Raw genomic sequence first — 72,089 nt, 5'->3', positions numbered from 1 at the left:
CATGAAACACCACATATGCCACCCTTTTGCACAATAGAGTACAGGTATGGCATAGATGGAACACGGAGATAATTTAGAGCAACCAAGAGACGGATAAAGATGCTTGGTCGGTCCTACTCTTTCAAATTTGGGGCATTTTGCGTTCAATTTAATGGTCCACCGGATATGAGTGATGTGTTAAGTTGTACAATTCGTAACAGTTTAATCACTAGTGTTATGTGCCTTATTTTTTTTATTTGAGTTTTGTACCCACAGAGCTGCAGCAGAGGCCAGAAAAATTCGGAATGTACAAATGACTGAAAAATTGTGGTATTGTTGTAGCAACTGCTGTAGCAGCAGCCAGAAAAATCAATGTTTGTAAAACATTTATAAAGTGCCCTAAAAGCTTGTGGCTTGAACACTAGTTGTTGGCGGATAAGTCAAGCAAGTCCTCCGGCTTTATAACCAAAAAAAAAAGGCCAGCCTGTGTACCAGTTGTAGCCCAAGCCAGCTCATATCATCATCAGTAGTTTTTTATTCAAATGTATCGCCCAATGTCAGTCCCTTCGGGATCCAGCCCTCATTCATTTTTTTAAAAGTGAGATAGTCAAGGCTTTTTTGACCTAGGCGACTTCTCTTCTCAGTGACAAAACCTGCTGCTGCACTAAAAGTCCTTTCAGACAGGACACTTGAAGCGGGGCAGGCCAGAAGTTCCATTGCAAATTGGGATAGCTCAGGCCACAAGTCCAGCCTGCACACCCAGTAGTCAAGGGGTCCATCGCTCCTGAGAGTGTCGAGATCCGCAGTTAAAGCTAGGTAGTCTGCTACCTGTCGGTTGAGTCTTTCTCTAAGGCTGGATCCCGAAAGGCTCTGATGGTGCATGGGAGTTAAAAAGGTACGCATGTCCTCCATCAACAAGACGTCAGGAAAGCGCCCAGTCCTTGCCGCCGTGGTCGTGGGAGGAGGAGGATTAATTTCATCTCTTCCCCTGTTACAATCCCGTGGTGCTGGGACATCACCCTTATACGCTGTGTAAAGCATAGTTTTTAATTTATTCTTAAAATGCTCCATCCTTTCCGACTTGCGGGAATTTGGTAACATTTCAGGCACTTTATGCTTATACCGGGGGTCGAGGAGTGTGGACACCCAGTACAGGTCGTTCTCCTTCAGCTTTTTTATACGAGGGTCCCTAAACAGGCACGACAGCATGAAAGAACCCATTTGAACAAGGTTGGATGCTGAGCTAATCATGTCGCGTTCCTCCTCCTCACTGATCTCACTGATGGTATCTTCTTCCCCACAGCCACGTACAACACCACGGGTACCAGAGAGGTGACAACAACGAGCACCCTGGGATGACTGTTGTGCTCGGTCTTCCTCCTCCTCATCCTCCCCAAAGCCACATTCCTCCTCTGACTCCTCTTCCTCACAATCCTCTTCCTGCGTTGCCGCAGGTCCAGCAAGCAATGCTGATTCGGCTGTTTGCGGGGGTGATGGACACCACAACTCTCCCGCTTCCTCTTCACGCTCATCTACTGCCTGATCCAGCACTCTTCGCAGGGCATGCTCCAGGAAGAAAACAAATGGTATGATGTTGCTGATGGTGCCTTCCGTGCGACTGACAAGGTTTGTCACCTCCTCAAAAGGACGCATGAGCCTACAGGCATTGCGCATGAGCGTCCAGTAATTTGGCAAAAATATCCGCAGCTCCCCAGAGGCTGTCCTAGCACCCCGGTCATACAAATACTCATTAACAGCTTTTTCTTGTTGGAGCAGGCGGTCAAACATTAGGAGTGTTGAATTCCACCGTGTCGGGCTGTCGCAAATCAAGCGCCTCACTGGCAGGTTGTTTCGACGCTGGATATCGGACAAGTGCGCCATGGCCGTGTAGGAACGCCTGAAATGGCCACACAACTTCCTGGCCTGCTTCAGGACGTCTTGTAAGCCTGGGTACTTATGGACAAATCGTTGTACAATTAGATTACACACATGTGCCATGCACGGCACATGTGTCAACTTGCCCAATTTCAATGCCGCCACCAAATTACTTCCATTGTCAGAAACAACCTTGCCAATCTCCAGTTGGTGCGGAGTCAGCCACTGATCCACCTGTGCGTTCAGGGCGGTCAGGAGTGCTGGTGCGGTGTGACTCTCCGCTTTCAGGCAAGTCAACCACAAGACGGCGTGACACTGCCGTACCCGGGATGTAGCATAGTACCTGGGGAGCTGGGGGGGTGCCATAGATGTGGAGCAAGACACAGAATTTGAAGAGGACTCAGCCGAGGAAGAGGTTATGGAAGAGGATGGAGTAGGAGGAGTAGAGGAGGTAGCAGCAGGCCTGCCTGCAAGTCGTGGCGGTGTCACCAACTCTTCTGCAGAGCCACGCATTCCATGCTTGTCAGAAGTCAGCAGGTTTACCTAATGCGCAGTGTAGGTGATATACCTGCCCTGACCATGCTTTGCAGACCAGCTATCCGTGGTCATATGGACCCTTGCCCCAACGCTGTGTGCCAGACATGCCATAACTTCCTTTCGAACAACAGAGTACAGGTTTGGGATTGCCTTTTGTGAAAAGAAATTTCTGCCAGGTACCTTCCACTGCGGTGTCCCAATAGATACAAATTTTTTGAAAGCATCAGACTCCACCAGCTTGTATGGTAAAAGCTGGCGGGCTAAGAGTTCAGACAAGCCAGGTGTCAGACGCCGGGCAAGGGGGTGACTTTGAGAAATTGGCTTCTTACGCTCAAAGATGTCCTTGACAGACACCTGACTGTGGGCAGATGACCAGGAACTGCTACGTAAGAGAGACTGAGTGGAGGATGGTTGAGAGGGGGCAAGGAGGACAGCACTGGTTGACGTGGCTGAAGATGCTGGAGCAGGAGGAGGAGGGCGGCTTTCACTTTGTGTGCTGCTTCTACTCATGTGTTCTTCCCATCGGCCTTTGTGATGAGAGAACATGTGCCTTCGCAAAGCAGTTGTACCTAGGTGGCTGTTGGACTTCCCATGACTCAGTTTCTTTTGGCACAGGTTGCAAATGGCATCGCTGTTGTCAGAGGCAGACACACAAAAAAAATGCCACACTGCTGAGCTCTGCGATGACGGCATTCTGGTGGTGGCAACAGCATGCGTTGATGGGCGTCGGCGTGCTGTCTGGCTGACCCCTGGTGACGATGCATGCTGTCTGACTGTGCCACTAGCTCCTTGAGACGACCTCCCCGTGCTTCCAAATTGTCTCCTCCTCCTCCTCTCTGTCTCCCCATCTGAACTTTCCCCCTCTTCTTCTTCTCTTCTAGCAGGCACCCACGTGACATCCACCGACACATCATCATCAACCGCTTCACTTGTAACTGAAACATCAAGAAAGGAAGCAGCAGCGGGTACAACATCATCATCATCATCACACCGTACCTCCATGTCAGTAATGCTGCCTGACTGAGACTGATCACTATTATCTACATCCTCTGTCAATGATGGTTGCGCATCACTCATTTCTTCCAAATGATATGTCAATAACTCCTGTGACAGATCAAGTGAAGCGGCTGTGGTGCTAGTGTTGGTGGTGGCGACAAAGCACAGCTGGACTTAGATGGTGCATCAAGGTTAGGAGGACTAGCAGCGGAAGCTGAAGAAGATTGGGTGTCCTGTGTTAGCCATTCAACTAGGTCCTCCTCAGAAGTTTTTGCGTCCCCCCTGGCACCCGGCGTCTGAACAATGTGCATATTTGTAGGGTCTAAAGGAATCACAGCACCACGACCACAGAACCTGCGGGGTGGCCTGCCTCTGCCTGTCTTTTTTTTTTAAATGGACACTAACAATACTATTACACCAATTGAGTGGTGGCACTGTGAAAGTGGGCACAGTATACGCTGTGAGACTGACAACAACAAAAAAGACAGATGTTTTAAAAATCACAAATTGTTAATTTTTTAAAATATTACAACTTACAAGTACTGTGGCAACAAATATGATTGTTTGACACTATTTGGCAAATGGGCCTGTCTGGCACACACGCTGGGAGAAAGGAAACTGCAATTCAATGGCACTAGGAGACTGAAGAATCACAGTCAAAACAGTTATGATTAACAAAAATTCCAATCCTGTTACAATAAATATGAGTAGTGGCACTAATTGGCTAGTAGGGACTGGCACACAGGCAGGCAGGCAGGAGGAAAATGCAATTCAAGGGCACTAGTAGACTGCAGATTGACAGTAAAAACAGTAATGATTGACAAATTTTGCAATACTGTTAAAAGAAATATGATTGCTGGTACTAATTGGATAGTTGGACCTGGCACACAGGCTGGCAGGCAGTAGAAAAGTGCAATTCAATGGCACAAGCAAACTGAGGATTAAGATCAACAATCAAATTTTTTTTTAATTTTAATTAGTAACTATACTGTGACAACAATTATGATTGGTGTAAATAGTTGGCAATACGGCCTGGCACAAAAGGCTGGCAGGCAGGAGGTAGATGCAATTCAAGGACACTAGGAGACTGATTACTGACAGTCAAAACAGTGATGATTGACAATTTTTGCAATACTGTTAAAAGAAATATGATCGCTGGCAACAATTGGCTAGGTGGGCCTGGCTCACAACAGGCTGCAAGTCAGCAGGAAAGTGCTATTCAATGGCAACAGCAAACTGAGGATTCTCAACAACTATTACCAACAATTTTATTTTTTAATTATTAAGAATAATGTCACAACAACTATGATTGGTGTAAATATTTTTCAAGTAGGCCTGGCACACAGGCTTGGAAGGCAGTAGAAAAGTGCAATTCTAGGGCACGAGCAAACTGAGGATTAGGATCATCAACAATCAAGAATTTTTAAATTGAAATTAGTAACTATACTGTGACCAAAGATTAGGATTGTTGTAAATAGTTGGCAAGACGGCCTGGCACAAAAGGATGGCAGGCAGGAGGTAGATGCAATTCAAGGACACTAGGAGACTGATTACTGACAGTCTAAACAGTGATGACTGACAATTTTTGCAATACTGTTAAAAGAAATATGATTGCTGGCAACAAATGGCTAGGTGGGCCTGGCTCACAGCAGGCTGCAAGGCAGGAGGAAAGTGCTATTCAATGGCACCAGCAAACTGAGGATTCAAATCACAACAACTATTACCAAAAATTGTATTTTTTAATTATTAGAATACTGTCACAACAAATATGATTGGTGTAAATATTTTTGAAGTAGGCCTGGCACACAGGCTTGGAAGGCTGTAGAAAAGTGCAATTCTAGGGCATGAGCAAACTGAGGATTAAGATAATCAACAATCAAGATTTTTTTAATTTTAATTAGTAACTATACTGTGACAAAAAATTAGGATTGGTGTAAATAGTTGGCAAGACGGCCTGGCACAAAAGGATGGCAGGCAGGAGGTAGATGCAATTCAAGGACACTAGGAGACTGATTACTGACAGTCTAAACAGTGATGATTGACAATTTTTGCAATACTGTTAACAGAAATATGATTGCTGACAACAATTGGCTAGGTGGGCCTGGCTCACAGCAGGCTGCAAGGCAGGAGGAAAGTGCTATTCAATGGCACCAGCAAACTGAGGATTCAAATCACAACAACTATTACAAAAAATTAAAATTTTTAATTATTAGAATACTGTCACAACATATATGATTGGTGTAAATATTTTTCAAGTAGGCCTGGCACACAGGCTTGGAAGGCTGTAGAAAAGTGCAATTCTAGGGCACGAGCAAACTGAGGATTAAGATCATCAACAATCAAGATTTTTTTAATTTTAATTATTAACTATACTGTGACAAAAAATTAGGATTGGTGTAAATAGTTGGCAAGACGGCCTGGCACAAAAGGATGGCAGGCAGGAGGTAGATGCAATTCAAGGACACTAGGAGACTGATTACTGGCAGTCTAAACAGTGATGATTGACAATTTTTGCAATACTGTTAACAGAAATATGATTGCTGACAACAATTGGCTAGGTGGGCCTGGCTCACAGCAGGCTGCAAGGCAGGAGGAAAGTGCTATTCAATGGCACCAGCAAACTGAGGATTCAAATCACAGCAACTATTACCAAAAATTTTAATTTTTAATTATTAGAATACTGTCACAACAAATATGATTGGTGTAAATATTTTTGAAGTAGGCCTGGCACACAGGCTTGGAAGGCTGTAGAAAAGTGCAATTCTAGGGCACAAGCAAACTGAGGATTAAGATCATGAACAATCAAGATTTTCTGAATTTTAATTAGTAACTATACTGTGAAAAAAAATTAGGATTGGTGTAAATAGTTGGCAAGACGGCCTGGCACAAAAGGATGGCAGGCAGGAGGTAGATGCAATTCAAGGACACTAGGAGTCTGATTACTGACAGTCTAAACAGTGATGATTGACAATTTTTGCAATACTGTTAACAGAAATATGATTGCTGACAACAATTGGCTAGGTGGGCCTGGCTCACAGCAGGCTGCAAGGCATGAGGAAAGTGCTATTCAATGGCACCAGCAAACTGAGGATTCAAATCACAGCAACTATTACCAAAAAGTTTAATTTTTAATTATTAGAATACTGTCACAACAAATATGATTGGTGTAAATATTTTTTAAGTAGGCCTGGCACACAGGCTTGGAAGGCTGTAGAAAAGTGCAATTCTATGGCACAAGCAAACTGAGGATTAAGATCATCAACAATCAAGATTTTCTTAATTTTAATTAGTAACTATACTGTGACAAAAAATTAGGATTGGTGTAAATAGTTGGCAAGATGGCCTGGCACAAAAGGCTGGCAGGCAGGAGGTAGATGTAATTCAAGGACACTAGGAGACTGATTACTGACAGTCAAAACAGTGATGATTGACAATTTTTGCAATACTGTTAAAAGAAATATGATTGCTGGCAACAAATGGCTAGGTGGGCCTGGCTCACAGCAGGCTGCAAGGCAGGAGGAAAGTGCTATTCAATGGCACCAGCAAACTGAGGATTCAAATCACAGCAACTATTACCAAAAATTTTAATTTTTAATTATTAGAATACTGTCACAACAAATATGATTGGTGTAAATATTTTTCAAGTAGGCCTGGCACATAGGCTTGGAAGGCTGTAGAAAAGTGCAATTCTAGGGCACGAGCAAACTGAGGATTAAGATCATCAACAATCAAGATTTTTTTAATTTTAATTAGTAACTATACTGTGACAAAAAATTAGGATTGGTGTAAATAGTTGGCAAGACGGCCTGGCACAAAAGGATGGCAGGCAGGAGGTAGATGCAATTCAAGGACACTAGGAGACTGATTACTGAAAGTCTAAACAGTGATGATTGACAATTTTTGCAATACTGTTACCAGAAATATGATTGCTGACAACAATTGGCTAGGTGGGCCTGGCTCACAGAAGGCTGCAAGGCAGGAGGAAAGTGCTATTCAATGGCACGAGCAAACTGAGGATTAAGATCATCAACAATCAAGATTTTTTTAATTTTAATTAGTAACTATACTGTGACAAAAAATTAGGATTGGTATAAATAGTTGGCAAGACGGCCTGGCACAAAAGGCTGGCAGGCAGGAGGTAGATGCAATTCAAGGACACTAGGAGACTGATTACTGACAGTCTAAACAGTGATGATTGACAATTTTTGCAATACTGTTAAAAGAAATATGATTGCTGGCAACAATTGGCTAGGTGGGCCTGGCTCACAACAGGCTGCAAGGCAGCAGGAAAGTGCTATTCAATGGCACCAGCAAACTGAGGATTCTCAACAACTATTACCAACAATTTTATTTTTTAATTATTAAGAATAATGTCACAACAACTATGATTGGTGTAAATATTTTTCAAGTAGGCCTGGCAAACAGGCTTGGAAGGCAGTAGAAAAGTGCAATTCTAGGGCACGAGCAAACTGAGGATTAAGATCATCAACAATCAAGAATTTTTAAATTGAAATTAGTAACTATACTGTGACCAAAAATTAGGATTGTTGTAAATAGTTGGCAAGACGGCCTGGCACAAAAGGATAGCAGACAGGAGGTAGATGCAATTCAAGCACACTAGGAGACTGATTACTGACAGTCAAAACAGTGATGATTGACAATTTTTGCAATACTGTTAAAAGAAATATTATTGCTGGCAACAAATGGCTAGGTGGGCCTGGCTCACAGCAGGCTGCAAGGCAGGAGGAAAGTGCTATTCAATGGCACCAGCAAACTCAGGATTCAAATCACAACTATTACCAAAAATTTTATTTTTTAATTATTAGAATACTGTCACAACAAATATGATTGGTGTAAATATTTTTGAAGTAGGCCTGGCACACAGGCTTGGAAGGCTGTAGAAAAGTGCAATTCTAGGGCACGAGCAAACTGAGGATTAAGATCATCAACAATCAAGATTTTTTTAATTTTAATTAGTAACTATACTGTGACAAAAAATTAGGATTGGTGTAAATAGTTGGCAAGTCGGCCTGGCACAAAAGGATGGCAGGCAGGAGGTAGATGCAATTCAAGTTCACTAGGAGACTGATTACTGACAGTCTAAACAGTGATGATTGACAATTTTTGCAATACTGTTAACAGAAATATGATTGCTGACAACAATTGGCTAGGTGGGCCTGGCTCACAGCAGGCTGCAAGGCAGGAGGAAAGTGCTATTCAATGGCACCAGCAAACTGAGGATTCAAATCACAGCAACTATTACCAAAAATTTTAATTTTTAATTATTAGAATACTGTTACAACAAATATGATTGGTGTAAATATTTTTCAAGTAGGCCTGGCACACAGGCTTGGAAGGCTGTAGAAAAGTGCAATTCTAGGGCACTAGCAAACTGAGGATTAAGATCATCAACAATCAAGATTTTTTTAATTTTAATTAGTAACTATACTGTGACAAAAAATTAGGATTGGTGTAAATAGTTGGCAAGACGGCCTGGCACAAAAGGATGGCAGGCAGGAGGTAGATGCAATTCAAGGACACTAGGAGACTGATTACTGACAGTCTAAACAGTGATGATTGACAATTTTTGCAATACTGTTTACAGAAATATGATTGCTGACAACAATTGGCTAGGTGGGCCTGGCTCACAGCAGGCTGCAAGGCAGGAGGAAAGTGCTATTCAATGGCACCAGCAAACTGAGGATTCAAATCACAGCAACTATTACCAAAATTTTTAATTTTTAATTATTAGAATACTGTCACAACAAATATGATTGGTGTAAATATTTTTTAAGTAGGCCTGGCACACAGGCTTGGAAGGCTGTAGAAAAGTGCAATTCTAGGGCACGAGCAAACTGAGGATTAAGATCATCAACAATCAAGATTTTCTTAATTTTAATTAGTAACTATACTGTGACAAAAAATTAGGATTGGTGTAAATAGTTGGCAAGACGGCCTGGCACAAAAGGATGGCAGGCAGGAGGTAGATGCAATTCAAGGACACTAGGAGACTGATTACTGACAGTCTAAACAGTGATGATTGACAATTTTTGCAATACTGTTAACAGAAATATGATTGCTGACAACAATTGGCTAGGTGGGCCTGGCTCACAGCAGGCTGCAAGGCAGGAGGAAAGTGCTATTCAATGGCACCAGCAAACTGAGGATTCAAATCACAGCAACTATTACCAAAAATTTTAATTTTTAATTATTAGAATACTGTCACAACAAATATGATTGGTGTAAATATTTTTTAAGTAGGCCTGGCACACAGGCTTGGAAGGCTGTAGAAAAGTGCAATTCTAGGGCACGAGCAAACTGAGGATTAAGATCATCAACAATCAAGATTTTCTTAATTTTAATTAGTAACTATACTGTGACAAAAAATTAGGATTGGTGTAAATAGTTGGCAAGACGGCCTGGCACAAAAGGATGGCAGGCAGAAGGTAGATGCAATTCAAGGACACTAGGAGACTGATTACTGACAGTCTAAACAGTGATGATTGACAATTTTTGCAATACTGTTAACAGAAATATGATTGCTGACAACAATTGGCTAGGTGGGCCTGGCTCACAGCAGGCTGCAAGGCAGGAGGAAAGTGCTATTCAATGGCACCAGCAAACTGAGGATTCAAATCACAGCAACTATTACCAAAAATTTTAATTTTTAATTATTAGAATACTGTCACAACAAATATGATTGGTATAAATATTTTTTAAGTAGGCCTGGCACACAGGCTTGGAAGGCTGTAGAAAAGTGCAATTCTAGGGCACGAGCAAACTGAGGATTAAGATCATCAACAATCAATAATTTTTTAATTTTAATTAGTAACTATACTGTGACAAAAAATTAGGATTGGTGTAAATAGTTGGCAAGACGGCCTGGCACAAAAGGATGGCTGGCAGGAGGTAGATGTAATTCAAGGACACTAGGAGACTGATTACTGACAGTCTAAACAGTGATGATTGACAATTTTTGCAATACTGTTAACAGAAATATGATTGCTGACAACAATTGGCTAGGTGGGCCTGGCTCACAGCAGGCTGCAAGGCAGGAGGAAAGTGCTATTCAATGGCACCAGCAAACTGAGGATTCAAATCACAGCAACTATTACCAAAAATTTTAATTTTTAATTATTAGAATACTGTCACAACAAATATGATTGGTATAAATATTTTTTAAGTAGGCCTGGCACACAGGCTTGGAAGGCTGTAGAAAAGTGCAATTCTAGGGCACGAGCAAACTGAGGATTAAGATCATCAACAATCAAGAATTTTTTAATTTTAATTAGTAACTATACTGTGACAAAAAATTAGGATTGGTGTAAATAGTTGGCAAGACGGCCTGGCACAAAAGGATGGCAGGCAGGAGGTAGATGCAATTCAAGGACACTAGGAGACTGATTACTGACAGTCTAAACAGTGATGATTGACAATTTTTGCAATACTGTTAACAGAAATATGATTGCTGAAAACAATTGGCTAGGTGGGCCTGGCTCACAGCAGGCTGCAAGGCAGGAGGAAAGTGCTATTCAATGGCACCAGCAAACTGAGGATTCAAATTACAGCAACTATTACCAAAATTTTTAATTTTTAATTATTAGAATACTGTCACAACAAATATGATTGGTGTAAATATTTTTTAAGTAGGCCTGGCACACAGGCTTGGAAGGCTGTAGAAAAGTGCAATTCTAGGGCACGAGCAAACTGAGGATTAAGATCATCAACAATCAAGATTTTATTAATTTTAATTAGTAACTATACTGTGACAAAAAATTAGGATTGGTGTAAATAGTTGGCAAGACGGCCTGGCACAAAAGGATGGCAGGCAGGAGGTAGATGCAATTCAAGGACACTAGGAGACTGATTACTGACAGTCTAAACAGTGATGATTGACAATTTTTGCAATACTGTTAAAAGAAATATGATTGCTGGCAACAATTGGCTAGGTGGGCCTGGCTCACAACAGGCTGCAAGGCAGCAGGAAAGTGCTATTCAATGGCACCAGCAAACTGAGGATTCTCAACAACTATTACCAACAATTTTATTTTTTAATTATTAAGAATAATGTCACAACAACTATGATTGGTGTAAATATTTTTCAAGTAGGCCTGGCACACAGGCTTGGAAGGCAGTAGAAAAGTGCAATTCTAGGGCACGAGCAATCTGAGGATTAAGATCATCAACAATCAAGAATTTTTAAATTGAAATTAGTAACTATACTGTGACCAAAAATTAGGATTGTTGTAAATAGTTGGCAAGACGGCCTGGCACAAAAGGATGGCAGGCAGGAGGTAGATGCAATTCAAGGACACTAGGAGACTGATTACTGACAGTCAAAACAGTGATGATTGACAATTTTTGCAATACTGTTAAAAGAAATATGATTGCTGGCAACAAATGGCTAGGTGGGCCTGGCTCACAGCAGGCTGCAAGGCAGGAGGAAAGTGCTATTCAATGGCACCAGCAAACTGAGGATTCAAATCACAGCAACTATTACCAAAAATTTTAATTTTTAATTATTAGAATACTGTCACAACAAATATGATTGGTGTAAATATTTTTCAAGTAGGCCTGGCACATAGGCTTGGAAGGCTGTAGAAAAGTGCAATTCTAGGGCACGAGCAAACTGAGGATTAAGATCATCAACAATCAAGATTTTTTTAATTTTAATTAGTAACTATACTGTGACAAAAAATTAGGATTGGTGTAAATAGTTGGCAAGACGGCCTGGCACAAAAGGATGGCAGGCAGGAGGTAGATGCAATTCAAGGACACTAGGAGACTGATTACTGAAAGTCTAAACAGTGATGATTGACAATTTTTGCAATACTGTTAACAGAAATATGATTGCTGACAACAATTGGCTAGGTGGGCCTGGCTCACAGCAGGCTGCAAGGCAGGAGGAAAGTGCTATTCAATGGCACGAGCAAACTGAGGATTAAGATCATCAACAATCAAGATTTTTTTAATTTTAATTAGTAACTATACTGTGACAAAAAATTAGGATTGGTGTAAATAGTTGGCAAGACGGCCTGGCACAAAAGGCTGGCAGGCAGGAGGTAGATGTAATTCAAGGACACTAGGAGACTGATTACTGACAGTCTAAACAGTGATGATTGACAATTTTTGCAATACTGTTAAAAGAAATATGATTGCTGGCAACAATTGGCTAGGTGGGCCTGGCTCACAACAGGCTGCAAGGCAGCAGGAAAGTGCTATTCAATGGCACCAGCAAACTGAGGATTCTCAACAACTATTACCAACAATTTTATTTTTTAATTATTAAGAATAATGTCACAACAACTATGATTGGTGTAAATATTTTTCAAGTAGGCCTGGCAAACAGGCTTGGAAGGCAGTAGAAAAGTGCAATTCTAGGGCACGAGCAAACTGAGGATTAAGATCATCAACAATCAAGAATTTTTAAATTGAAATTAGTAACTATACTGTGACCAAAAATTAGGATTGTTGTAAATAGTTGGCAAGACGGCCTGGCACAAAAGGATAGCAGACAGGAGGTAGATGCAATTCAAGCACACTAGGAGACTGATTACTGACAGTCAAAACAGTGATGATTGACAATTTTTGCAATACTGTTAAAAGAAATATTATTGCTGGCAACAAATGGCTAGGTGGGCCTGGCTCACAGCAGGCTGCAAGGCAGGAGGAAAGTGCTATTCAATGGCACCAGCAAACTCAGGATTCAAATCACAACTATTACCAAAAATTTTATTTTTTAATTATTAGAATACTGTCACAACAAATATGATTGGTGTAAATATTTTTGAAGTAGGCCTGGCACACAGGCTTGGAAGGCTGTAGAAAAGTGCAATTCTAGGGCACGAGCAAACTGAGGATTAAGATCATCAACAATCAAGATTTTTTTAATTTTAATTAGTAACTATACTGTGACAAAAAATTAGGATTGGTGTAAATAGTTGGCAAGACGGCCTGGCACAAAAGGATGGCAGGCAGGAGGTAGATGCAATTCAAGTTCACTAGGAGACTGATTACTGACAGTCTAAACAGTGATGATTGAAAATTTTTACAATACTGTTAACAGAAATATGATTGCTGACAACAATTGGCTAGGTGGGCCTGGCTCACAGCAGGCTGCAAGGCAGGAGGAAAGTGCTATTCAATGGCACCAGCAAACTGAGGATTCAAATCACAGCAACTATTACCAAAAATTTTAATTTTTAATTATTAGAATACTGTTACAACAAATATGATTGGTGTAAATATTTTTCAAGTAGGCCTGGCACACAGGCTTGGAAGGCTGTAGAAAAGTGCAATTCTAGGGCACTAGCAAACTGAGGATTAAGATCATCAACAATCAAGATTTTTTTAATTTTAATTAGTAACTATACTGTGACAAAAAATTAGGATTGGTGTAAATAGTTGGCAAGACGGCCTGGCACAAAAGGATGGCAGGCAGGAGGTAGATGCAATTCAAGGACACTAGGAGACTGATTACTGACAGTCTAAACAGTGATGATTGACAATTTTTGCAATACTGCTTACAGAAATATGATTGCTGACAACAATTGGCTAGGTGGGCCTGGCTCACAGCAGGCTGCAAGGCAGGAGGAAAGTGCTATTCAATGGCACCAGCAAACTGAGGATTCAAATCACAGCAACTATTACCAAAATTTTTAATTTTTAATTATTAGAATACTGTCACAACAAATATGATTGGTGTAAATATTTTTTAAGTAGGCCTGGCACACAGGCTTGGAAGGCTGTAGAAAAGTGCAATTCTAGGGCACGAGCAAACTGAGGATTAAGATCATCAACAATCAAGATTTTCTTAATTTTAATTAGTAACTATACTGTGACAAAAAATTAGGATTGGTGTAAATAGTTGGCAAGACGGCCTGGCACAAAAGGATGGCAGGCAGGAGGTAGATGCAATTCAAGGACACTAGGAGACTGATTACTGACAGTCTAAACAGTGATGATTGACAATTTTTGCAATACTGTTAACAGAAATATGATTGCTGACAACAATTGGCTAGGTGGGCCTGGCTCACAGCAGGCTGCAAGGCAGGAGGAAAGTGCTATTCAATGGCACCAGCAAACTGAGGATTCAAATCACAGCAACTATTACCAAAAATTTTAATTTTTAATTATTAGAATACTGTCACAACAAATATGATTGGTGTAAATATTTTTTAAGTAGGCCTGGCACACAGGCTTGGAAGGCTATAGAAAAGTGCAATTCTAGGGCACGAGCAAACTGAGGATTAAGATCATCAACAATCAAGATTTTCTTAATTTTAATTAGTAACTATACTGTGACAAAAAATTAGGATTGGTGTAAATAGTTGGCAAGACGGCCTGGCACAAAAGGATGGCAGGCAGAAGGTAGATGCAATTCAAGGACACTAGGAGACTGATTACTGACAGTCTAAACAGTGATGATTGACAATTTTTGCAATACTGTTAACAGAAATATGATTGCTGACAACAATTGGCTAGGTGGGCCTGGCTCACAGCAGGCTGCAAGGCAGGAGGAAAGTGCTATTCAATGGCACCAGCAAACTGAGGATTCAAATCACAGCAACTATTACCAAAAATTTTAATTTTTAATTATTAGAATACTGTCACAACAAATATGATTGGTATAAATATTTTTTAAGTAGGCCTGGCACACAGGCTTGGAAGGCTGTAGAAAAGTGCAATTCTAGGGCACGAGCAAACTGAGGATTAAGATCATCAACAATCAATAATTTTTTAATTTTAATTAGTAACTATACTGTGACAAAAAATTAGGATTGGTGTAAATAGTTGGCAAGACGGCCTGGCACAAAAGGATGGCTGGCAGGAGGTAGATGTAATTCAAGGACACTAGGAGACTGATTACTGACAGTCTAAACAGTGATGATTGACAATTTTTGCAATACTGTTAACAGAAATATGATTGCTGACAACAATTGGCTAGGTGGGCCTGGCTCACAGCAGGCTGCAAGGCAGGAGGAAAGTGCTATTCAATGGCACCAGCAAACTGAGGATTCAAATCACAGCAACTATTACCAAAAATTTTAATTTTTAATTATTAGAATACTGTCACAACAAATATGATTGGTATAAATATTTTTTAAGTAGGCCTGGCACACAGGCTTGGAAGGCTGTAGAAAAGTGCAATTCTAGGGCACGAGCAAACTGAGGATTAAGATCATCAACAATCAAGAATTTTTTAATTTTAATTAGTAACTATACTGTGACAAAAAATTAGGATTGGTGTAAATAGTTGGCAAGACGGCCTGGCACAAAAGGATGGCAGGCAGGAGGTAGATGCAATTCAAGGACACTAGGAGACTGATTACTGACAGTCTAAACAGTGATGATTGACAATTTTTGCAATACTGTTAACAGAAATATGATTGCTGAAAACAATTGGCTAGGTGGGCCTGGCTCACAGCAGGCTGCAAGGCAGGAGGAAAGTGCTATTCAATGGCACCAGCAAACTGAGGATTCAAATTACAGCAACTATTACCAAAATTTTTAATTTTTAATTATTAGAATACTGTCACAACAAATATGATTGGTGTAAATATTTTTTAAGTAGGCCTGGCACACAGGCTTGGAAGGCTGTAGAAAAGTGCAATTCTAGGGCACGAGCAAACTGAGGATTAAGATCATCAACAATCAAGATTTTCTTAATTTTAATTAGTAACTATACTGTGACAAAAAATTAGGATTGGTGTAAATAGTTGGCAAGACGGCCTGGCACAAAAGGATGGCAGGCAGGAGGTAGATGCAATTCAAGGACACTAGGAGACTGATTACTGACAGTCTAAACAGTGATGATTGACAATTTTTGCAATACTGTTAAAAGAAATATGATTGCTGGCAACAATTGGCTAGGTGGGCCTGGCTCACAACAGGCTGCAAGGCAGCAGGAAAGTGCTATTCAATGGCACCAGCAAACTGAGGATTCTCAACAACTATTACCAACAATTTTATTTTTTAATTATTAAGAATAATGTCACAACAACTATGATTGGTGTAAATATTTTTCAAGTAGGCCTGGCACACAGGCTTGGAAGGCAGTAGAAAAGTGCAATTCTAGGGCACGAGCAATCTGAGGATTAAGATCATCAACAATCAAGAATTTTTAAATTGAAATTAGTAACTATACTGTGACCAAAAATTAGGATTGTTGTAAATAGTTGGCAAGACGGCCTGGCACAAAAGGATGGCAGGCAGGAGGTAGATGCAATTCAAGGACACTAGGAGACTGATTACTGACAGTCAAAACAGTGATGATTGACAATTTTTGCAATACTGTTAAAAGAAATATGATTGCTGGCAACAAATGGCTAGGTGGGCCTGGCTCACAGCAGGCTGCAAGGCAGGAGGAAAGTGCTATTCAATGGCACCAGCAAACTGAGGATTCAAATCACAGCAACTATTACCAAAAATTTTAATTTTTAATTATTAGAATACTGTCACAACAAATATGATTGGTGTAAATATTTTTCAAGTAGGCCTGGCACATAGGCTTGGAAGGCTGTAGAAAAGTGCAATTCTAGGGCACGAGCAAACTGAGGATTAAGATCATCAACAATCAAGATTTTTTTAATTTTAATTAGTAACTATACTGTGACAAAAAATTAGGATTGGTGTAAATAGTTGGCAAGACGGCCTGGCACAAAAGGATGGCAGGCAGGAGGTAGATGCAATTCAAGGACACTAGGAGACTGATTACTGAAAGTCTAAACAGTGATGATTGACAATTTTTGCAATACTGTTACCAGAAATATGATTGCTGACAACAATTGGCTAGGTGGGCCTGGCTCACAGAAGGCTGCAAGGCAGGAGGAAAGTGCTATTCAATGGCACGAGCAAACTGAGGATTAAGATCATCAACAATCAAGATTTTTTTAATTTTAATTAGTAACTATACTGTGACAAAAAATTAGGATTGGTGTAAATAGTTGGCAAGACGGCCTGGCACAAAAGGCTGGCAGGCAGGAGGTAGATGCAATTCAAGGACACTAGGAGACTGATTACTGACAGTCTAAACAGTGATGATTGACAATTTTTGCAATACTGTTAAAAGAAATATGATTGCTGGCAACAATTGGCTAGGTGGGCCTGGCTCACAACAGGCTGCAAGGCAGCAGGAAAGTGCTATTCAATGGCACCAGCAAACTGAGGATTCTCAACAACTATTACCAACAATTTTATTTTTTAATTATTAAGAATAATGTCACAACAACTATGATTGGTGTAAATATTTTTCAAGTAGGCCTGGCAAACAGGCTTGGAAGGCAGTAGAAAAGTGCAATTCTAGGGCACGAGCAAACTGAGGATTAAGATCATCAACAATCAAGAATTTTTAAATTGAAATTAGTAACTATACTGTGACCAAAAATTAGGATTGTTGTAAATAGTTGGCAAGACGGCCTGGCACAAAAGGATAGCAGACAGGAGGTAGATGCAATTCAAGCACACTAGGAGACTGATTACTGACAGTCAAAACAGTGATGATTGACAATTTTTGCAATACTGTTAAAAGAAATATTATTGCTGGCAACAAATGGCTAGGTGGGCCTGGCTCACAGCAGGCTGCAAGGCAGGAGGAAAGTGCTATTCAATGGCACCAGCAAACTCAGGATTCAAATCACAACTATTACCAAAAATTTTATTTTTTAATTATTAGAATACTGTCACAACAAATATGATTGGTGTAAATATTTTTGAAGTAGGCCTGGCACACAGGCTTGGAAGGCTGTAGAAAAGTGCAATTCTAGGGCACGAGCAAACTGAGGATTAAGATCATCAACAATCAAGATTTTTTTAATTTTAATTAGTAACTATACTGTGACAAAAAATTAGGATTGGTGTAAATAGTTGGCAAGACGGCCTGGCACAAAAGGATGGCAGGCAGGAGGTAGATGCAATTCAAGTTCACTAGGAGACTGATTACTGACAGTCTAAACAGTGATGATTGAAAATTTTTGCAATACTGTTAACAGAAATATGATTGCTGACAACAATTGGCTAGGTGGGCCTGGCTCACAGCAGGCTGCAAGGCAGGAGGAAAGTGCTATTCAATGGCACCAGCAAACTGAGGATTCAAATCACAGCAACTATTACCAAAAATTTTAATTTTTAATTATTAGAATACTGTTACAACAAATATGATTGGTGTAAATATTTTTCAAGTAGGCCTGGCACACAGGCTTGGAAGGCTGTAGAAAAGTGCAATTCTAGGGCACTAGCAAACTGAGGATTAAGATCATCAACAATCAAGATTTTTTTAATTTTAATTAGTAACTATACTGTGACAAAAAATTAGGATTGGTGTAAATAGTTGGCAAGACGGCCTGGCACAAAAGGATGGCAGGCAGGAGGTAGATGCAATTCAAGGACACTAGGAGACTGATTACTGACAGTCTAAACAGTGATGATTGACAATTTTTGCAATACTGCTTACAGAAATATGATTGCTGACAACAATTGGCTAGGTGGGCCTGGCTCACAGCAGGCTGCAAGGCAGGAGGAAAGTGCTATTCAATGGCACCAGCAAACTGAGGATTCAAATCACAGCAACTATTACCAAAATTTTTAATTTTTAATTATTAGAATACTGTCACAACAAATATGATTGGTGTAAATATTTTTTAAGTAGGCCTGGCACACAGGCTTGGAAGGCTGTAGAAAAGTGCAATTCTAGGGCACGAGCAAACTGAGGATTAAGATCATCAACAATCAAGATTTTCTTAATTTTAATTAGTAACTATACTGTGACAAAAAATTAGGATTGGTGTAAATAGTTGGCAAGACGGCCTGGCACAAAAGGATGGCAGGCAGGAGGTAGATGCAATTCAAGGACACTAGGAGACTGATTACTGACAGTCTAAACAGTGATGATTGACAATTTTTGCAATACTGTTAACAGAAATATGATTGCTGACAACAATTGGCTAGGTGGGCCTGGCTCACAGCAGGCTGCAAGGCAGGAGGAAAGTGCTATTCAATGGCACCAGCAAACTGAGGATTCAAATCACAGCAACTATTACCAAAAATTTTAATTTTTAATTATTAGAATACTGTCACAACAAATATGATTGGTGTAAATATTTTTTAAGTAGGCCTGGCACACAGGCTTGGAAGGCTGTAGAAAAGTGCAATTCTAGGGCACGAGCAAACTGAGGATTAAGATCATCAACAATCAAGATTTTCTTAATTTTAATTAGTAACTATACTGTGACAAAAAATTAGGATTGGTGTAAATAGTTGGCAAGACGGCCTGGCACAAAAGGATGGCAGGCAGAAGGTAGATGCAATTCAAGGACACTAGGAGACTGATTACTGACAGTCTAAACAGTGATGATTGACAATTTTTGCAATACTGTTAACAGAAATGATTGCTGACAACAATTGGCTAGGTGGGCCTGGCTCACAGCAGGCTGCAAGGCAGGAGGAAAGTGCTATTCAATGGCACCAGCAAACTGAGGATTCAAATCACAGCAACTATTACCAAAAATTTTAATTTTTAATTATTAGAATACTGTCACAACAAATATGATTGGTATAAATATTTTTTAAGTAGGCCTGGCACACAGGCTTGGAAGGCTGTAGAAAAGTGCAATTCTAGGGCACGAGCAAACTGAGGATTAAGATCATCAACAATCAATAATTTTTTAATTTTAATTAGTAACTATACTGTGACAAAAAATTAGGATTGGTGTAAATAGTTGGCAAGACGGCCTGGCACAAAAGGATGGCTGGCAGGAGGTAGATGCAATTCAAGGACACTAGGAGACTGATTACTGACAGTCTAAACAGTGATGATTGACAATTTTTGCAATACTGTTAACAGAAATATGATTGCTGACAACAATTGGCTAGGTGGGCCTGGCTCACAGCAGGCTGCAAGGCAGGAGGAAAGTGCTATTCAATGGCACCAGCAAACTGAGGATTCAAATCACAGCAACTATTACCAAAAATTTTAATTTTTAATTATTAGAATACTGTCACAACAAATATGATTGGTATAAATATTTTTTAAGTAGGCCTGGCACACAGGCTTGGAAGGCTGTAGAAAAGTGCAATTCTAGGGCACGAGCAAACTGAGGATTAAGATCATCAACAATCAAGAATTTTTTAATTTTAATTAGTAACTATACTGTGACAAAAAATTAGGATTGGTGTAAATAGTTGGCAAGACGGCCTGGCACAAAAGGATGGCAGGCAGGAGGTAGATGCAATTCAAGGACACTAGGAGACTGATTACTGACAGTCTAAACAGTGATGATTGACAATTTTTGCAATACTGTTAACAGAAATATGATTGCTGAAAACAATTGGCTAGGTGGGCCTGGCTCACAGCAGGCTGCAAGGCAGGAGGAAAGTGCTATTCAATGGCACCAGCAAACTGAGGATTCAAATTACAGCAACTATTACCAAAATTTTTATTTTTTAATTATTAGAATACTGTCACAACAAATATGATTGGTGTAAATATTTTTTAAGTAGGCCTGGCACACAGGCTTGGAAGGCTGTAGAAAAGTGCAATTCTAGGGCACGAGCAAACTGAGGATTAAGATCATCAACAATCAAGATTTTCTTAATTTTAATTAGTAACTATACTGTGACAAAAAATTAGGATTGGTGTAAATAGTTGGCAAGACGGCCTGGCACAAAAGGATGGCAGGCAGGAGGTAGATGCAATTCAAGGACACTAGGAGACTGATTACTGACAGTCTAAACAGTGATGATTGACAATTTTTGCAATACTGTTAAAAGAAATATGATTGCTGGCAACAATTGGCTAGGTGGGCCTGGCTCACAACAGGCTGCAAGGCAGCAGGAAAGTGCTATTCAATGGCACCAGCAAACTGAGGATTCTCAACAACTATTACCAACAATTTTATTTTTTAATTATTAAGAATAATGTCACAACAACTATGATTGGTGTAAATATTTTTCAAGTAGGCCTGGCACACAGGCTTGGAAGGCAGTAGAAAAGTGCAATTCTAGGGCACGAGCAATCTGAGGATTAAGATCATCAACAATCAAGAATTTTTAAATTGAAATTAGTAACTATACTGTGACCAAAAATTAGGATTGTTGTAAATAGTTGGCAAGACGGCCTGGCACAAAAGGATGGCAGGCAGGAGGTAGATGCAATTCAAGGACACTAGGAGACTGATTACTGACAGTCAAAACAGTGATGATTGACAATTTTTGCAATACTGTTAAAAGAAATATGATTGCTGGCAACAAATGGCTGGTGGGCCTGGCTCACAGCAGGCTGCAAGGCAGGAGGAAAGTGCTATTCAATGGCACCAGCAAACTGAGGATTCAAATCACAGCAACTATTACCAAAAATTTTAATTTTTAATTATTAGAATACTGTCACAACAAATATGATTGGTGTAAATATTTTTCAAGTAGGCCTGGCACATAGGCTTGGAAGGCTGTAGAAAAGTGCAATTCTAGGGCACGAGCAAACTGAGGATTAAGATCATCAACAATCAAGATTTTTTTAATTTTAATTAGTAACTATACTGTGACAAAAAATTAGGATTGGTGTAAATAGTTGGCAAGACGGCCTGGCACAAAAGGATGGCAGGCAGGAGGTAGATGCAATTCAAGGACACTAGGAGACTGATTACTGAAAGTCTAAACAGTGATGATTGACAATTTTTGCAATACTGTTACCAGAAATATGATTGCTGACAACAATTGGCTAGGTGGGCCTGGCTCACAGCAGGCTGCAAGGCAGGAGGAAAGTGCTATTCAATGGCACGAGCAAACTGAGGATTAAGATCATCAACAATCAAGATTTTTTTAATTTTAATTAGTAACTATACTGTGACAAAAAATTAGGATTGGTGTAAATAGTTGGCAAGACGGCCTGGCACAAAAGGCTGGCAGGCAGGAGGTAGATGCAATTCAAGGACACTAGGAGACTGATTACTGACAGTCTAAACAGTGATGATTGACAATTTTTGCAATACTGTTAAAAGAAATATGATTGCTGGCAACAATTGGCTAGGTGGGCCTGGCTCACAACAGGCTGCAAGGCAGCAGGAAAGTGCTATTCAATGGCACCAGCAAACTGAGGATTCTCAACAACTATTACCAACAATTTTATTTTTTAATTATTAAGAATAATGTCACAACAACTATGATTGGTGTAAATATTTTTCAAGTAGGCCTGGCAAACAGGCTTGGAAGGCAGTAGAAAAGTGCAATTCTAGGGCACGAGCAAACTGAGGATTAAGATCATCAACAATCAAGAATTTTTAAATTGAAATTAGTAACTATACTGTGACCAAAAATTAGGATTGTTGTAAATAGTTGGCAAGACGGCCTGGCACAAAAGGATAGCAGACAGGAGGTAGATGCAATTCAAGCACACTAGGAGACTGATTACTGACAGTCAAAACAGTGATGATTGACAATTTTTGCAATACTGTTAAAAGAAATATTATTGCTGGCAACAAATGGCTAGGTGGGCCTGGCTCACAGCAGGCTGCAAGGCAGGAGGAAAGTGCTATTCAATGGCACCAGCAAACTCAGGATTCAAATCACAACTATTACCAAAAATTTTATTTTTTAATTATTAGAATACTGTCACAACAAATATGATTGGTGTAAATATTTTTGAAGTAGGCCTGGCACACAGGCTTGGAAGGCTGTAGAAAAGTGCAATTCTAGGGCACGAGCAAACTGAGGATTAAGATCATCAACAATCAAGATTTTTTTAATTTTAATTAGTAACTATACTGTGACAAAAAATTAGGATTGGTGTAAATAGTTGGCAAGACGGCCTGGCACAAAAGGATGGCAGGCAGGAGGTAGATGCAATTCAAGTTCACTAGGAGACTGATTACTGACAGTCTAAACAGTGATGATTGAAAATTTTTACAATACTGTTAACAGAAATATGATTGCTGACAACAATTGGCTAGGTGGGCCTGGCTCACAGCAGGCTGCAAGGCAGGAGGAAAGTGCTATTCAATGGCACCAGCAAACTGAGGATTCAAATCACAGCAACTATTACCAAAAATTTTAATTTTTAATTATTAGAATACTGTTACAACAAATATGATTGGTGTAAATATTTTTCAAGTAGGCCTGGCACACAGGCTTGGAAGGCTGTAGAAAAGTGCAATTCTAGGGCACTAGCAAACTGAGGATTAAGATCATCAACAATCAAGATTTTTTTAATTTTAATTAGTAACTATACTGTGACAAAAAATTAGGATTGGTGTAAATAGTTGGCAAGACGGCCTGGCACAAAAGGATGGCAGGCAGGAGGTAGATGCAATTCAAGGACACTAGGAGACTGATTACTGACAGTCTAAACAGTGATGATTGACAATTTTTGCAATACTGCTTACAGAAATATGATTGCTGACAACAATTGGCTAGGTGGGCCTGGCTCACAGCAGGCTGCAAGGCAGGAGGAAAGTGCTATTCAATGGCACCAGCAAACTGAGGATTCAAATCACAGCAACTATTACCAAAATTTTTAATTTTTAATTATTAGAATACTGTTACAACAAATATGATTGGTGTAAATATTTTTCAAGTAGGCCTGGCACACAGGCTTGGAAGGCTGTAGAAAAGTGCAATTCTAGGGCACTAGCAAACTGAGGATTAAGATCATCAACAATCAAGATTTTTTTAATTTTAATTAGTAACTATACTGTGACAAAAAATTAGGATTGGTGTAAATAGTTGGCAAGACGGCCTGGCACAAAAGGATGGCAGGCAGGAGGTAGATGCAATTCAAGGACACTAGGAGACTGATTACTGACAGTCTAAACAGTGATGATTGACAATTTTTGCAATACTGCTTACAGAAATATGATTGCTGACAACAATTGGCTAGGTGGGCCTGGCTCACAGCAGGCTGCAAGGCAGGAGGAAAGTGCTATTCAATGGCACCAGCAAACTGAGGATTCAAATCACAGCAACTATTACCAAAATTTTTAATTTTTAATTATTAGAATACTGTCACAACAAATATGATTGGTGTAAATATTTTTTAAGTAGGCCTGGCACACAGGCTTGGAAGGCTGTAGAAAAGTGCAATTCTAGGGCACGAGCAAACTGAGGATTAAGATCATCAACAATCAAGATTTTCTTAATTTTAATTAGTAACTATACTGTGACAAAAAATTAGGATTGGTGTAAATAGTTGGCAAGACGGCCTGGCACAAAAGGATGGCAGGCAGGAGGTAGATGCAATTCAAGGACACTAGGAGACTGATTACTGACAGTCTAAACAGTGATGATTGACAATTTTTGCAATACTGTTAACAGAAATATGATTGCTGACAACAATTGGCTAGGTGGGCCTGGCTCACAGCAGGCTGCAAGGCAGGAGGAAAGTGCTATTCAATGGCACCAGCAAACTGAGGATTCAAATCACAGCAACTATTACCAAAAATTTTAATTTTTAATTATTAGAATACTGTCACAACAAATATGATTGGTGTAAATATTTTTTAAGTAGGCCTGGCACACAGGCTTGGAAGGCTGTAGAAAAGTGCAATTCTAGGGCACGAGCAAACTGAGGATTAAGATCATCAACAATCAAGATTTTCTTAATTTTAATTAGTAACTATACTGTGACAAAAAATTAGGATTGGTGTAAATAGTTGGCAAGACGGCCTGGCACAAAAGGATGGCAGGCAGAAGGTAGATGCAATTCAAGGACACTAGGAGACTGATTACTGACAGTCTAAACAGTGATGATTGACAATTTTTGCAATACTGTTAACAGAAATATGATTGCTGACAACAATTGGCTAGGTGGGCCTGGCTCACAGCAGGCTGCAAGGCAGGAGGAAAGTGCTATTCAATGGCACCAGCAAACTGAGGATTCAAATCACAGCAACTATTACCAAAAATTTTAATTTTTAATTATTAGAATACTGTCACAACAAATATGATTGGTATAAATATTTTTTAAGTAGGCCTGGCACACAGGCTTGGAAGGCTGTAGAAAAGTGCAATTCTAGGGCACGAGCAAACTGAGGATTAAGATCATCAACAATCAATAATTTTTTAATTTTAATTAGTAACTATACTGTGACAAAAAATTAGGATTGGTGTAAATAGTTGGCAAGACGGCCTGGCACAAAAGGATGGCTGGCAGGAGGTAGATGTAATTCAAGGACACTAGGAGACTGATTACTGACAGTCTAAACAGTGATGATTGACAATTTTTGCAATACTGTTAACAGAAATATGATTGCTGACAACAATTGGCTAGGTGGGCCTGGCTCACAGCAGGCTGCAAGGCAGGAGGAAAGTGCTATTCAATGGCACCAGCAAACTGAGGATTCAAATCACAGCAACTATTACCAAAAATTTTAATTTTTAATTATTAGAATACTGTCACAACAAATATGATTGGTATAAATATTTTTTAAGTAGGCCTGGCACACAGGCTTGGAAGGCTGTAGAAAAGTGCAATTCTAGGGCACGAGCAAACTGAGGATTAAGATCATCAACAATCAAGAATTTTTTAATTTTAATTAGTAACTATACTGTGACAAAAAATTAGGATTGGTGTAAATAGTTGGCAAGACGGCCTGGCACAAAAGGATGGCAGGCAGGAGGTAGATGCAATTCAAGGACACTAGGAGACTGATTACTGACAGTCTAAACAGTGATGATTGACAATTTTTGCAATACTGTTAACAGAAATATGATTGCTGAAAACAATTGGCTAGGTGGGCCTGGCTCACAGCAGGCTGCAAGGCAGGAGGAAAGTGCTATTCAATGGCACCAGCAAACTGAGGATTCAAATTACAGCAACTATTACCAAAATTTTTAATTTTTAATTATTAGAATACTGTCACAACAAATATGATTGGTGTAAATATTTTTTAAGTAGGCCTGGCACACAGGCTTGGAAGGCTGTAGAAAAGTGCAATTCTAGGGCACGAGCAAACTGAGGATTAAGATCATCAACAATCAAGATTTTCTTAATTTTAATTAGTAACTATACTGTGACAAAAAATTAGGATTGGTGTAAATAGTTGGCAAGACGGCCTGGCACAAAAGGATGGCAGGCAGGAGGTAGATGCAATTCAAGGACACTAGGAGACTGATTACTGACAGTCTAAACAGTGATGATTGACAATTTTTGCAATACTGTTAAAAGAAATATGATTGCTGGCAACAATTGGCTAGGTGGGCCTGGCTCACAACAGGCTGCAAGGCAGCAGGAAAGTGCTATTCAATGGCACCAGCAAACTGAGGATTCTCAACAACTATTACCAACAATTTTATTTTTTAATTATTAAGAATAATGTCACAACAACTATGATTGGTGTAAATATTTTTCAAGTAGGCCTGGCACACAGGCTTGGAAGGCAGTAGAAAAGTGCAATTCTAGGGCACGAGCAATCTGAGGATTAAGATCATCAACAATCAAGAATTTTTAAATTGAAATTAGTAACTATACTGTGACCAAAAATTAGGATTGTTGTAAATAGTTGGCAAGACGGCCTGGCACAAAAGGATGGCAGGCAGGAGGTAGATGCAATTCAAGGACACTAGGAGACTGATTACTGACAGTCAAAACAGTGATGATTGACAATTTTTGCAATACTGTTAAAAGAAATATGATTGCTGGCAACAAATGGCTAGGTGGGCCTGGCTCACAGCAGGCTGCAAGGCAGGAGGAAAGTGCTATTCAATGGCACCAGCAAACTGAGGATTCAAATCACAGCAACTATTACCAAAAATTTTAATTTTTAATTATTAGAATACTGTCACAACAAATATGATTGGTGTAAATATTTTTCAAGTAGGCCTGGCACATAGGCTTGGAAGGCTGTAGAAAAGTGCAATTCTAGGGCACGAGCAAACTGAGGATTAAGATCATCAACAATCAAGATTTTTTTAATTTTAATTAGTAACTATACTGTGACAAAAAATTAGGATTGGTGTAAATAGTTGGCAAGACGGCCTGGCACAAAAGGATGGCAGGCAGGAGGTAGATGCAATTCAAGGACACTAGGAGACTGATTACTGAAAGTCTAAACAGTGATGATTGACAATTTTTGCAATACTGTTAACAGAAATATGATTGCTGACAACAATTGGCTAGGTGGGCCTGGCTCACAGAAGGCTGCAAGGCAGGAGGAAAGTGCTATTCAATGGCACGAGCAAACTGAGGATTAAGATCATCAACAATCAAGATTTTTTTAATTTTAATTAGTAACTATACTGTGACAAAAAATTAGGATTGGTGTAAATAGTTGGCAAGACGGCCTGGCACAAAAGGCTGGCAGGCAGGAGGTAGATGCAATTCAAGGACACTAGGAGACTGATTACTGACAGTCTAAACAGTGATGATTGACAATTTTTGCAATACTGTTAAAAGAAATATGATTGCTGGCAACAATTGGCTAGGTGGGCCTGGCTCACAACAGGCTGCAAGGCAGCAGGAAAGTGCTATTCAATGGCACCAGCAAACTGAGGATTCTCAACAACTATTACCAAAAATTTTATTTTTTAATTATTAAGAATAATGTCACAACAACTATGATTGGTGTAAATATTTTTCAAGTAGGCCTGGCACACAGGCTTGGAAGGCAGTAGAAAAGTGCAATTCTAGGGCACGAGCAAACTGAGGATTAAGATCATCAACAATCAAGATTTTTTTAATTTTAATTAGTAACTATACTGTGACAAAAAATTAGGATTGGTGTAAATAGTTGGCAAGACGGCCTGGCACAAAAGGATGGCAGGCAGGAGGTAGATGCAATTCAAGTTCACTAGGAGACTGATTACTGACAGTCTAAACAGTGATGATTGAAATTTTTTTCCAATACTGTTAACAGAAATATGATTGCTGACAACAATTGGCTAGGTGGGCCTGGCTCACAGCAGGCTGCAAGGCAGGAGGAAAGTGCTATTCAATGGCACCAGCAAACTGAGGATTCAAATCACAGCAACTATTACCAAAAATTTTAATTTTTAATTATTAGAATACTGTTACAACAAATATGATTGGTGTAAATATTTTTCAAGTAGGCCTGGCACACAGGCTTGGAAGGCTGTAGAAAAGTGCAATTCTAGGGCACGAGCAAACTGAGGATTAAGATCATCAACAATCAAGATTTTTTTAATTTTAATTAGTAACTATACTGTGACAAAAAATTAGGATTGGTGTAAATAGTTGGCAAGACGGCCTGGCACAAAAGGATGGCAGGCAGGAGGTAGATGCAATTCAAGGACACTAGGAGACTGATTACTGACAGTCTAAACAGTGATGATTGACAATTTTTGCAATACTGCTTACAGAAATATGATTGCTGACAACAATTGGCTAGGTGGGCCTGGCTCACAGCAGGCTGCAAGGCAGGAGGAAAGTGCTATTCAATGGCACCAGCAAACTGAGGATTCAAATCACAGCAACTATTACCAAAATTTTTAATTTTTAATTATTAGAATACTGTCACAACAAATATGATTGGTGTAAATATTTTTTAAGTAGGCCTGGCACACAGGCTTGGAAGGCTGTAGAAAAGTGCAATTCTAGGGCACGAGCAAACTGAGGATTAAGATCATCAACAATCAAGATTTTCTTAATTTTAATTAGTAACTATACTGTGACAAAAAATTAGGATTGGTGTAAATAGTTGGCAAGACGGCCTGGCACAAAAGGATGGCAGGCAGGAGGTAGATGCAATTCAAGGACACTAGGAGACTGATTACTGACAGTCTAAACAGTGATGATTGACAATTTTTGCAATACTGTTAACAGAAATATGATTGCTGACAACAATTGGCTAGGTGGGCCTGGCTCACAGCAGGCTGCAAGGCAGGAGGAAAGTGCTATTCAATGGCACCAGCAAACTGAGGATTCAAATCACAGCAACTATTACCAAAAATTTTAATTTTTAATTATTAGAATACTGTCACAACAAATATGATTGGTGTAAATATTTTTTAAGTAGGCCTGGCACACAGGCTTGGAAGGCTGTAGAAAAGTGCAATTCTAGGGCACGAGCAAACTGAGGATTAAGATCATCAACAATCAAGATTTTCTTAATTTTAATTAGTAACTATACTGTGACAAAAAATTAGGATTGGTGTAAATAGTTGGCAAGACGGCCTGGCACAAAAGGATGGCAGGCAGAAGGTAGATGCAATTCAAGGACACTAGGAGACTGATTACTGACAGTCTAAACAGTGATGATTGACAATTTTTGCAATACTGTTAACAGAAATGATTGCTGACAACAATTGGCTAGGTGGGCCTGGCTCACAGCAGGCTGCAAGGCAGGAGGAAAGTGCTATTCAATGGCACCAGCAAACTGAGGATTCAAATCACAGCAACTATTACCAAAAATTTTAATTTTTAATTATTAGAATACTGTCACAACAAATATGATTGGTATAAATATTTTTTAAGTAGGCCTGGCACACAGGCTTGGAAGGCTGTAGAAAAGTGCAATTCTAGGGCACGAGCAAACTGAGGATTAAGATCATCAACAATCAATAATTTTTTAATTTTAATTAGTAACTATACTGTGACAAAAAATTAGGATTGGTGTAAATAGTTGGCAAGACGGCCTGGCACAAAAGGATGGCTGGCAGGAGGTAGATGCAATTCAAGGACACTAGGAGACTGATTACTGACAGTCTAAACAGTGATGATTGACAATTTTTGCAATACTGTTAACAGAAATATGATTGCTGACAACAATTGGCTAGGTGGGCCTGGCTCACAGCAGGCTGCAAGGCAGGAGGAAAGTGCTATTCAATGGCACCAGCAAACTGAGGATTCAAATCACAGCAACTATTACCAAAAATTTTAATTTTTAATTATTAGAATACTGTCACAACAAATATGATTGGTATAAATATTTTTTAAGTAGGCCTGGCACACAGGCTTGGAAGGCTGTAGAAAAGTGCAATTCTAGGGCACGAGCAAACTGAGGATTAAGATCATCAACAATCAATAATTTTTTAATTTTAATTAGTAACTATACTGTGACAAAAAATTAGGATTGGTGTAAATAGTTGGCAAGACGGCCTGGCACAAAAGGATGGCAGGCAGGAGGTAGATGCAATTCAAGGACACTAGGAGACTGATTACTGACAGTCTAAACAGTGATGATTGACAATTTTTGCAATACTGTTAACAGAAATATGATTGCTGACAACAATTGGCTAGGTGGGCCTGGCTCACAGCAGGCTGCAAGGCAGGAGGAAAGTGCTATTCAATGGCACCAGCAAACTGAGGATTCAAATTACAGCAACTATTACCAAAATTTTTAATTTTTAATTATTAGAATACTGTCACAACAAATATGATTGGTGTAAATATTTTTTAAGTAGGCCTGGCACACAGGCTTGGAAGGCTGTAGAAAAGTGCAATTCTAGGGCACGAGCAAACTGAGGATTAAGATCATCAACAATCAAGATTTTCTTAATTTTAATTAGTAACTATACTGTGACAAAAAATTAGGATTGGTGTAAATAGTTGGCAAGACGGCCTGGCACAAAAGGATGGCAGGCAGGAGGTAGATGCAATTCAAGGACACTAGGAGACTGATTACTGACAGTCTAAACAGTGATGATTGACAATTTTTGCAATACTGTTAAAAGAAATATGATTGCTGGCAACAATTGGCTAGGTGGGCCTGGCTCACAACAGGCTGCAAGGCAGCAGGAAAGTGCTATTCAATGGCACCAGCAAACTGAGGATTCAAATCACAGCAACTATTACCAAAAAATTTAATTTTTAATTATTAGAATACTGTCACAACAAATATGATTGGTGTAAATATTTTTTAAGTAGGCCTGGCACAGAGGCTTGGAAGGCTGTAGAAAAGTGCAATTCTAGGGCACGAGCAAACTGAGGATTAAGATCATGAACAATCAAGATTTTCTTAATTTTAATTAGTAACTATACTGTGACAAAAAATTAGGATTGGTGTAAATAGTTGGCAAGATGGCCTGGCACAAAAGGATGGCAGGCAGAAGGTAGATGCAATTCAAGGACACTAGGAGACTGATTACTGACAGTCTAAACAGTGATGATTGACAATTTTTGCAATACTTTTAACAGAAATATGATTGCTGACAACAATTGGCTAGGTGGGCCTGGCTCACAGCAGGCTGCAAGGCAGGAGGAAAGTGCTATTCAATGGCACCAGCAAACTGAGGATTCAAATCACAGCAACTATTACCAAAATTTTTAATTTTTAATTATTAGAATACTTTCACAACAAATATGATTGGTGTAAATATTTTTTAAGTAGGCCTGGCACACAGGCTTGGAAGGCTGTAGAAAAGTGCAATTCTAGGGCACGAGCAAACTGAGGATTAAGATCATCAACAATCAAGATTTTCTTAATTTTAATTAGTAACTATACTGTGACAAAAAATTAGGATTGGTGTAAATAGTTGGCAAGACGGCCTGGCACAAAAGGATGGCAGGCAGGAGGTAGATGCAATTCAAGGACACTAGGAGACTGATTACTGACAGTCTAAACAGTGATGATTGACAATTTTTGCAATACTGTTAACAGAAATATGATTGCTGACAACAATTGGCTAGGTGGGCCTGGCTCACAGCAGGCTGCAAGGCAGGAGGAAAGTGCTATTCAATGGCACCAGCAAACTGAGGATTCAAATCACAGCAACTATTACCAAAAAATTTAATTTTTAATTATTAGAATACTGTCACAACAAATATGATTGGTGTAAATATTTTTTAAGTAGGCCTGGCACAGAGGCTTGGAAGGCTGTAGAAAAGTGCAATTCTAGGGCACGAGCAAACTGAGGATTAAGATCATCAACAATCAAGATTTTCTTAATTTTAATTAGTAACTATACTGTGACAAAAAATTAGGATTGGTGTTAATAGTTGACAAGATGGCCTGGCACAAAAGGATGGCAGGCAGGAGGTAGATGCAATTCAAGGACACTAGGAGACTGATTACTGACAGTTTAAACAGTGATGATTGACAATTTTTGCAATACTGTTAACAGAAATATGATTGCTGACAACAATTGGCTAGGTGGGCCTGGCTCACAGCAGGCTGCAAGGCAGGAGGAATGTGCTATTCAATGGCACCAGCAAACTGAGGATTCAAATCACAGCAACTATTACCAAAAATTTTAATTTTTAATTATTAGAATACTGTCACAACAAATATGATTGGTGTAAATATTTTTCAAGTAGGCCTGGCACACAGGCTTGGAAGGCTGTAGAAAAGTGCAATTCTAGGGCACGAGCAAACTGAGGATTAAGATCATCAACAATCAAGATTTTTTTAATTTTAATTAGTAACTATACTGTGACAAAAATTAGGATTGGTGTAAATAGTTGGCAAGACGGCCTGGCACAAAAGGATGGCAGGCAGGAGGTAGATGCAATTCAAGGACACTAGGAGACTGATTACTGACAGTCTAAACAGTGATGATTGACAATTTTTGCAATGCTGTTAACAGAAATATGATTGCTGACAACAATTGGCTAGGTGGGCCTGGCTCACAGCAGGCTGCAAGGCACGAGGAAAGTGCTATTCAATGGCACCAGCAAACTGAGGATTCAAATCACAACAACTATTACCAAAATTTTTAATTTTTAATTATTAGAATACTTTCACAACAAATATGATTGGTGTAAATATTTTTTAAGTAGGCCTGGCACACAGGCTTGGAAGGCTGTAGAAAAGTGCAATTCTAGGGCACGAGCAAACTGAGGATTAAGATCATCAACAATCAAGATTTTCTTAATTTTAATTAGTAACTATACTGTGACAAAAAATTAGGATTGGTGTAAATAGTTGGCAAGACGGCCTGGCACAAAAGGATGGCAGGCAGGAGGTAGATGCAATTCAAGGACACTAGGAGACTGATTACTGACAGTCTAAACAGTGATGATTGACAATTTTTGCAATACTTTTAACAGAAATATGATTGCTGACAACAATTGGCTAGGTGGGCCTGGCTCACAGCAGGCTGCAAGGCAGGAGGAAAGTGCTATTCAATGGCACCAGCAAACTGAGGATTCAAATCACAGCAACTATTACCAAAAAATTTAATTTTTAATTATTAGAATACTGTCACAACAAATATGATTGGTGTAAATATTTTTTAAGTAGGCCTGGCACAGAGGCTTGGAAGGCTGTAGAAAAGTGCAATTCTAGGGCACGAGCAAACTGAGGATTAAGATCATCAACAATCAAGATTTTCTTAATTTTAATTAGTAACTATACTGTGACAAAAAATTAGGATTGGTGTAAATAGTTGGCAAGACGGCCTGGCACAAAAGGATGGCAGGCAGGAGGTAGATGCAATTCAAGGACACTAGGAGACTGATTACTGACAGTCTAAACAGTGATGATTGACAATTTTTGCAATACTGTTAACAGAAATATGATTGCTGACAACAATTGGCTAGGTGGGCCTGGCTCACAGCAGGCTGCAAGGCAGGAGGAAAGTGCTATTCAATGGCACCAGCAAACTGAGGATTCAAATCACAGCAACTATTACCAAAAATTTTAATTTTTAATTATTAGAATACTGTCACAACAAATATGATTGGTATAAATATTTTTTAAGTAGGCCTGGCACACAGGCTTGGAAGGCTGTAGAAAAGTGCAATTCTAGGGCACGAGCAAACTGAGGATTAAGATCATCAACAATCAAGAATTTTTTAATTTTAATTAGTAACTATACTGTGACAAAAAATTAGGATTGGTGTAAATAGTTGACAAGATGGCCTGGTACAAAAGGATGGCAGGCAGGAGGTAGATGCAATTCAAGGACACTAGGAGACTGATTACTGACAGTCTAAACAGTGATGATTGACAATTTTTGCAATACTGTTAACAGAAATATGATTGCTGACAACAATTGGCTAGGTGGGCCTGGCTCACAGCAGGCTGCAAGGCAGGAGGAAAGTGCTATTCAATGGCACCAGCAAACTGAGGATTCAAATCATAGCAACTATTACCAACATTTTTAATTTTTAATTATTAGAATACTGTGACAACAAATATGATTGGTGTAAATATTTTTTTTTAAGTAGGCCTGGCACACAGGCTTGGAAGGCTGTAGAAAAGTGCAATTCTAGGGCACGAGCAAACTGAGGATTAAGATCATCAACAATCAAGATTTTTTTTAATTTTAATTAGTAACTATACTGTGACAAAAAATTAGGATTGGTGTAAATAGTTGGCAAGACGGCCTGGCACAAAAGGATGGCAGGCAGGAGGTAGATGCAATTCAAGGACACTAGGAGACTGATTAATGACAGTCTAAACAGTGATGATTGACAATTTTTGCAATACTGTTAACAGAAATATGATTGCTGACAACAATTGGCTAGGTGGGCCTGGCTCACAGCAGGCTGCAAGGCAGGAGGAAAGTGCTATTCAATGGCACCAGCAAACTGAGGATTCAAATCACAACAACTATTACCAAAAATTTTAATTTTTAATTATTAGAATACTGTCACAACAAATATGATTGGTGTAAATATTTTTTAAGTAGGCCTGGCACACAGGCTTGGAAGGCTGTAGAAAAGTGCAATTCTAGGGCACGAGCAAACTGAGGATTAAGATCAACACTAAAAAAATTTTTTATTTAAATTAATAGCTATTGTGACAACAATTATGATTGGTATAAATAGTTGACTAGACGGCCTGGCACAAAAGGCTGGCAGTGGCAGGCAGGAGGTAAATGAAATTCAATGGCACTAGGAGACTGAATATTTGCAGTCCAAAAAATTATGATTTTTTTTTTTAATTACTGTTACAAGAATTGTGATTGGTGCCACTAATTGGCTACTTGGGCCTGGCAGACAGGCTGGCAGATATGAGTCGTGGATGGTAGGTAGGGCAGCAATTTAACACAGTATGCTGTGTAAGTGACAAAAACACAGGACTGATAGAAAATTAAGTTACATTACACTAGCAAAATATTTTAAAATTTTAGATTTTAATATTAAAATTATGTTAAGAAGTGCAATGCACATATGACTCTATGAGTGGTCGCACTGGCTGGCTGCTACGTAGGGCAGCAATTATAACAACAGTATGCTGTGTAAGTCAGATAGACAGTTAGACACAGGCCTGATAGAAAATACAATTAGATTACACTAGCATAATGATTTAAAGACTTTTTTTTGGAAATTTTAAGAAAAAGGTTAAGCACATACATATGAGTCGTGGCTGATAGACTTGGAAGGGCAGCTATTAAAAACAGTAGGCTCTGTAAGTCGGATACACACACGCCTGATAGAAAATACTATTAGATTACACTAGAAAAATGATTGAAATTATTTTTTTGGGGGGGAATTTAAAAAAAGGTTAAACACATATGAGTCGTGGCTCATAGACTAGGGAGGGCAGCAAGTAAACACAGTAGGCTCTCTATGTCAGCAAAACACACAGGCCGGATAGAAAATTATATTAGATTACACTAGCAAACAAATTTAAACTTTTTTTTTTTATATTAAAATTAAGGTGAAGAAGAATAGATATGAGTGCTGGGTGGCTGCCTGGCACAGACCAATTAACCAAAAGACTGAAAAAAAAGAGGTATATTAATGTTGAGTGAGCCTGACAGACACAGGCATGATAGTAAATGTAATAAGATTACACTAGCAAAATATATATTTTTTATTTTTATTTAAAATAATGTTATAAACGGATATTAACACTGGTGGCTGCTGGCTGGCACAGAGCAATGAACCAGAGTATATGCTGTGTGACACTGGCCTGATAGAAAATGAAAAAAAATTACACTAGAAAAATAATAAAATTTTTGGGTTAGTTAAATTTAAACTAATGTTGTTAGGGAGATATCAGTGGTGGCAGTAGTCACAGCATATGCTGTGAGCCTTAAACACACAGCTGAAAGCCAGGCAAATGCTAATAAAAAAAAAACTAAAAAAAAAAAAAAGCGGCACGAAATATAGCCCTAAAAAGGGCTTTTTGGGGTGCTGTGCTTGCAGCAGAGATGAGTGGAGTCCTTCTGGACTGTAAATACACTAGCCTAGCTATGTTTTTCCTATTAATGTCAGGAGCAAAAACACAACACGTCCTCTCATTAAAAAAGCAAGGTCGTTATGAGTCTAAAATGGCGGATTCCGAGTAGCTGGGAGTGTCTGTGAGGGAGTGTCTGATGTTGATTGGCTCTAATGTGTCAGGCGGCTGTAACATAAAGGGTCAAAGTTTCCACAATGATGACACATAGGGGCGGATCGAACATCGCCATGTGTTCACCCACAAATGCGAACGCGAACAAGCTATGTTCGCTGTGAACCGTTCGCGGGCGAACAGTTCGGGACATCACTAGTGTTAGGTTTAAACGTAACTTTCTTTCCTCCATAGACATCAATGGGGTTGCATTACAGTGAATTGCCATTCTGCGATCGCAGGTGTTAGAGATTTTTTTCTCCCCATTGATGTCTATGGGGGAAAGCGTGCATGAGCACGTAAACTCAGCCCTTGGCTTTTGTGCGGTATGGAGCTTAACGCACCATACCGCACAGCACAAGGAGGTTTTTCAGTAACTCGTAATGGCAGCGCTATAGAAAGTGTGATACCGCTCATTTTATTGTGTTATTTACGCACCCGGTATAGCGCAAAACTCGTAATCTAGGTGTAAGTATGCCCAATAATGCTTCATGAATCCCCTTGGCAATAAAGCTTGCAGTGTTTAAAGGCAGCCCTATGGCTTGAAGGAATGCCTTCTGATTTTAGTATTTCATGCAGGAGTACAGCAAGAGCTGGATGTGATGTGTTACAAAGTTTATAAAGTTAAGTCACACACACAAACATACCATTACCTCTACCTCAGGTCACACATGCACCACTAATACTTCTGGTCACACACAAACATACACACAATTAATACTTCTGGTCACACACAGACACACAAACATACCATTAATACCTCAGGTCACACACAGACACACAAACATACACCTACACACACCATTAATAATTCTGGTCACACACAGACACACAAACATACACACATAGACACACAAACATACACACTATTAATACCCCAGGTCACACACAGACACACAAACATACACACCGTTAATACCTCAGGTCACACACAGACACACAAACATACACACTGTTAATACCTCAGGTCACACACACCATTAATACCTCTGGTCAAACACAGACACACAAACATACAAACCATTAATACCTCAGGTCACACACAGACACATACACATACACACTATTAATACCTCAAGTCACACACAGACACACAAACATACTCACCATTAATACCTCAGGTCACACACATACACACACAATTAATACCTCTGGTCACACACAGACACACAAACATACACACCATTAATACCTCAGGTCACACACAGGCACATACACATACACACTATTAGTACCTCAGGTCACAAACAGACACACAAACATACACACCATTATTACCTCAGGTCACACACACACATACACACACTATTAATACCTCAGGTCACACACAGACACACAAACATACACACCATTAATACCTCAGGTCATACACACACATACACACACACACCATTAATAACTCTGGTCACACACAGACACACAAACATACACACCATTAATACCTCAGGTCACACATATACACATACACACCATTAATACTTCAGGTCACACACAGACACACACACATACACACACCATTAATACCTCAGGTCACACACAGACACACACATACACACACCATTAATACTTCTGGTCACACACAGACACACAAACATACACACTATTAATACCTCAGGTCACACACATACACACACCATTAATACCTCAGGTCACACACAGACACATACACTTACACACCATTAATACCTCAGGTTACACACACATACACACAACATTAATACCTCAGGTTACACACAGACACACACACATACACACCATTAATACTTCTGGTCACATATAGACACACACACACCATTAATACTTCTGGTCACACACCGACATCCTATCAAAGTAAAAATACCCAGACCGGCTCCTCAAGTAAAATGCAAAGTTTATTAAGTGTATCTCAAAATATACAAACACAGACACACTCACACTCACACACCATTTATACCTCAGGTAACAGACACACACACATACAGGCATACCTCAGACACTCACATATTGCGGGTTTGGTTTCAGACCGCTGCAATAAAGTGAATATAGCAATAAAGTGATTCACACTAATTTCCTAGTGCATGTAAAAGTTATATTTACACTATACTGCAGTTTATTAAGTGTTCATTAGCATTATGTATAAAACAACAATGTACATACCTTCATTAAAAAATAATTTATTGCTAAAAAATGGTAACTATCATCTGAGCCTTTAGTGAGTCATAATATTTGTGCTGGTGGTGTGTATATATAGTTATGTATACTGTATATGTGTATTGATGTGTATTTATGTGTTTATATGTGTATATATGTTGGAAACATGGTGCCAATAGACTTGCTCGACACAGGGTTGCCACAAACCTTCAATTTGTAAAAAGAGCATTATCTGGGAAGTGCAATAAACCGAAGCGCAATATAACAGGTATGCCTGTGCACCATTCATACCTCAGGTCACACACACACCTACATAGCATTACCTCTGCCTCAGGTCACACACACATACAGACTATTTATTTCTCAGATTACACATACACACACCGCTAATACCTCAGTTTAGACACCTAGATAAACAAAATAACCCCTGCCTCAGCTCACACAAACTATTAATACTTCAGGTCACACTCACATATACAGTATTTCCTCTGCCTCAGATTAGACACACACACACCATTAATACCTCAGGTTACACACACACATACACACCATTACCTCTAGCTCAGCTCACACACACATATACAGTATTTCCTCTGCCTCAGATTAGACACACACAGACCATTAATACCTCAGGTTACACACACACATACACATACACACCATTACCTCTAGCTCAGGTCTCACACACACATATACAGTATTTCCTCTGCCTCAGATCAGACACACACACACCATTAATACCTCAGGTTACACACACACATACACACCATTACCTCTAGCTCAGCTCACACACACATATACAGTATTTCCTCTGCCTCAGATTAGACACACACACACCATTAATACCTCAGGTTACACACACACATACACACCATTACCTCTAGCTCAGCTCACACACACATATACAGTATTTCCTCTGCCTCAGATTAGACACACACACACCATTAATACCTCAGGTTACACACACACATACACATACACACCATTACCTCTAGCTCAGGTCACACACACATATACAGTATTTCCTCTGCCTCAGATTAGACACACACACACCATTAATACCTCAGGTTACACACACACATACACATACACACCATTACCTCTAGCTCAGGTCACACACACATATACAGTATTTCCTCTGCCTCAGATTAGACACACACACACCATTAATACCTCAGGTTACACACACACATACACACCATTACCTCTAGCTCAGCTCACACACACATATACAGTATTTCCTCTGCCTCAGATAAGACACACACACACCATTAATACCTCAGGTTACACACACACACATACACATACACAACATTACCTCTAGCTCAGGTCACACACACATATACAGTATTTTCTCTGCCTCAGATTAGACACACACACACCATTAATACCTCAGGTTACACACACACATACACACCATTACCTCTAGCTCAGGTCACACACACATATACAGTATTTCCTCTGCCTCAGATTAGACACACACACACCATTAATACCTCAGGTTACACACACACATACACACCATTACCTCTAGCTCAGGTCACACACACATATACAGTATTTTCTCTGCCTCAGATTAGACACACACACCATTAATACCTCAGGTTACACACACACATACACACCATTACCTCTAGCTCAGGTCTCACACACACACACATATGCATTATTAATGTGTCAGGTCATGAACATTGATCATACACACACATAATGTGACATAAACATGAATACCTCAGGTTATGCACACAAATACATTTAAGTTCAGTTTACACTCACATCTATTTTAGGGTGTCATGCAGTCTACTCATATGCTTATGTAACACATGTACCCATGTAGCCTTTTTGCCGTTTATTGTCTCTGATGCTTTTGTGTTTCCTACCTCTGGCTCCTCCTTTAAATCACCAGGAGAGCCCAGCATAACCTGGGGACCTCCCATTGCCAAGGAAACCGCACTCAGTCCTCTTGTGCTGCCACAGTGTGACAGTACATTGTACTCACTCCTATTAGGGGACTTACTCCCACTTACTGACCTTCAGAAGAAGATGTGCAGCTGCATCCAATCTAATAGCTGATACAATGGTGTGTGCAAAGGTAGGAGTTGCAGCCTCCACCAGGCTCTCACTTCCCATGTTTTCATATGAGGTATAGCAGTGGTTGCAAACTGTTCTGCACACTGGGGTCTGTAGTGTTTAACCAAGCAGAAAATCCTGCAACCACTGTAACTGGCAGAGGTAAGAGAGGCAATTGTGGCAGGGTGGGAATTCTAGTGTGTAAGCTCCACCCCCTCTAGTAGCAATAATTAGCTTTTATCTGTTAGTAGCATACACTGGCAGGTAGGTATTACACAGTAAACACAGCAGTTACACACTGAAGGAACCTCATCATCAGCTGAAAAACACTTATGGAAAATGTATCAGGAAGATCTCATCTCATCAAGAACAGAACACAAGTTAATTCCCACCAAGACTGTGTGTACAGGTTGATGTTGAAAACTCTAAACACAGACTCCCAAAATTAGTTCTATTTCTGTTAAATGGACAGTCTACTTCAGAATTGTTATTGTTTAAAAAGATAGATAATTCCTTTATTACCCATTCCCCTGTTTTGCATAACCAACACAGTTATATTAATATACTTTTAACCTCTGTGATTATCTTGTATCTAAGCCTTTGCAGACTGCCCCCTTATTTCAGTTCTTTTGACAGACTTGCATTTAGCCAATCAGTGCCCTCTCATTTGTAACATTATAGGCGTGGTCACAATGTTATCTGTATGGCACACATGAAATAACGCCCTCTAGCTGTGAAAAACTGCCAAATGCATTCAAATAAAAGGGAAGCCTTCAAGGGCTTAGAAATTAGCATATGAGCCTACCTAGGTTTAGCTTTCAACAAAGAATACCAAGAGAACAAAGCAAATTAGATGATAAAAGTGAATTGGAAAGTTGTTTAAAATTGCATTCCCTATATGAATCATTAACGTTTAATTTTCACTAGACTGTCCCTTTAAGTTTACTTTCTCTGCTAAGAGAATCTGTTAACAGTCTAACCAACATCAATCTGCTTCAATCTGCTAACAAAATTAATCTGTTTACAGAATCAATCTGGTTACTTTTTGGAAGACGGTAAAAATTATACTCCTTCAACAAGCAGTGACGTAGCAGCCTCCCAGCACTTTGTATAAAACAAATATTTATTAGTCATAATAAAGTATTAGTTCTCATAACTGGTTATACTTCTAAAGAAAATACATGTACTATAAATGTATTAAACTATGGCCTCTAATTATGAAGCTCCGGATGTACCTGCCTTCGCCGGCCCCAATACGCTGGCCTAAGCTCGCCTCACATCGCTGCCGCGGACCTGAATACATTCGCCAAAGTTATCAAAAAAGCTGTCAAAAAGCAGCGCACCAAGTACGGGGCGATGAGCAGCGGACTGTGATAGTTATCACTCAGCCGATCTCCCTGCTCTTCGGCTTTTTTACAGCTTTATTGATAAGCTGTCACTAAGCACTCACACTATACTATACTGTTCTAACCCCTATACCGGCGCCCCCGGAGCCCGCCGCAACTATAATAAATGTATTAACCCCTAAACCGCCGCTCCCGGACCCCGCCGCAACTATAATAAATGTATTAACCCCTAAACCGCCGCTCCCATACCCCTCCGCCACCTACTTAATACCTATTAACAACTATCCTGCCCCCCCTATACCGCCGCCACCTATAATCAATTTATTAACCGCTATCCTGCCGATCCCGTACCCTGCCACAACTAAATAAATTGTTTAACCCCTAAACTGCTGCTCCCGGACCCCGTCGCCACCTATATTAAACTTATTAACCCCTAATCTGCCCCCCCTACACCGTCGCCACCTATAATAAATTTATTAACCCCTATCCTGCCCCCTCTAAACCGCTGCAACCTATAATAAAATTATTAACCCCTAAACCTAAGTCTAAAACTAACCCTAACACCCCCTAACTTAAATATTAATTAAATAAATCTAAATAAATATTACTCTTATTAAATTAGTTATTCCTATTTAAAACTAAATACTTACCTATAAAATAAACCCTAATATAGCTACAATATTACTAATAATTATATTGTAGCTATTTTAGGATTTATTTTTATTTTACAGGCAAATTTAAATTTATTTTAACTAGGTACAATAGCTATTAAATATTTATTAACTATTTAATACCTACCTAGATAAAATAAAGTCAAATTTACCTGTAAAATAAAAACTAACCTAAGTTACAATTACACCTAACACTACACTATCATTAAATAAATTATTCCTATTTAAAACTAAATACTTACCTGTAAAATAAACCCTAAGCTAGCTACAATGTAATTAATAATTACATTGTAGCTATCTTAGGATTTATATTTATTTTACAGGCAACTTTGTATTTATTTTAACTAGGTAGAATAGTTATTAAATAGTTATTAACTATTTAATAACTACCTAGCTAAAATAAATACAAAATTACCTGTAAAATAAATCCTAACCTAAGTTACAATTAAACCTAACACTACACTATCATTAAATAAATTAAATTAACTAACTACAAGTAGCTACAATTAAGTACAATTAAATAAACTAACTAAAGTCCCTTAATAAAATAAAAATAATAATAATAATAAATGTCCCTACCTTATACTACATTACAAAGTAACCAGCTCTTTTACCAGCCCTTAAAAGGGCTTTTTGCGGGGCATGCCCCAAAGTAATCAGCTCTTTTGCCTGTAAAAAAAATACAACCCCCCAACATTAAAACCCACCATCCACATACCCCTACTCTAACCCACCCAAACCCCCTTAAATAAACCTAACACTACCCCCCTGAAGATCTCCCTACCTTGAGTCATGTTCACCCAGCCAGGCCGAAGTCATCATCCAAGGGGCGCTGAAGATGTCTTCCATCCGATAGAAGTCTTCATCCAAGGGGCGCTGAAGAGGTCTTCCATCCGATAGAAGTCTTCATCCAGGCGGCATCTTCAATCTTCATCGATCCGGAGCGGAGTGGAGCCATCTTCAAAGCAGCCGATGCGGAGCCATCCTCTTCCATCGACGCCTACTCGCCGAATGAATATTCCTTTAAGTGACGTCATCCAAGATGGCGTCCCTCGAATTCCGATTGGCTGATAGGATTCTATCAGCCAATCGGAATTAAGGTAGGAAAAATCTGATTGGCTGATCCAATGAGCCAATCAGACTGAGCTTGCATTCTATTGGCTGATCAGAAAAACAGCCAATAGAATGCAAGCTCAATCTGATTGGCTGATTGAATCAGCCAATCAGATTTTTCCTACCTTAATTCCGATTGGCTGATAGAATCCTATCAGCCAATCGGAATTCGAGGGACGCCATCTTGGATGACGTCACTTAAAGGAATATTCATTCGGCGAGTAGGCGTCGGTGGAAGAGGATGGCTCCGCATCGGCTGCTTTGAAGATGGCTCCACTCCGCTCTGGATGGATGAAGATTGAAGACGCTGCCTGGATGAAGACTTCTATCGGATGGAAGACCTCTTCAGCGCCCTTGGATGAAGACTTCTATCGGATGGAAGACATCTTCAGTGCCCCTTGGATGATGACTTCGGCCCAGCTGGGTGAACACGACTCAATGTAGGGAGATCTACAAGGGGGTAGTGTTAGATTTATTTAAGGGGGGTTTGGGTGGGTTAGAGTAGGGGTATGTGGATGGTGGGTTTTAATGTTGGGGGGTTGTATTTTTTTTACAGGCAAAAGAGCTGATTACTTTGGGGCATGCCCCGCAAAAAGCCCTTTTAAGGGCTGGTAAAAGAGCTGGTTACTTTTGTAATGTAGAATAGGGTAGGGACTTTTATTATTTTGTTTTTTTTTTATTTTATTAGGGGGCTTAGATTAGGTGTAATTAGTTTAAAATTCTTGTAATCTTTTTTATTTTCTGTAATTTAGTGTTTGTTTTTGTACTTTAGTTAATTTAATTTATTTAATTGTAGCTACTTGTAGTTAATTAATTTAATGTATTTAATGATAGTGTAGTGTTAGGTTTAATTGTAACTTAGGTTAGGATTTAGGTAATTTTGTATTTCTTTTATCTAGGTAGTTATTATATTGTTAATAACTATTTAATAACTATTGTACCTAGTTAAAATAAATACAAAGTTGCCTGTAAAATAAATATAAATCCTAAGATAGCTACAATGTAATTATTAATTACATTGTAGCTAGCTTAGGGTTTATTTTACAGGTAAGTATTTAGTTTTAAATAGGAATAATTTATTTAATGATAGTGTAGTATTAGGTGTAATTGTAACTTAGGTTATTTTTTATTTTACAGGTAAATTTGACTTTATTTTATCTAGGTAGCTATTAAATAGTTAATAACTATTTAATAGCTATTGTACCTAGTTAAAATAAATTTAAATTTGCCTGTAAAATAAAAATAAATCCTAAAATAGCTACAATATAATTATTAGTAATATTGTAGCTATATTAGGGTTTATTTTATAGGTATTTAGTTTTAAATAGGAATAACTAATTTAATAAGAGTTATATTTATTTAGATTTATTTAATTAATATTTAAGTTAGGGGGGTGTTAGGGTTAGTGGTTTAGGGGTTAATAATTTTATTATAGGTTGCAACTGTGTAGGGGGTGCGGGATAGAGGTTAATAGGTATTATGTAGGTGGAGGCGGGTCTGGGAGCGGCGGTTTAGGGGTTAATATAATTATTATAGTTGCGGCGGTGTCTGGGAGCAGCGGTTTAGGGGTTAATATAATTATTATAGTTGCGGCGGGGTCTGGGAGCAGCGGTTTAGGGGTTAATAAGTTTATTAGAGTGGCGGTGGGCTCCTGGAGTGGCAGTTTAGGGGTTAACATGTTTAATATAGGTGGCGACGGTGTAGGGGGGCAGATTAGGGGTGTTTAGACTCGGGGTACATGTTAGGGTGTTAGGTGCAAACATCTCCCATAGGAATCAATGGGATGTCGGGCAGCAGCGAACATGAGCTTTCGCTATGGTCAGACTCCCATTGATTCCTATGGAATCCGCCGCCTCCAGGGCGGCGGATTGAAAACCAGGTACGCTGGGCTGGAAAAGTGCCGAGCGTACCTGGTAGGAATTTGATAACTTCCAAAAGTAGTCAGATTGTGCCGAACTTGCGTTCGGAACATCTGGAGTGATGTAAGAATCGATCTGTGTTGGACTGAGTCCGGCGGATCGAAGCTTACGTCACAAAATTCTACTTTTGCAGGGCAGTAGGGCTTGATAACTTAGGCGAATCAGCCTCGCCACAAATACGCTACAGAATTCCAGCGTATTTGAGGTTGACGGCGTGATAACTAGAGGCCATTATCTTTGTTTTTTTAAGGACAGAAAGGTAAAAACAAGCTTAATGTCAAGGACAAAGTTAGCCTGAAATAATAACAAGCATTTCTACTGAAAGGAAATAAAATAGCTTTAATATGAACCTTTTTTATCCCTTACAGAAGTTCATTCAAAAGAGCAGGCAGTTTCTAGTGATGTTCCTCAAGGGTTAGTTCTTGGGCCTGTTTTGTTTAATATATTTATCAGTGACGTTTGTAACAAAAGTTATGTTCCAAAAGGGTTAATAGCAAAAACCAAAACATTAAAATTGGATAAATGACGGGGCTATACATTTGAACATCCTATAGTAAAAAAGGTTGCATTTAGGATGCAAAAATTCAATGGCTAATTACAAGCCAAATTGCACTTTACTGAGGCATGGGGTTCGATAATTATTATTTCAAATGATCTGAAATTTGTTTAACAATGCCGTAGCGTGGCAGGTAAGGCCAGTACAAGTCTTCACTATTTCGGAAAAGCTATTTGCAGCTAAAAAATGCAGGTCTCATTTTGAATATTACAATGAAAAGTTCTGGAGACAATATCTCCCAAAGGATATGAATAAATTAGGAATGATCAAAGCATGGCTGCTAAAATTTTACATTCTCTAAAAATGATAATGTAGAAGGAAAGATGGGACCTTAATATGCTTAGCTTAGATGAACGAAGGGAGATAAACCAATCAAGGGGCATGAAACCCAAGATGTTTAATTTATGATTAAGATAGAGGATACAAAATGTAAACAACTTCCCAATTTACCTCTTTTAACAAATTTCCTTCATAAGGGGACCCCCAGGATGACAACACATTCGCAGAATAGATGTAAATGACCACAAGGGGTCATCATGTGCATCTATAAGGTTAAATGATTTATTTATGGAATAAACTTACAGTAGCTGTGGCAAGTACAAATAATGTAGGGGAGTTTAAAAATGCTTGGGATATGCAGAAGTCTATCCTGACCACTTCATTTAAATACACTTAACTTGATGAGCCTTTTGGTTCTTATCTGCACATCAAAATATGTTTCTGTGTTTTTGGTGTAGAGTTCAGTATTAGCTCTCTAGAATAGCCCAACTCTAACATAAAAACGATTTTGTATTCTTTACACACATAAAGACTAAACATTTTGTTACAATATATGTCATATTTATTCACAAGGAGATAAGTTTTGAGACAATAGATACAAAATACCTGTCCATACAAATGTTTAAGGAAGAGGCCTTAAATCGAGAGGCCTTAAATTGAGAAACCGTATAATACTACTGGGGATGCTTTACTTAGACTTGTTAAATTCATGTCTAAATTGTACATCTTTATTTTCTCTCTGGAGATGTCCATTCAAATAGAGATTGTACCCACTTTTGTCAATTCTACATATGTTAGGAGTAAGGAGTAGATGGATGACTCATTGTGATCTCTGATTGTATTGATTAGACCCTTAGGCACATTTTACTATTGAATCAAAGAGGAAAAAAAGATTTAAAAAAAAACAACTATGTGATATTATTTACTATTAATTATAAAGTACTAAGCCCTGCATCTGTTACTTGATCAGCTATTACTATAATATGGTTAAGATTTGATTTTCATCTTTGTGATTTATTCTTCTGGGATAATTAAGAAAAGATAATAGTAAAATAAATCTGGAATTTACTAAATTATAACAGTAATGTAGTTATTGCTTTGTGTATTGTTCATATTAGTTTTATGACTACTGTATGTTATATCAGAAATAACTTGTGTAATTATACTTATTTATGGGTAAAGAAATGTCTCCCTGAATACTAGAGTTCTGTTAACAACTTTGCTACACTTCAGTGTGATTTTTTTATTGATTTAGCTTATTATATCAAGTTTTGCACCTGGCACTATATAGTTATACACTCACTGGCCACTTTATTAGGTAGACCTGTTCAATTGCTTGGTAACACAAATTGCTAATCAGTCAATCACATGGCAGCAACTCGATGCATTTTGGTATCTCTAGAGTCTAGACGTGATGAAGACGATTTGCTGAAGTTCAAACCGAGCATCAGAATGGGGAAGAGAGGGGATTTAAGTGACTTTGAACGTGGCATGGTTGTTGGTGCCAGACGGGCTGGTCTGAGTATTTCAAAAACTGCTGATCTACTGGGATTTTCATGCACAACCATCTCTAGGGTTTGTAGAGAATGGTCTGAAAAAGAGAAAATTTCCAGTGAGCAGCAGCTGTGTGGACGAAAAATGCCTTGTTGATGTCAGTGGAGAATTGGCAGACTGGTTTGAGATGATAGATAGGCAACAATAATGCAAATAACCACTCGTTACAACCAAGGTATACAGAATACCATCTCTGAACGCACAACACATTGAACCTTGAAGCAGATGGGCTACAGCAGCAGCAGATCACACTGGGGGGCACTCCTGTCAGCTAAGAACAGGAAACTGAGGCTACAATTCACACAGGCTCACCAAAATTGGACATTAAAAGATTGGAAAAACGTTGCCTGGTCTGATGAGTCTCGATTTCAGCTGCAAAATTCAGATGGTAGGGTCAGAATTTGGCATAAACAACATGAGCGAATGGATCCATCCTGCCTTGTATCAACGGTTCAGGCTGGTGGTGGTGTAATAGTGTGGGGGATATTTTATTGGCACACTTTGGGCCCCTTAGTACCAATTGAGCATCGTTTAAATGCCACAGCCTACCTGAGTATTGTTGCTGACCATGTCCATCCACTTATGACTATAGTGTACCCATCTTCTGATGGCTACTTCCAGCAGGATTAAGCATCATGTAACAAAGCTCAAATCACCTCAAACTGATTTCTTGAACATGACAATGAGTTCACTTTACTCCAATGGCCTCCACAGTCACCAGATCTCAAACCAATAGAGCACCTTTGGGATGTGGTGGAATGGGAGATTTGCATTATGGATGTGCAGCCGACAATTCTACAGCAACTGGGTGATGCTATCATTTCAATATGGACCAAAATGTCTGAGGAATGTTTCCAACACTTTGTTGAATCTATGGCACGAAGAATTAAGGCAGTTCTGAAGACAAAAGGGGGTCCAACCCAGTACTAGCAAGGTGTACCTAATAAAGTGGCCGGTGAGTGTATATGTATATATATATTATTTTTTTTCCTGTTTTTGATGCATTCTGGACATTAAAAATATGTACATTGTCATTTTTATTTTGAAAATATGTTAAAAGGGACAGTAAAGTCCAAATTTAATTTTCATAATTCATATAGAACGTGCAATTTTAAACAAATCTCCAATTTACTTATTTTATCAAATATGATTTGTTCTCTCAATATCCTTTGTTGAAAATCATAACTAAGAGCCACATTGCATTTCTAGGAGCTAGCTGGTGATTAAAAGCTGCACAAATATGCCTCTAGTCATTGCCTCAACCAATGTGTTCAGCTAGCTCCTAGTAGTGTATTGCTGCTCCTGTACCTACTTATGGAAAGGTATTTAAATTTAAGTTTTTAAAAATGCTCTATCTGAATTATGAAAGTTTCTGTTTGACATTACTGTCCTAAACAAGTATAATTACTGTTACCTAAAATAAACATATCCATAGTTAAATCATATTAAAGTTACAGTTTAGTATCCTTTTAAACAATATATATATATACTTTCTAAAAATTATATTTAGTTACATTTTTGAAAGTTTGCTATCTCATTTGTTTGTTTAACTTATTTACACACAAAGTGCCTTATGATTCTTGAATATATACAGTAAATGCTTAGAAATGTGGATTAATGCAAGACAGTATGACACTTAGGGCCCGATTATCTAGTTGGAAGATTTTCTAAGAAATATCACTTTGAAGCCTCTGGTGAAATTCTCTGAAGGAATTTTTTTACCTTGAGTAGAGGGTGTCTCGCAAAGGGGTGTTGCCTACTTTTCACTGTGTGTGTTGCATCTGTAAGGTTGTATTGTGCTAAGCTCCCACTAGGGACTTAGTATGGCTGCTGACCCAGGAGGGGGTGCAGGAAGCTGGGGAGGTGACGCACAGAAATACTGTTGTTTCAGTGTGGCCTCTGAAGAAAAGGTAAAGACCTATGGAAATGAATATTTGTCCTGGATTGAGCAAGAAAAAGCAAAACACAAACTGCATGATATGCAAAGTGAGCAAGCAGCAAAAACTGAATTACAGAATTTAAAGTAGTCTAAAAAGGATATTTCAACTACAGACAGTAAACAGAAAAGGAATTTGGAGCTTGAAAAAATAAGGAAGACTTTAAGGCCCCGATATATAAAGCATCGACAGACCCTCAAGAAACTGCCTCGCTGGCCTTGCAGTCCGAAGGTCTGTCAAGTTATTCCAAGAAAAGAAGCATGGCCGAGCAATTGCATGAGCGGCAATGTCTCTCCCAATGAAGTCAATGGGAGCGTGACATCACCACCCACATCGCCAACATCACCGCTCATCAGCATTTTGCTGCAGCGTGGAGGACCTATTTGAAGTGTACCTATACGGCACAGACAGTGCCCTCACGAGAACTAAAAATAGTTTCCATGTAGGCACACTTCAAATATTGCTGTGGGGACCTACGTTATATTACACCTACTCTAACTATCTCAGGCTATGTAGTCTCGACAGCTGATAGCTGGCGAGACAAACATGGCTGCTACCCTCCTTTCAACCTGCACTTCGCTGTTTCTAACATATCGATTTTGTGTCAATGTGTCTGAATCAAAGTGTATGCTACTCCCACTAGCACACCCCACTATCTCCCCCTGAATGCTTATATCTACGTCACGCCTAAGCTAAACTCCCTCTGCTTCGCATTGCTATCTCCGCTGACCGTCTACACCTACATCATAGCTAACCTACACTCCCCCCGCACTACCCAGCTAACTCCCCCTGATCACCTAAACCTACATCACACCTAACCTATGCAGCCCTAGAACTCCCAGCTAAGCCACTAATACCGTTTACACTTACTTCATGTCTAACCTACACTCCTCTGGAACGCCCCAGCTAAGTCCCACCTACTGTCAATAAATAACTGACTATAGTAAACTATATTAAATAATAAACCTCACCGTTATAACTATGAAGCTTTTGTTACAAAGTTTTAATCAATGTTTAAATAATGTGTCACAGAGATGCGCTAAAACACCGGTGGATGACCGAGCAGGGGATAAAGTCATCCTTTTAGTTTGTTGTAGGCAATTTGATTAGGCACCTAGGGATACCACTTGTTTGGGGTGGTATCTTCTGGGGGGAATGGGGAACACATAAATCCCAGTCCTCCATTCTTCCCAGAAGGTAGCACCCCCAAACAAGTGGTATCCCTAGGTGCCTCATCAAATTTCTGACAACATACTAAAATGGCGCCTTGATACACTGCACCCTATTCGATTGGCAGCACTTTTAAGAGACCGCAGACTGGAGCTCAGTTCCGGTCTGATTCTGAGTTCCAGGAGCCTGGCTGGGATTGGCAAAGATATATTTGAAGCCTGATTGATGTTTAAGCCAAAACGTTGACATGTGTTTTTTAATGTATGATTATTAAAAGGATTAAAGTGAGTGCCCTTCAATAATTGTACATAACTATGCATATTATTTAAACATTGCCCACTAAACATAACCTAAAACTAATTGTAGAAACTAAGGCCCTACACATAAATATTCAATATTTAATATGATGCATTATGTATAATGCATATTGCTTAAATATGCCTGTTATGCAAAAAATATAATGTAATGCTACTGACTGCTATAATATAAATATATATTAACATATATATCTATGTTATCACTAATAAACACAACAAGCCAGCATAGATACATTTTAATGTATATGCAATACTTAAAGCATTATGCACTATACATGGATAACAGTTTGAATATTGAATATCAATGCAGGGTCTCACTACATTATATCTACAATGTTTGAAATAAAATGCAAGGTCATGTATAATGCATATTAGTTTAAGTATTAGATATATTAATTAAAATGTAGATATTCTTGCTTGATGCATTATTATTATTAATTTAAATACAAATATATTTTATAAAAAGCAGTTGAATTATAATTATAGTATTACATAATTGCATGCCTGTTATGTAATAATACAATTGTAATACTAATGCCTTTTGTAAAATAAATATAAATAAAAAATATTTAAATAAAATATATATTTATGTTTACAAGAAAAAGACATTAATTTATATACAATAGTTAAAAGAATATGCATATAAATAGGAATGCATAATATTTTAAAATTGTAGATAACTACACTATTAACTCCTAAGCTGTCCTAACCTAATCACCTAATCAACCTCCAGTCAGTAGTGGAGACTCTCGCACAACTGCATGGATGTCATGATCCGCTCCGGCACTTTCCTTTTCCTCTTGATACAGAGGTCTTTTTGCACCACTTTGCCTAGCAACGTGATGTAGGCCTATTTAACCGTGAACTGCAGGATTCCTGGTGCCTGTTATTTGTTGCTTTCAATTTTGTGGCTACCTGAACTGTTTAACTCTGCATTTAATCTGTATCAAGCTATTCAGTCGAAGCCTGTATAAACCTGTTACCTACCTGTCTAAATTAACTGAAGTGCTTAATTCTGCATTTGACCTGAAGCCAGCTTTTATTTAGGATTAGTGAATTGCCCATCTTCCTGTCATGATCCTCATTATTCAACTGCATGTGAGTTATTCTAAAGCACTAACTAAATTCTTCACAGTTGTCTCTGGGGGTCACGCCCTGGATTATATTCAGTGTGCTAGAGTGTATCATTTAGGTAAAACATGGTTGATTAGGGCTGAGGGAAAGTGGAAGCCCTTTGAAGATAACCTACCCACTAGGATATCAAAAAAAGTGTAGACAAAGAGTAAAACTAGAAAGGCGCTAAACAGCTAAACCACTAGAGGTATTATGTATATAAAAAAGAAAATGAAAATGTGAAAAGGGGAACTGGAGGGGTTAACATTAACTAGTATCGATAAATTACAAGCATAAGGTAGAATGCTCAAGGTTTATTTACAAAAAGATAGAAATATAACAAGGAACGGCTCCCTAAAAAAGTAGCATACATAAAAGTTCCAATGTTCATAGAAGTAATATATCCCATAAAAGCATGCAGTAAAATTAATCTCAATGTGCACAAAGAGTACAAATCCAAACCACCTTAATGCAGAATAAAAACTAATGGAGACCAATCCAGCAGAAAGATATTTACACTGCTCACTTTACCTTTACTCCTCTTCACTCTCCAAGCGCTTTAACCCACCAACCACAGATTGGATTCCAAACCATTACTCGCAGCTTTACAGAATCCTCCGTTCCGGATTTACGTTTCTTCTTGGCGTCTTTCAGTGTAGCTTTGAGCCGGTCACATGACCCTCTTCAAGCGGCGTGATATGGATGTGGGGATGGTCTTTTAAAATAGACTCAGTCTTTTTTGTGTAGCCGTGCAACTAGTTGCTTAGTTATATAGTACAAATTAAGCAAGGGTGCCCACAACCCGTCAACGCATTTTGTCCAGCTCGGGGAATTTATCAAGAGTATGGATGTGTGTGGGGTCCATATTTTAAACGCCCAATTCTGCTATCCCATTGGTTCCTGCTTAATTATTGTTTAAGGTGGTATTATACCAATAAAGTTCATCTCTTTTTTCTTAAGGTGGTATACTATTTGGAGTGATTTTCTTGAATCATAGTCCTAAGGTTTCTATTATATATTTCAATTATATCCAAATAGGGGTATATATATATATATATATATATATATATAGATAGATAGATAGATAGATAGATAGATAGATAGATAGATAGATGTGCGGTGAGATAAGAGGCTGGTGAGGCACTGGCTATGATACACCCGAGAAACACATATATACACCCAATAGAGGTAGCTTAAATTAACGATTAAATTAGCAGGTTGCACAATGATGATTAGAATTCTTTACAGCATATGCATGCAGGTAAGAAACCAATCAAATTCTCATTTAGGCAAATGCAGTTCCACTATTTATACTCATTCAACATGAATATGAACATTAAGGATACCTATGGGTCTACCCAGTACTCTCATCATTTATTGGCCCATCATCCATCAAGGCAGCTAATGACAAGGAAACAATTGGCATCAATCTGGTTGGCCAATTCAATTTCTCGTAGTGATTCTAATCTAAACACCTTGATTTTCCTTGCCTGATTTGTTATTACCACTGCCAGCCCAAAATAATCCAAATAAAGCTTGCCATAAATACTTGATATAATACACACGCCTTTTGATTTCTTCCACATGCATTACATTTTAGTAACGGGCGTAATAGCATATATCAAGGACAGGTGTCAGACTAACATTTACATGATACTGAATACAATACTGGAGGTGGAGGGCAGGGCCACCACTAGAAATATTGGGGTACTTTACTAAACCAGCCAAAAATATTAAAGGGGCAGTCAACACCAGATTTTTTTGTTGTTTAAAAAGAAAGATAATCCCTTTATTACCCATTCCCCAGTTTTTACCTTGTATCTATACCTCTGCAAACTGCCAAATCATTGCTATCTCCAGGGTACCTTCACGTGCATGAGCTCAATGTTATCTATATGAAACACATGAACTAATGCCCTCTAGTGCTCAAAATGCATTCAGATTAGAGGCAGTCTTCAAGGTCTTTTAACTAAGAATACCAAGAGAACAAAGCAAAATTTGTGATAAAAGTAAATTGGAAAGTTGTTTAAAATCACATTCCCTATTTAAATCATGAAAGTTTTTTTTGGACTTGACTATCCCTTTAACCCCTTAATGACCGAGGACGTGCAAGGAATGTCCTACAATAAAACACCCTTAATGACCAAGGGCATTCCTGGCACGTCCTCTGGGGTTTGAAGCTCTGGAAGTGATCCTGATCGCTTCCAGCTGCTTCCAGTGTATTGCAGTGATGCCTCGATATTCAGGCATCACTGCAATACCATTTTTACCCCACTCTGTGGCCCTCTCTGCATCGCCCATTGATGGGGCCAATTATTGGTGGGTGGGAGCTGTATTAGGGAGGCGGGTGGGTGGCCCATCGATGTAGACATCCATCTGCCCTGGCTTGGATCCGGTCTGCAAGTGACGCGGTTGCGGCGGGGGGGGCATGCACGTGTGCGCGCCACATTTACCCAGCAATTCGGTAAAACTCTTAAAATCAATGGAAAGGAGGGAGAGGGAGGGTGGGATCAAACGTGCTGGGGAAGGGATCTGGGAGGGGGAGAGCGTATTGGTCTCCGTATTCAGCGAGGTCTGGCGGACCTGATCCGCACTGTCGGATCAGGTCCGCCAGACCTTGTTAAATAGAGGCCATTATGTTATAATCCCTTAGTCTTGATTTCCTTAACCCCTTAATGACCAAGGACGTACGCCACACGTCCTCAAAAAAAATACAGTTAATGACCGAGGACGTGTGGCGTACGTCCTTGGTCTGGAAAGCAGCTGGAAGCGATCCTGCTCACTTCCAGCTGCTTTCCAGTTATTGCAGTGATGCCTCGATATCGAGGCATCCTGAAATAACCCCCCTTGGCCATCCGATGCAGAGAGAGCCACAGGGGGAGGGTTAGAGATCTGTTTGGTGGGGAATCAGTGAGGTTGGGGGCTAAGGGGGGATCCTACATAGTAGCATATGTAAATATGCTAAGAAAAAACAAAACAAAAACAAATATAGCTTTTATTTTAGTACTGGCAGAGTTTCTGCCAGTACTTAAGATGGCGGGGACAATTGTGGGGTGGGGGAGGGAAGAGAGCTGTTTGGGAGGGATCAGGGGGTCTGATGTTTCAGGTGGGAGGCTGAGCTCTACACTAAAGCTAAAATTAACCCTACAAGCTACATAATTAACCCCATCACTGCTAGCCATAATACACGTGTGATGCGCAGCGGCATTTGGCGTCTATTAATTACCAAAAAGCAACGCCAAAGACATATATGTCTGCTATTTCTGAACAAAGGGGATCCCAGAGAAGCATTTACAACCATTTGTGCCATAATTGCACAAGCTGTTTGTAAATAATTTCAGTGAGAAACCTAAAGTTTGTGAAAAAGTTTGTAAAATAGGGAACTTTTTTTTTATTTGATCGCATTTAGCGGTGAAATGGTGGCATGAAATATACCAAAATGGGCCTAGATCAATACTTTGGGTTGTCTACTACACTACACTAAAGCTAAAATTAACCCTACAAGTTCCTACAAGCTACATAATTAACCCCTTCACTGCTGGGCATAATACACGTGTGGTGCGCAGTGGCATTTAGCGGCCTTCTAATTACCAAAAAGCAATGCCAAAGCCATATATGTCTGCTATTTCTGAACAAAGGGGATCCCAGAGAAGCATTTACAACCATTTGTGCCATAATTGCACAAGCTGTTTGTAAATAATTTCAGTGAGAAACCTAAAGTTTGTGAAAAAGTTTGTGAAATAGGGAACTTTTTTTTTATTTGATCGCATTTAGCGGTGAAATGGTGGCATGAAATATACCAAAATGGGCCTAGATCAATACTTTGGGTTGTCTACTACACTACACTAAAGCTAAAATTAACCCTACAAGTTCCCTACAAGCTACATAATTAACCCCTTCACTGCTGGGCATAATACACGTGTGGTGCGCAGTGGCATTTAGCGGCCTTCTAATTACCAAAAAGCAATGCCAAAGCCATATATGTTTGCTATATCTGAACAAAGGGGATCCCAGAGAAGCATTTACAACCATTTGTGCCATAATTGCTCAAGCTGTTTGTAAATGATTTCAGTGAGAAACCTAAAATTGTGAAAAATGTAACGTTTTTTTAATTTGATCGCATTTGGTGGTGAAATGGTGGCATGAAATATACCAAAATTGGCCTAGATCAATACTTGGGGTTGTGTACTACACTACACTAAAGCTAAAATTACCCCTAAAAGCTCCCTACATGCTCCCTAATTAACCCCTTCACTGCTGGGCATAACACACGTGTAGTGCGCAGTGGCATTTAGCAGCCTTCTAATTGCTAAAAAGCAATGCCAAAGCCATATATGTCTGCTATTTTTGAACAAAGGGGATCCCAGAGAAGAATTTACAACCATTTAAGCCATAATTGCATAAGCTGTTTGTAAATAATTTCAGTGAGAAACCGAAGGTTTGTGAAAAAATTAGTGAAAAAGTGAACGATTTTTTGTATTTAATCGCATTTGGCGGCGAAATGATGGCATGAAATATACCAAAATGGGCCTAGATCAATACTTTGGGATGTCTACTAAAAAAATATATACATGTCAATGGATATTCAGAGATTCCTGAAAGATATCAGTGTTCTAATGTAACTAGCGCTAATTTTGAAAAATAATGGTTTGGAAATAGCAAAGTGCTACTTGTATTTATGGCCCTATAACTTACAAAAAAAGCAAAGAAGATGTAAACATTGGGTATTTCTAAACTCAGGACAAAATTTAGAAACTATTTAGCATAGGTGTTTTCTGGTGGTTGCAGATGTGTAACAGATTTTGGGGGTCAAAGTTAGAAAAACTGTGTTTTTTTTCATTTTTTCATCATATTTTATAATTTTTTTTATAGAAAATTATAAGATATGATGAAAATAATGGTATCTTTAGAAAGTCAATTTAATGGCGAGAAAAACGGTATATAATATGTGTGGGTACAGTAAATGAGTAAGAGGAAAATTACAGCTAAACACAAAAACCGCAGAAATGTAAAAATTGCCTTGGTCCCAAATGGACAGAAAATGGAAAAGTGCTGTGGTCATTAAGGGGTTAATCTTATGCCTTGTTAATTCTTGTCTATCAGTGTTTCTAGCTCTATTTATCGCTGTTTTTATTAATTCATGTTCATAACCTCTTTCATTGAACCTCTTTTCTAGTATTTCAACCTGGCATTCATGATCTACTAATGTAGTGCAATTTTTTTGAATTCTCAAAGTCTGGCCGTAAGGAATGTTCTTTTTCCATCTATCAAAATGACAACATTTCTCATGTATGTATGTATTTGCATTTACAGTTTTAAATGGGTTCTTGTAGATAAATTGTGGTCAGTTTCTAGTATCTCAAGATCTAGCAAAACAATTTTTTCTTTGCTTAGATTGTTGGTAAATTCTAGGCCTTGTATGTTTACAGTCATTGCTTCTATGAATTTGTCAAGTGATACAGAGTCTCCCTCCGATATAAATAGAATGTAGAGTGTATCATTAACTCATTCTAGCCTTTGGTTCTTCTTCAGGACAGATCCTAAACCCTGACAATGGATCAGCTGTGGGATTTAAACAGCCTAAAATTACAGCATTGAGAGGAACCAGGGCTAATCCTAAAAAGCCTGCAATTACAAGACTGGATGGAGCTGCAGCAGACCCCTGTAAGTCTTATGCCAGTGTTGTATCATGTGTGCCTACTGTTTTTAGCCCCTTATTGACCAGAGCATTTTTCAATTTTCTTACCGTTAAGGACCAGGACTGTTTTTATATTTCTGCAGTGTTTGTGTTTAGCTGTAATTTTCCTCTTACTCATTTACTGTACCCACACAAATTATATACCATTGCTCTCGCCATTAAATGGACTTTCTAAAGATACCATTATTTTCATCATATCATATAATTTACTATAAAAAATGTTTATAAAATATGATGAAAAAATTGAAAAAAAAACACTTTTTCTAACTTTGACCCCCAAAATCTGTTACACATCTAAAACCACCAAAAAACACCTATGCTTAATAGTTTTAAAATTTTGTTCTGAGTTTAGAAATACCCAATTTCTCTTGTAAGGTGTATCCAGTCCACGGATCATCCATTACTTGTGGGATATTCTCATTCCTAACAGGAAGTTGCAAGAGGACACCCACAGCAGAGCTGTTATATAGCTCCTCCCCTAACTGCCATATCCAGTCATTCTCTTGCAACTCTCAACACGCATGGAGGTAGTAAGAAAGAGTGGTGAAATATAGTTAGTTTTTTATCTTCAATGAAAAGTTTGTTATTTTAAATGGTACCGGAGTTGTACTATTTTATCCCAGGCAGTAAATTGAAGAAGAATCTGCCTGAGTTTTCTATGATCTTAGCAGGTTGTAACTAAGATCCATTGCTGTTCTCACATATGTCTGAGGAGAGAGGTAACTTCAGCGGGAGAATGGCGTGCAGGTTACTCTGCTATGAGGTATGTGCAGTTACAATTTTTTCTAGAAATGGAAAATGCTAGAAAATGCTGCTGATACCGGATTAATGTAAGTTAAGACTGAATACAGTGATTTAATAGCGACTGGTATCATGCTTACTCTCAGGGGTAATACCCTTATAAAATTGCAATATAAAACATTTGCTGGCATGTTTAATCGTTTTTATATATGCTTTGGTGATAAAACTTTATTGGGGCCTAGTTTTTTCCACATGGCTGGCTTAAATTTTGCCTAGAAACAGTTTCCTGAGGCTTTCCACTGTTGTAGTATAAAAGTTACAGTTGTTGCAGTTAAAATTACAAACTGTGACATCCAGCTTCCCTCAGGAGTCCCCTGTACCATCTCTAAAGGGCTCAAAGGCTTTCCAAAGTTGTTTATTGGGGAAGGTAGGGCCACAGCAGGCTGTGGCAGTTTGTTGTGTCTGTTAAAAAACGTCTATATCGTTTTTTTGATCCGTTTTTTGAATTATAGGGTTAATTATCCATTTGCAAGTGGGTGCAATGCTCTGTTAACTTATTACATGCACTGTAAAAATTTCGTTTGATTTACTGCCTTTTTTCACTGTTTTTCAAATTTTGACAAAATTTGTTTCTCTTAAAGGCACAGTACCGTTTTTTATATTTGCTTGTTAACTTGATTTAAAGTGTTTTCCAAGCTTGCTAGTCTCATTGCTAGTCTGTACAAACATGTCTGACAAAGAGGAAACTCCATGTTCATTATGTTTAAAAGCCATGGTGGAACCCCCTCTTAGAATGTGTACCAAATGTACTGATTTCACTTTAAGCAATAAAGATCATATTCTGTCTTTAATAAAATTTATCACCAGAGGAATCTGACGAGGGAGAAGTTATGCCGACTAACTCTCCCCACGTGTCAGATCCTTTGACTCCCGCTCAAGGGACTCACGCTCAAATGGCGCCAAGTACATCTAGGGCGCCCATATCGATTACTTTACAAGACATGGCGGCAGTCATGGATAATACACTGTCAGCGGTATTAGCCAGACTACCTGAATTTAGAGGTAAGCGAGATAGCTCTGGGGTTAGACGAAATGCAGAGCATACTGACGCTTTAAGAACCATGTCTGATATTGCCTCACAATATGCAGAAGCTGAGGAAGGAGAGCTTCAGTTTGTGGGTGATGTTTCTGACTCAGGAAAGATGATGCAACCTGATTCTGATATTTCTACATTTAAATTTAAGCTTGAATACCTCCGCGTGTTTCTCAGGGAGGTTTTAGCTGCTCTGAATGACTGTGATACAATTGCAGTGCCAGAGAAATTGTGTAGACTGGATAAATACTATGCAGTGCCGGTGTGTACTGATGTTTTTCCAATACCTAAAAGGTTTACAGAAATTATTAATAAGGAATGGGATAGACCAGGTGTGACATTCTCTTCCCCTCCTATTTTTAGGAAAATGTTTCCAATAGACGCCACCACACGGGACTTATGACAGACAGTTCCTAAGGTGGAGGGAGCAGTTTCTACTTTAGCAAAGCGTACTACTATCCCTGTCGAGGATAGTTGTGCTTTTTTAGATCCAATGGATAAAAAATTAGAAGGTTACCTTAAGAAAATGTTTATTCAATAAGGTTTTATCCTACAGCCCCTTGCATGCATTTCTCCTGTCACTGCTACTGCAGCGTTCTGGTTTGAGTCTCTGGAAGAGGCTTTACAGGTAGCGACTCCATTGGATGACATACTTGGCAAGCTTAGAGCACTTAAGCTAGCCAATTCCTTTGTTTTCTGATGCCATTGTTCATTTGACTAAACTAACGGCTAAGAATTCTGGTTTTGCTATACAGGCGCGCAGGGCGCTATGGCTTAAATCATGGTCAGCTGACGTGAATTCAAAATCTAAGATGCTTAACATTCCCTTCAAGGGGCAGACCCTATTCGGGCCTGGTTTGAAGGAGATTATTGCTGATATCACTGGAGGAAAAGGTCATGCCCTTCCTCAGGACAGGTCCAAATCAAGGGCCAAACAGTCTAATTTTCATGCCTTTTGAAACTTCAAGGCAAGTGCGGCATCAACTTCCTCTAATGCAAACAAGAGGGAACTTTTGCTCAGTCCAAGACGGTCTGGAGACCAAACCAGACCTGGGACAAAGGTAAGCAGGCCAAAAAGCCTGCTGCTGCCTCTAAGACATCATGAAGGAACGGCCCCCTATCCGGTAACAGATCTAGTAGGGGGCAGACTTTCGCTCTTCGCCCAGGCGTGGGCAAAAGATGTCCAGGATCCCTGGCTGTTGGAAATTATATCCCAGGGATATCTTTTGGACTTCAAAGCTTCCCCCCCAAAAGGGAGATTTCACCTTTCACAATTATCTGCAAACCAGATAAAGAGAGAGGCATTCTTTCACTGTGTACGAGACCTCCTAGTTATGGGAGTGATCCATCCAGTTCCAAAGGAGGAACAGGGACAGGGCTTTTACTCAAATCTGTTTGTGGTTCCCAAAAAAGAGGGAACCTTCACACCAATTTTGGATCTAAAGATCTTAAACAAATTCCTCAGAGTTCCATCATTCAAGATGGAAACTATTTGTACCATCCTACCTATGATCCAGGAGGGTCAATATATGACTACAGTGGATTTAAAGAATGCTTATCTTCACATTCTGATAACAAAGATCATTATCGGTTTCTCAGGTTTGCCTTTCTAGACAGGCATTACCAGTTTGTAGCTCTTCCCTTTGGATTAGTTACAGCCCCAAGAATCTTTACGAAGGTTCTAGGGTCGCTTCTGGCGGTCCTAAGGCCACGGGGCATAGTAGTGGCCCCTTATTTAGACGACATCCTGATACAGGCGTCAAACTTCCAAATTGCCAAGTCTCATACGGACGTAGTACTGGCATTTCTGAGATCGCATGGGTGGAAAGTGAACGAGGAAAAGAGTTCTCTATCCCCACTCACAAGAGTTTTCCTTCTGTAGAAATGAAAATTTACCTGACGGAGTCCAGGTTATCAAAGCTTCTAAATTCCTGCCGTGTTCTTCATTCCGCGCCCTTCGGTGGCTCAGTGCATGGAAGTAATCGGCTTAATGGTAGCAGCAATGGACATAGTGCTGTTTGCACGCCTACATCTCAGACTGCTGCAACTATGCATGCTCAGTCAGTGGAACGGGGATTACACAGATTTGTCCCCTCTACTAAATCTGGATCAAGAGACCAGGGATTCTCTTCTCTGGTGGCTATCTCGGGTCCATCTGTCCAAAGGTATGACCTTTTGCAGGCCAGATTGGACAATTGTAACAACAGATGCCAGCTTTCTAGGTTGGGGTGCAGTCTGGAACTCCCTGAAGGGTCAGGGATCGTGGACTCAGGAGGAGACACTCCTTCCAATAAATATTCTGGAAGAGCGATATTCAATGCTCTTCAGGCTTGGCCTCAGTTAGCAACTCTGAGGTACATCAGATTTCAGTCGGACAACATCACGACTGTGGCTTACATCAACCATCAAGGGGGAACAAGAAGTTCCCTAGCGATGTTAGAAGTCTCAAAGATAATTCGCTGGGCAGAGACTCACTCTTGCCACCTATCAGCTATCCATATCCCAGGTGTAGAGAACTGGGAGGCGGATTTTTCACCCGGGAGAGTGGGAACTCCATCCAGAGGTGTTTGCACAATTGATTCATCATTGGGGCAAACCAGAATTGGATCTCATGGCGTCTCGCTAGAACGCCAAGCTTCCTTGTTACGGATCCAGGTCCAGGGATCCCAAGGCGACACTAATAGATGCTCTAGCAGTGCCCTGGTCTTTCAACCTGGCTTATGTGTTTCCACCGTTTCCTCTGCTCCCTCGACTGATCGCCAAGGTCAAGCAGGAGAGAGCATCAGTGATTTTGATAGCGCCTGCGTGGCCACGCAGGACCTGGTATGCAGATCTGGTGGACATGTCATCCTTTCCACCATGGACTCTGCCTCTGAGACAGGACCTTCTACTTTAGGGTCCTTTCAACCATCCAAATCTAATTTCTCTGAGACTGACTGCCTGGAGATTGAACGCTTGATTTTATCAAAGCGTGGCTTCTCCGAGTCAGTCATTGAAACCATAATACAGGCACGAAAGCCTGTCACCAGGAAAATTTACCATAAAATATGGCGTACATATCTTTATTGGTGTGAATCCAAGGGTTAGGATTCCCAGGATATTATCTTTTCTCCAAGATGGTTTGGAAAAAGGATTGTCAGCTAGTTCCTTAAAAGGACAGATTTCTGCTCTGTCTATTCTTTTGCACAAGCGTCTGGCAGATGTTCCAGACGTTCAGGCATTTTGTAAGGCTTTGGTTAGAATCAAGCCTGTGTTTAAACCTGTTGCTCCCCCATGGAGCTTAAATTTGGTTCTTAATGTTCTTCAAGGAGTTCCGTTTGAACCTCTTCATTCCATAGATATCAAACTTTTATCTTGGAAAGTTCTGTTTTTGGTAGCTATTTCCTCGGCTCGTAGAGTCTCCGAGTTATCTGCTTTACAATGTGATTCTCCTTATCTGATCTTCCATACGGATAAGGTAGTCCTGCGTACCAAACCTGGGTTTTTACCTAAGGTGGTATCTAACAAGAATATCAATCAAGAGATTGTTGTTCCATCCTTGTGTCCAAATCCTTCTTCAAAGAAGGAACGTCTATTACACAATCTGGACGTGGTTCGTGCTTTAAAGTTTTACTTACAAGCTACTAAAGATTTTTGTCAAACATCTGCTTTGTTTGTTGTCTACTCTGGACAGAGGAGAGGTCAAAAGGCTTCGGCAACCTCTCTTTCTTTTTGGCTAAGAAGCATAATCCGCTTAGCCTATGAGACTGATGGCCAGCAGCCTCCTGAAAGGATTACGGCTCATTCTACTAGAGCTGTGGCTTCCACTTGGGCCTTTAAAAATGAGGCTTCTGTTGAACAGATTTGCAAGGCGGCGACTTGGTCTTCGCTTCATACTTTTTCAAAATTCTACAAATTTGATACTTTTGCTTCTTCGGAGGCTATTTTTGGGAGAAAGGTTTTACAGGCAGTGGTACCTTCCGTTTAAGTACCTGCCTTGTCCCTCCCTTCATCCGTGTACATAAGCTTTGATATTGGTATCCCACAAGTAATGGATGATCCGTGGACTGGATACACCTTACAAGAGAAAACACAATTTATGCTTACCTGATAAATTTATTTCTCTTGTGGTGTATCCAGTCCACAGCCCGCCCTGTCATTTTAAGGCAGGTAATTTTTTCATTTAAACTACAGTCACCACTGCACCCTATGGTTTCTCCTTTCTCTGCGTGTTTTCGGTCGATTGACTGGCTATGGCAGTTAGGGGAGGAGCTATATAACAGCTCTGCTGTGGGTGTCCTCTTGCAACTTCCTGTTTGGAATGAGAATATCCCACAAGTAATGGATGATCCGTGGACTGGATACACCACAAGAGAAATAAATTTATCAGGTAAGCATAAATTGTGTTATTTACATGTTCTTTGCTTTTTTTTTGCAAGTTATAAGGCAAGTAGCACTTTGCAATTTCCAAACCATTTTTTTTTTTTTTTTAAATTAGTGATAGTTACCATGTAACACTGATATCTGTCAGGAATCCCTGAATAACCCTTCACGTGTATATATATATTTTTTAGTAAACAGCCCAAAGTATTGATCTAGGCCCATTTTGGTATATTTTATGCCACCATTTTACTGCCAAATGAGATCAAATAAAAAAAAAACTTTAGGTTTCTCACTGAAATTATTTACAAACAGCTTGTGCAATTATGGCACAAATGGTTGTAAATGCTTCTCTGGGATCCTCTTTGTTCAGAAATAGCAGACATATATGGCTTTGGCATTTTTGGTAATTAGAAGGCCGCTAAATGCCGCTGTGCACCACATTTGTATTATGCCCAGCAGTGAAGGGGTTAATTAGGTAGCTCGTAGGGTTAATTTTAGCTTTATTGTAGAGATCAGCCTCCCACCTGACACATCCCACACCCTGATTACTCCCTGACCCCTCTCACACAGCTCTCTTCCCCCCCCCCCCCCCCCCCCCCTGAAGGTCACCCCCATCTTAAGTACTGGCAGAAAGTCTGTCAGTATAAAAATAAAAGTTTCTTTGTTATATTTTTTCTTCAGGGTAGTATCCCCCCTACCTCTAACCCTCCCCCCTCTACCTATTACCAGCCATGTTAGGTACTGGCAGCTGTCTGCCAGTACCCAGTTTCCTATATTTTTTGGCTTAAGTTTTTTATATATTACAGGGAGTGCAGAATTATTAGGCAAATGAGTATTTTGACCACATCATCCTCTTTATGCATGTTGTCTTACTCCAAGCTGTATAGGCTCGAAAGCCTACTACCAATTAAGCATATTAGGTGATGTGCATCTCTGTAATGAGAAGCGGTGTGGTCTAATGACATCAACACCCTATATCAGGTGTGCATAATTATTAGGCAACTTCCTTTCCTTTGGGAAAATGGGTCAAAAGAAGGACTTGACAGGCTTAGAAAAGTCAAAAATAGTGAGATATCTTGCAGAGGGATGCAGCACTCTTAAAATTGCAAAGCTTCTGAAGTGTGATCATCGAACAATCAAGCGTTTCATTCAAAATAGTCAACAGGGTCGCAAGAAGCGTGTGGAAAAACCAAGGCGCAAAATAACTGCCCATGAACTGAGAAAAGTCAAGCGTGCAGCTGCCAAGATGCCACTTGCCACCAGTTTGGCCATATTTCAGAGCTGCAACATCACTGGAGTGCCCAAAAGCACAAGGTGTGCAATACTCAGCGACATGGCCAAGGTAAGAAAGGCTGAAAGACGACCACCACTGAACAAGACACACAAGCTGAAACATCAAGACTGGGCCAAGAAATATCTCAAGACTGATTTTTCTAAGGTTTTATGGACTGATGAAATGAGAGTGAGTCTTGATGGGCCAGATGGATGGGCCCGGGGCTGGATTGGTAAAGGGCAGAGAGCTCCAGTCCAACTCAGACGCCAGCAAGGTGGAGGTGGAGTACTGGTTTGGGCTGGTATCATCAAAGATGAGCTTGTGGGGCCTTTTCGGGTTGAGGATGGAGTCAAGCTCAACTCCTAGTCCTACTGCCAGTTTCTGGAAGACACCTTCTTCAAGCAGTGGTACAGGAAGAAGTCTGCATCCTTCAAGAAAAACATGATTTTCATGCAGGACAATGCTCCATCACACGCGTCCAAGTACTCCACAGCGTGGCTGGCAAGAAAGGGTATAAAAGAAGAAAATCTAATGACATGACCTCCTTGTTCACCTGATCTGAACCCCATTGAGAACCTGTGGTCCATCATCAAATGTGAGATTTACAAGGAGGGAAAACAGTACACCTCTCTGAACAGTGTCTGGGAGGCTGTGGTTGCTGCTGCACGCAATGTTGATGGTGAACAGATCAAAACACTGACAGAATCCATGGATGGCAGGCTTTTGAGTGTCCTTGCAAAGAAAGGTGGCTATATTGGTCACTGATTTGTTTTTGTTTTGTTTTTGAATGTCAGAAATGTATATTTGTGAATGTTGAGATGTTATATTGGTTTCACTGGTAAAAATAAATAATTGAAATGGGTATATATTTGTTTTTTGTTAAGTTGCCTAATAATTATGCACAGTAATAGTCACATGCACACACAGATATCCCCCTAAAATAGCTATAACTAAAAACAAACTAAAAACTACTTCCAAAACTATTCAGCTTTGATATTAATGAGTTTTTTGGGTTCATTGAGAACATGGTTGTTGTTCAATAATAAAATTAATCCTCAAAAATACAACTTGCCTAATAATTCTGCACTCCCTGTATATAAATAAACATTTTTCCATAGTATAGCTGCCCCCCCTCATTCCTCTACCACCCTACCCCCTCCCAGATAATTTTACTAATACCCCCCTCTCCCTCCTTCCCACTTACTATACTTTTTCCGTAGTGTAAGCGGTCCCACCTGCTTCCTCCCACTCCCACCATTTCCTGACCCTCTCACACCCCCTCCTGCCCTCCTCCAGCCCTCCTCCAGCAATGGGCCGCCCACTCGCCTCCCTCCTATCCCTTCCACGCCACCAATGATCGGCACCATCGCTGGCCGATGCAGAGTGGCCCTCTCTACATCAGTATCTTAGAAGAGGGTATTGCACGTCCTCAGTCGTTAAGGGGTTAAAGTACCACAAGTATCTGCTCCAAGTTTTTAAAATGGAAATGCTGCAGTTTCCTTAACTGACCAACCTTCAACTTCTAGATATGAAGCTTGGAAAGGCCCAAAATCTACAATGGCAATTATTGGAATGGAGGTTATTTGTTTGTAGTCAAACTTTTTTTCCTGGGATAATTTAATAATCCATCTACCAACTTTCCTTTGCATTGACAATGTTAGAGGGAAATGCTATTATCGTGGGCAGCCAAAATGTTGCTTTTTGTGTGGTTCCAAATGACATTTTTATTTAGCCTGTGATAAATTCAGATGCAGTAACTGTAAGGGATTTAGTCACCAAAGAAGTGAATGCATCAATACCATTGTTGGCAATTTGTGCTATAAGCCTGGTCATTCCTATAATAAGTGTGCAGAGGCTCTGCATTATTAGAACCATGAAGAGGAAAATTACTTTAGTGATCTTGGGGTCGATTTATGAAGCAGCGGATGCTGCTTCCGAACCACTCCGCTTCAGTCCCGCCTGAAGCGGAAGTTAAGAAGCACTTCTGAGGTGGCAGACAGCAATCAGCCAAATCGAATACAATTGGGTTGATTGACACCCCCTGCTAGCGGCCGATTGGCCGTGAATCTGCAGGGGGCAGTATTTCACCAGCAGTTCACCAGTGCTAAAGAGTATGGCGTAATGCCAAGTAATTCAAAGTGTTTTTTTAAATGCTGTAATTAACGGTTATTGTTGTCAACCGAATAATAGAAAATTGTTTGGCATTGATTCACATTGGCTAGTATATACTAAATGCTTATAGAGTATACGATTGATAATATGTGGTATATCTATTAGCGACCATCCACTGCTACAAGTGTAGTAAATCGCAGAGGTTAGTGTACACTAACTGCAAGTGATTGCTAATATATATTTCGAATATCAGTGACCATCCACCATATATAGTTAATGCATTTAACTTCTGCCCCCCTAAAGCGTCACTATTATTGAGTAGTATTATCTTCGTCAAAGTACAAAGTAGTAATCAATATTAGTTAAATTATAGAGGCAGATTAACTATATAAGACCATCCATATACTGCTATTGCACAATTACCCCAAAATACCGCTATAAGTATTACCACTATTTTGTCCCTGCAAATGCTAAAATTACATTACAACAAAGATTAGCCTGTCCCTGACATGTTTCGCCACAATTGGCTTTATCAAAGGGTACGGCGCGGCGTAAAGCATGAGTATTTATAATCTTAAACACTCCGCCTCCTGTGATGTCATTTACCACTTAGATTGAGTCTAACACAGATCCTATCATAACTCGTTTCAGAGAACTTCACACACTATGTAGAATCGTTATTGGCTTGCTCTTCCTTGTATATTGAATCGTTAAGTATTGGATACATAGATGTAATTGGCGAACCTATCTACTTCGCTTATATGATGTGCAAAATGTTGCAACAACTGTATGTACATAAATAAGGATTCTACATATGATCAAACAAACGGATATATCTAATAAAATCTACTCAAGTATTTCTCTGAGCCATGGATCCATTTCATTAATGTATATTGTAAATAATGTTAATAAGATTGGTTGCCTAGGAGAGAGATAGAATTTATTCCAAAGAGATATTGTAAGTGTAACAAAAGCAAAGTAATGTTAAAAAATAATATTTATATATGTCTTATGTGAATATATAAAAGTGGGAAATGAAGTGAGATTATACACTGTGAGGAGGGATGTTGTATAGAAAAATTCATAAGTGAAATTATTCTTTAAAATATTATATCAAAAAATTCATAAGTAATATAATTCATTACAATATTACAGCTAAGCTAAATTGTGGAGAGTGTTAAAAAAAGGAAATATAGTGAGGCAAACGTATGTGCAAAGAAAATATATATTGTAGCAAATTTATATTGCTATTATAATGTGATAGATGCTAGGATCCAATGAATAGGTGTTGTATAAAATTAAAAATATTAAAGGACCATAAGCTGATCCTTATACAAGTGAATTAAAAGGTGACTGTTTATCAATTGTTATCCTACAGTATCTTAAAGATTTGAACAATATATTAGATGTTCGAAGTTGTAGAATATCAGTACATCTGGCCATTCTAAGGAATGATGTTTATAACTAAAAATTTTACAATAATTTGATGTTAAAAGTAGATTCTTGGTTAGTAACAAATGTATCAATATAACAGACCTTAATGGTTGTTATACTCAGATTCCAATTCACAGATAGGAGAAATAGTTATTGTGTTCATTTAACCCATTTGGCTGAACTGCATTTAGCAGATATATATTATCCACCTGCTTTCAAGTTGTAATAAGACTGTTTCTTTATCGCCACCACGTATGCCAAGATTGACTTTTTGTATTCCATAGCATTGTAAGCCATCTGTTTTGGCTTGATGATATCTATAAAATGATATGCTACTGATGTGATTGATTTCTTGTTCTATATATCTTTGGCAGCATTTTTAATATTTCGTACATGTTCTTGAAGTCTTGTACGTAATTTTCGTGTGGTCATGCCAACGTATACCTTGGAACATTTGCAATGTAATACATAGATCACTCCTGTTGTATTGCAATTAATGAAAGATTTAATAGTATGTATTTTATTAAATCTGTCTTTGACAGACACTGTCTTTTTTTCAAATTTACAGCTAATGCAGGTGCCACAGGGGAATGATCCATTCGGTATACTTCTGTTGGTCATGATTTTATTTTTACGGACATAGTGGCTAGGGCTTATAAGGTCCTTTAAATTCCTTGTTCGCCTGTAGCTAACCTCTATATATACTGGAGAATCATGAATGTGGCACGACCCACTATTGTCAGATTATGATTTAAGACAAATGAAGGAAGATATGAGTTCTTCAGATCCTATTGTCCTAAAATCTCAGGAAGAGGATAAAAAATCTGACTGGCAAGTTCAGCAAACTAAAGGGAAAAGTGTAGCTCTTAAGCAGCCAATAGTTTTCAAAGGCAAGAGTACAAATTTGAATCCTGGAAATGGGAGTCTGGAGCTTAAAAGCTGTTTCTAGACCCTTGACAAATCATGGGGGAATCAAGTAGAAGAGGCAGAGGCAACTTCTGTTAGTTTTGGGACTAGTACTTTGGAAGCATCGCCTTTGTTAGAATTTGATCATTCTCTTTTTTTTTTTTTAAAGTTTATTTATATCAAAGACAAAGAAATTTACATCGGTATTAATTGCACAATATAACAGACAAGTGACACAATAAGTAAGGGAAAGGTGTACATGCATAATTGGATAAATGACAATATGTGCAAATACTGTATATGGAAGAATAAATGAGTAAATAAGTAATTAATATGCCCGTATATCAATACACATCCTACAAAAACCTAAGGTTGGGCACATACGTGAATATAAAAAGTGCATAGGGTAAATCCATAACTCCTATCCGTGGACTAGTTCTTACGTCTTTGTTGTTTTATTCTTTTACTCCCAGCCCCCCCCCCCCCCCCCGAACAACTGGAACACTCTGGTAGCAAGACAGACCAAACAAAACCAAAACGAAACAGAACAAGACAAACACAAAAAAAAAAAAAAAAAAAAAAAAAAGGGAAAAAGGCCCTTATCTCTCCTCTCAACCCCTCTCCCCCCCTCCTCCGCCAACTCAGTCGCTATCGTCCGCCCATTCTCCAGGGAAATGACCTGCCAAGATGTGCATCTGCACAAATTCGGAGTTTCTAAATGGCTTAATCAGCTTTTTTTGCTGTGAAACGGGCAGAGATCTTACAAAAATCTCCCATTTTTTAAAAAAACCCTCTAGGTATTTCTCTTGTGGGTATGGTACATTAAACTGCTCTGTTATAAATTGGCTACGCAGGGCCATTTTGAATTGAGCCATTGTAGGTGCAACAGTTGCTTTCCATGATTTAAAAATTAGATTACGTGCTGTTAATATAATAGTATTTATCAAGCTATAGTTCTTAATTCTGCCCTGAAATTTAACCAGAAAGAAGACCTCTATTGGAATTATTTTATGATCTAGTTTCAGAACCACCGTCATCCAAAATATGATTTTTCCCCAGTATTGGCTTACTTTGGGGCAGCTCCATAAACAATGGAATATATCCGCCCCTGTAGAAGAGCATCTAGAGCAGATTACTCTTGTTTTGTACCATTTAGATAGAACCTCAGGAGTAAGGTATCTCTGCAACCCAATTTTTATCTGTGATTCCCTCCATGATGTCGGGACCCAGCTCTGTTGTATTATTTTAAAACTTCCCACAATAATCTGCTCGTTTATATCCGGGAATTGACTACTCCACCTAACAACCATCTCACTTACTTGTAGCTTAGACACTTTCTGGTTTAAAAATAGGTACAAGGGGGAAACTGCGTATCTACCTGCCGCATAAGCGGAGATCAAAGTCTGCAGTTCACCCATGGACCAGTTATTCCCATATTTCATGCAAAGCTCCTGTAAAAAGTGTCTAACTTGGAGATAGGCGTAAAACTCACGCGCTCCTAGATCAAATCTAGTAGCAATCTCTTGGAATAGTAATGGGTAACCCCTTATATCTCGTATTTGCCCCACTGTTTGGAGACCCTTAGACTCCCAATCCTTGAATATTTGATTAGAGAGACCGGGACCGAATTCAGGGTTACCAACTATAGGCAGATATTGCGAGACATAAGGCGAGTTACCCACTTCAGAGCACAATTTTTGCCAGGCCCCAATGACATTCTTAAAAGTACCTAGATAAAATATAT

This window comes from Bombina bombina, chromosome 2, assembly GCF_027579735.1.
Source record: "Bombina bombina isolate aBomBom1 chromosome 2, aBomBom1.pri, whole genome shotgun sequence".
In the NCBI taxonomy this organism is placed as follows: Eukaryota; Metazoa; Chordata; class Amphibia; order Anura; family Bombinatoridae; genus Bombina; species Bombina bombina.
Note: the sequence above shows the minus strand (reverse complement) of the source record.